At 44.4% G+C, this 72,089-nt stretch overlaps 2 protein-coding genes across 2 annotated transcripts; one reads left to right on the top strand and one right to left on the bottom strand.

Annotated features, from left to right (window-relative positions):
• The first annotated feature begins 48,961 nt into the window (after window positions 1-48,961).
• On the top strand, window positions 48,962-54,476 carry LOC123402017 (transmembrane protein 208 homolog). Its single transcript, XM_045095870.1, has 5 exons — window positions 48,962-49,156; window positions 49,703-49,902; window positions 50,319-50,403; window positions 53,937-54,005; window positions 54,095-54,476. Exons 1-5 carry the CDS (start codon window positions 49,073-49,075, stop codon window positions 54,185-54,187), a joined length of 531 nt encoding a protein of 176 aa, XP_044951805.1. The 5' UTR covers window positions 48,962-49,072; the 3' UTR covers window positions 54,188-54,476.
• A 444-nt stretch (window positions 54,477-54,920) lies between these two features.
• LOC123402016 (purine-uracil permease NCS1-like) lies at window positions 54,921-56,825 on the bottom strand. Its single transcript, XM_045095869.1, has one exon. It carries the CDS (start codon window positions 56,728-56,730, stop codon window positions 55,108-55,110), a length of 1,623 nt encoding a protein of 540 aa, XP_044951804.1. The 5' UTR covers window positions 56,731-56,825; the 3' UTR covers window positions 54,921-55,107.
• Between the last annotated feature and the right edge of the window lie 15,264 nt (window positions 56,826-72,089).

Below are 72,089 nucleotides of genomic sequence, written 5' to 3'. Positions count from 1 at the left end.
CCCTGACCTAGGTGATTGGCCTATAAATTCCCAAATATTCCGCAAAAAATCAGGGGAGCCTCAAAAATACTCTTCCGCCGCCGTGAGCTTCCGTTTCCGCGAGATCTTATCTAGAGACCCTTCCCGGCGCCCTGCCGGAGGGGACTTTGGAGTTGGAGGGCTTCTTCATCATCATCATCACCCCTCCAATGATTCGTGAGTAGTTCACTTCAGACCTACGGGTCCGTAGTTAGTAGCTAGATGGCTTCTTCTCTCTCTTGGATCTTCAATACAAAGTTCTCCATGATCTTCATGGAGATCTATATGATGTAATCTTCTTTGGCGGTGTGTTTGTCGAGATCCGATCAATTGTGGATTTGTGATCAGATTATCTATGATATATATTTGAGTCTTTGCTGATTTCTTATATGCATGATATGAGATCCTTGTAAGTCTCTCCGAGTCTTGGGTTTTGTTTGGCTAACTAGATCTATGATTCTTGCAATGGGAGAAGTGCTTGGTTTTGGGTTCTACCATGTGGTGACCTTTCCCAGTGAGAGTAGGAGCAGCAAGGCACACATCAAGTAGTTGCCATCAAGGGTAAAAATATGGGATTTTTATCATTGGTTTGAGATTATCCCTCTACATCATGTCTTCTTGCTTAAGGCGTTACTCTATTCTTATGGACTTAATACACTAGATGCATGTTGGATAGCGGTCGACGTGTGGAGTAATAGTAGTAGATGCAGAAAGTATCGGTCTACTTGTTTCGGACGTGATGCCTATAGAAATAATCATTGCATAGATATCGTCACAACTTTGCGCGGTTCTATCAATTGCTCGACGGTAATTTGTTCACCCACCGTCTACTTGCTTTTATGAGAGAAGAAACTAGTAAACACTACGGCCCCCGGGTCTATTCACATCCATCGTTTACACCTCCGCTTTTACTTTTCTTTGTTACTTTGTTGCTTTCAGTTCTCACTTGGCAAACAATCTATAAGGGATTGATAACCCCTTCATAGCGTTGGGTGCAAGCTTTTGTGTTTGTGCAGGATCTTGAGATACTCTTTCGCCGGATTGATACCTTGGTTCTCAAACTGAGGGAAATACTTACCGTCGTTGTGCTACATCACCCTTTCCGCTTCGAGGGAACACCAACGCAAGGCTCCAAGGCCACGGGGGAAATCCTTTGCATACTTTCCTAGGAAGTCCCTTAAGGCGTAGCCGTAGCTGAAGGATTCCTAGTGACGTCAACACAACAATTTCCCGGCGCCGTTGCAAGGGATACACAGCAAACATCAATGCACCACCCACTACGGTAGACCAAGATGTTTTGAACGCTTGGCAGGCACGTAAGGATGGCTACTCACTAGTTCAATGTGCAGTTTTGTATGGCTTAGAACCGGGACTTCAAAGACGTTTTGAACGTCATGGAGCATATGAGATGTTCCAGGAGTTGAAGTTTATCTTCGAGAAGAATGCCCGGATCGAGAGGTGTGAGACCTCCGATAAGTTCTATGCTTGCAAAATGGAGGAGAATTTGTCTGTCAGTGAACTTGTGCTCAGAATGTCTGGGTACTCTAACCGTCTAGCTGAGTTGGGGATTGAACTCCCGCAAGAAGCTATCACTGACATAATTCTTCAGTCACTGCCACCTAGATATAAGATCTTCGTGTTGAACTATAACATGCAAGGGATGAATAAGACACCCGACGAGTTAATTGCGATGCTGAAAGTCGCTGAGTCAGAAATCCAGAAAGAACATCAAGTGTTGATGGTCAATAAGACCACTAGTTTCAAGAGAAATGGCAAAGGCAAGAAGGGTAACTCCAAGAAGAGTGGCAAAGCTGTTGCCCCTCCGATGAAGAAAACCAAGGCTGGACCTAAGCCGGAAACTGAGTGCTATTATTGCAAGGGGACTGGTCACTGGAAGCGCAACTGCCCCAAGTATCTGTCTTATAAGAAGGTGTCCAACGCCAAACAAGGTATATATGATATACATGTTATTGATGTGTACCTCACCAGCTATCGTAGTAGTGCATGGGTATTTGATATCGATTATGTTGCTCACATTTGCAACTCGAAACAGGAACTATGGAATAGACGAAGGCTGGCGAAGGATGAAGTGATGATGCGCGTGGGAGATGGTTCCAAGGTTGATGTGATCGTCATCGACACGGTCTCACTTCAGTTACCATTGGGATTAGTTATGAACTTAAATAATTGTTATTTACTGCCTGTGTTGAGCATGAACATTATATTTGGATCTTGTTTATTGCAAGACGGTTACTCATTTAAGTCAGAGAATAATGGTTGTTCGATTTATATGAGTAATATCTTTTATGGTCATGCACCCAATGTGAGGGGTTTGTTCATATTGAATCTCGATTGTGATGACACTCATATCCATAACATTGAGACCAAAAGATGTAGAGCTAACAATGATAGCGCCACTTTATTGCGGCACTGTCGCTTAGGTCATATTGGTGTTAAGCGCATGAAGAAACTCCATGCTGATGGACTTTTGGAGTCACTTGATTTTAAATCACTTGACACATGTGAACCATGTCTCATGGGCAAGATGACTAAGACCCCGTTCTCTGGAACAATGGAGCGTGCAAGTGACTTGTTGGAGATCACACATACTGATGTGTGCGGACCAATGAGCATAGAGGCGCGGGGCGGATATCGTTATTTTCTCACCTTCACTAACAATTTGAGTAGGTATGGCTATATCTACTTGATGAAGCACAAGTCTGAAACATTTGAAAAGTTCAAACAATTACAGAGTGAAGTTGAAAATCATAGTAGCAAGAAGATCATTTTCCTATGATCTGATCGAGGAGGTGAATGTTGCAGCAACAAAAGTCCTTCCCTAGCGCTTAGGAATTCTTCTTGTTACTTCTCTGGTTTGCGTCGGTTTTTCCCTTGAAGAGGAAAGGGTGATGCAGCACAGGAGCAGTAAGTATTTCCCTCAGTTTGAGAACCAAGGTATCGATCCAGAAGGAGGGCCTCGTCAAGTCCAAAGTACATGCGCAAACAAAAACAATCTTGCACCCATCGCTTCAAAGGGGTTGACAATCCCTTCAAGATTGTTTGCAAAGTGAGATCTGAAGGCGGAAAGTGCAACGAAGTAAAAAGTGTAAGGCTGAAAATATGGTGTGGAGTAGACCCTGGGGGCCATAGTGTTCACTAGAGGCTTCTCTCAAAATAGCAAGTATTACGGTGGGTGAACAAATTACTGTCGAGCAATTGATAGAACAGCGCAAAGTCATGACGATATCTAAGGCAATGATCATACATATAGCCATCACGTCCGAGACAAGTAGACCGATACTTCCTGCATCTACTACTATTACTCCACACATCAACCGATGTCCAGCATGCATCTAGTGTATTGAGTTCATGACGAACAGCGTAACGCTTTTAGCAAGATGACATGATGTAAATGGATAATCTCAAACCAATGATGAAAACCCCATCTTTTTACACTTGATGGCAACAACATGATGCGTGCCTCGCGACCCCTTCTGTCAGTAGGTGAGGTCACCGCACGGTATGAACCCAAAACCAAGCACTTCTCCCATTGCAAGAATCATAGATCTAGTTGGCCAGACAAAACCCACAACTCGAAGAGAATTACAAGGATATGAAATCATGCATAAGAGAGATCAGAAGAAACTCAAATAAGATTCATAGATAATCTAATCATAAATCCACAACTCATCGGATCTCCACAAACACACCACAAAAGAAGATACATCGGATAGATCTCCATGAAGATCATGGAGAACTTTGTATTGAAGATCCAAGAGAGAGAAGAAGCCTTCTAGTTACTAGCTATGGACCCGTAGGTCTATGGTGAACTACTCACGCATCATCGGAGAGGTCATGGTGTTGATGAAGAAGCCCTCCATGTCCGAATCCCCCCTCCGGCAGGGCACCAGAACGTGCCCCAGATGGGATCTTGCGGAGACAGAAGCTTGCAGCGGCGGAAAAGTACTTTCGATGATCTCCTGATTTTTTTTGGAGAATTTTAGGGAATATATAGGCGCAACCCCTAGGTCAGGGGACGCTCAGGGGGGCCACAAGCCTGGATGGCGCGGCCTCCCCCCTGGCCACGGGGTGGGGGCTTGTGGGGCCCCTAGGGCTCCCCTGCCTTGGCCCCCAAGCTCCCCGATCTTCTTCCCTTCCAGAAAAAATCTTTTCGGGGATTTTCTTCCATTTGGACTCCGTTTCGAAATCTCCTCTGAAAGGGGTCAAAAACATGGAAAAATAGGAACTGGCACTTGGCACTGAGTTAATAAGTTAGTCCCAAAAAATAAATAAAAGGAATGCAAAGCATCCAAAGTTTGACAAGATAATAGCATGAAACCATCAAAAATTATAGATACGTTGGAGACGTATCAAGCATCCCCAAGCTTAACTCCTGCTCGTCCTCGAGTAGGGAAGTGATAAAGAATGAATTTCTTATGTGGAATGCTACCTAGCATAGTTGTCCTTTGCAACTTCTTTCACGTGGCATGAATGTTCAGATCCGTACGATTCAAAACAATAGTTTTCTATTGACATGAAAACAGTAATACTTCAAGCAAACTAGCAAAGTAATCATGAACTTTCAAAATAACAAGGCCAAAGAGAGTTATCCCTACAAAATTATATAGTCTCACTATGCTCCATCATCCTCACACAACTAATGTAAATCATGCACAACCCCGGAATTGGCCAAGTAATTGTTTTCGCACTCTCACTTTCTCAAACTTTTTATAACTAACACGCAATACATGAGCGCGAGCCGTGGATATAGCACTATAGGTGGAATAGAGTGTGGTGGTGGTTGTGAGACAAAAAAGGAGGAGATGATCACACTGACTCGGCGTATCAATAGGCTATGGAGATGCCCATTAATAGATATCAATGTGAATGAGTAGGGATTGCCATACAAGAGATGCACTAGAGCTATAAGTATGTGAAAGCTCAAAAGGAAAAGTAGTGGGTGTGCATCCAACTTGCTTGCTCACGAAGAGCTAGGGCAATTTTGAGGAAGCCCATCATTGGAATATACAAGCCAAGTTATAAAATGAAGATTCCCACTAGCATATGGTAGTGACAAAACAAGAAGCTCTCAATCATGAAGAACATGGTGCTAACATGAAGCACAAGTGTGGAAAAAGATAGTAGCATTGTCCCTTCTCTCTTTTTCTCTTCTTTTCATTTGGGATCTTAGGCCTCTTTTTTTTCTTTTCTCTTTTTTTTTGTTTTTGGGCTCTTTGGCATCTTTTTTTTATTTTTTTTATTTCCTCACATGGGACAATGCTCTAAAAATGATGATCATCACACTTTTATTTACTCACAGCTCAAAATGGTGATGACTCTATAGGAAATGCCTTCGACAATGTACCGGGATGTGCAACGATCTAGCATGGCGTATGACGTTGAAACATCTTGCTAGCTATCTTACGATCATGCAATGGCAATATGAGAGTAACGGCACAAGTCATGAGACGGAATGGTTGTGGGGACCCCGACTTACGAGTCGAGATCGCCGTGCTCAGTGATCCCAAAGATCAATGCTCACCGAACACAGATACCGAATAAAAGAGTCTTACATCCATACATACCGTTTGATACAATAAATGACCACTTCGGTCGAGTCTTACATATATAGGGCCTTAAAGGCCTACACTTGAAACTGAACCAATAGCGGAATTATTGGTTGAAAGCGTGAACCCATGCCATCAGCCTTAACCTACAGGCATTCTGACTGGGAAACATCCTAGCTCGCATGAACGTCACCGAGTTAATCTTCACCATATCCTGTCTTTCACACCTGGTCAATGAAATAACCAGTGGCAAGCCAATGAGTACTTTGAATGTACTCGCAAACAGCCCATGACATGAACAATGAAAGTGAAGGATAACAATATCATGCATCTTTAGTGTAACTCATCCGGGTGGAATGATCATGAATATGCATCAAGTTAAAGAATTACTCTTGAAGAACAGGTTACAGATATCAATATATCTGTCAAGGGCTGAACCATCCGGGTTCACCCTATATGCCAAGACACCAAACTTTGGCATATCCTTGCTATTAAAGCAACACCTTTCTAACACCATACACACACACTTGGTTTATGCGGAAATATCAGGACGTAGTTTAAGCAGGATTACCCAACTGTCCTTGACCGTGGACACGGCTATTCGAATAGTTTACACTCTGTAGAGGTAGTACGCTGGACCCACGAGATCGGCGACACTTCCGTGTCATCCACGACTCGTGGTATATCACATACCCGAGGTAAGTACCCGATCAATGCCTTTCCCCTGACGATACTAGACAAAGAGATTCACTTGATTGGTACCCAGCCCAAATGTTGTACGTCTTACGAGCACCAACTCTGGACAGTACCAACCATGCGGGGACCAACGGTGTGACTGGAACTCATAAAAATGGCATAGTCGTCCTACCGGGCACGACCCCATCACGAGAGTGACCACATATCACTCCTGCCACTAGTAATTTGGCTCTTTGCTAGCACCGACCAGAGTAATTAACATAGCCCTGTCCCATAAGGGGTAACGTGGTCGTACTGGTAAGGTTGGGACGGTCGACACATCATAAATCTAATCCCATTTCCAAAACCTTACTCACACAAATACCGGGTGCATCACTTCACCAAAAGTGACCACCTAACTCATCATCACCCTCGGGCATTAGTGGCACCCGACGGGGTTTTCATAAACTCTTGCTTTCTGACAACAACATGCTCATGATGAATCTACGTCTATCTTTACTTGTCAACATGGTATTAGCATGACCCTCAAGGGGTAGAGTCAATCTCAATGCAAATGCTCCGGAGGAGCCTTCGGTAAAATGACATCAAATGTTTACCGGCACTTATGATCATATGCAACGGGAATACTTGCTATTTTAACATGCAAAGTAACATATGCTGAGTCATCGTCAAAGGGCTGCTTGCCTTGCTCACGTAAGTCCCCGAGGTCTTCGAGGTCTTCCGCTCCAACTCCGAATACTCCGTCTACCCGTCAACTATCATCGGAAACAACCACGGTAAACCACACAGCAAGCAGAAATAAAAGTGTTCTATAAATAGAAGTTTCATTTTTCTTGGACCTCTCTGGTCATAAGAAAAATACCTGAATCTTTTCATAGGAGATTTGGATCATCAAGGATTTTTGAATAGGTGAAAGGAGCAATAGGTGATTATTAAAGGAGCCAACAGAAATCATTCTATTAAAAATGAGTGAACGCACCCATTTAACAGAGCATGATTTTAGAAATATTTAGGAAGTGGTTTCACTGGATTTGGAATTGAAATGAATATACTAGGAATTTTCTAATGTGGAATAAGTAGCAATAGGAAAATATTTATTTATTATAACAGAAATAGGTCACACAAAAATGTTGACCAGGGTTCTAAAAATAGTGAATGATTGAAGAAGGCTTTGGAAATTTGAATCACTCCAATTGGAGTTGATCTGAAGCCTATGGGATTTTTGAAAGGGGAGCTAGAAGCATCCCAAATATGTATTTAAATATAAATACATTATGAAAGTTGTTTGGAAAAATGTGCAAAGTCAATATTTGGATAGATCTTTATTTTAGGGACCTACAGAAATTTGAATCATAAGATTTGGAGTTAGAATAGATTTAATATGGAATTTATAATTTTAACCAAATAGAAAATGGGAAAGGCTTAGCTTCGGTTTATCTAACGCTCAGGCGTTGGATAGGCCTTCGGCCGGCCCACTGGCTTGGCTTGGCCAGCCGAGCCATGCAGGAGACGCCTTTGCGCGAAATGCGCTTCCTACGCGGGGAGACGACCTTCCACCGAGGTGCGGCCACTTAAGTGGCGCGGCCCACCTCGCGGCCTCGCCGACCTGCTGACGAGAAGGCCCGCAGCCTTTCTTCAAACTCCCGCTCGGCCAGGGAGGAGCAGAGGCCCGATCCCGATGGCATGCCCGCGCCCTTCCTGGCGGCTCCGTCCACGCACGGTTGCGCCCCGGCCGGCGGCTCCCTCGGCGCAAGGCTGCTGCGCCGGCCTGGAGCCCTAGCTCCGTCCGACGCCTGCGGGGGGGGGGGGGGAAGATCCCTTCCGCGAGGATGCTGGCAACGCCGACTGTGCTAACTAGTGCACGGGCCGCCGTTGGACTGCAGAGAACGCGGGGGAAAAACTCCCAGGCACCGGGGCATGCCGCGGAGGCTTCACGGGAGATGGGGAGGGCTCGGCTAGGCGCGGCCCTGCGTGGAGGCCGATGGCAGGTTCGACCATTGCCACACTTGCCTAGAGGACGAGGGCCAAGGAGGCTCCAGAGTGTTTCTGGGAGAGGGAGAGAGGAGCATGGGGCAGCAATGCTTGGGGAAGAAGGGTAGATGGAAGGGGAGTCTGCAGGGAGAGCTCGAGAGCTCCCGGAGCTCTCTGTCATGCATGAAGAGACGCGTCCCTGGGACGTCTTGGAGGTTAGCCAGCGTCGGGAGGAGCTTGGACCAGTCAAACGAGATGCCCTGGTGCTCTGAGACACTAAGAAACGGTCGGATGCGGTCTAGAGGAAAGAAACAAAGCGCAGAGCACCCATAGTGCAGGCCAGAGTGGTGGTCACCACGGTCACCTGTGCCTACAGGGTCCAAATGGCCAGTCCAACTTGTCTGGGAGGTGGGGCATGCTACCTGGAAGGTGAGTGAGGAGGTTGGCTGCAAGTGGAGTTGATTTGATCGATTGTTGATTGAGGTAAACATTTCAGCAGGAAACTAGGGGCTGAAACAAATGGTTTTTACACGCAGGGATGGGAGGTGAAACCATGTCCTCGAGCATGTGGTATGGAAGGACTACACACCTGCAAAAATCCAGCTCAAGAAAAGAAGTGTAGCTAGCACTTGCTGTACAAAGCTACTTTTCAGCCAGAAATGAACTTGGCAAGATCATCAATAATATCATAGATGACATGCTAGAATTTTACTAGAATTTATTGAGAATATTTGTGATAGAAATATTTCAAAAGCTTGAAATAGGCAGGAAGGGTTTTGGAGGGTTTTTCCCAATATTTTGAATATGACCATGTGTTGAAACTCATATATATGGAATAAATATATCCACCTGAGTTTCCCTAAATTTTCTTAAATATTTTGAAAGCAATAAGAATAACTTTTCTTCATAGAAGACCATTTCTAGCCTCACAGAAGGGATTTTAAATAAAATAATAAAGTAACTTTTAAAATAATAATATGGTGGTTTTTGGAAGACATTTTGATAATAGGTTTTAAATAAAATAATTGGTGCAAAAGAAATTCCCTAGTTTGAGGACTTGTAGTACAAACCTCATCTCACGGGTTTGAAACTTTAATTCAAAGAAATGCTTTTTGGTAAAAATAATATTTGGTGAAAATAGATATTTATCCTAAACACATGGCATGATCATTAGGCAGGAGATCATGGGGTGAGGAGGTGAGTTGGAAGATAGAGAGAATTAATGGGGAGCAATCACATGCACTCAAGCAAACAGGCAAACAATAGCCACTCCAAGCATCACAAGTATTCACAAAAAAAATTGGTCCAAATTTTTGAAATAAGTTAACTAGTCAGGAAGGCCAAAAGTTGGGTGTTACAACGGTGGTAGTTGCATGGCAATATATCTCGGAATGGCTATGAAAATGCCATAGTAGGTAGATATGGTGGCTGTTTTGAGGAAGGAATTTGGTGGGTTTGGGCACCGGCGAGAATTGCGCGGCACTAGAGAGGCTAGCAATGGTGGAAGGTGAAAGTGCATCTATACCATGGACTCACATTAGTCATGAAGAACTCACATACTTATTGAGAAAGTTTTTATTAGTAAATGAAACAAAGTGCTAAACACATACTCCGAGGGGAAGGGTTGGTAGGTGTAAACCATCGCGCGATCCCGACCTCAACACAAAGGATGACAATCAATAGATCAATTATGCTCCGACTTCCTAACATAGCGGTTCACCATGCGTGCATGCTACGGGAATCACTAACTCCAACACAAGTATTTCTAGATTCACAACACCCTACTAACATAATTCTTAATATTATTGAATCCATGTCTCAAAACTAATTGAGAGGAATCGAAACTTCTCTTTCTACTCAATGCACATGAAGATGGAGGTTTTTGCATCCTCTTTGGGTACCTAGCACATTTGGGACTACTTTCATAGCATAAGCCAACTACCAAATCACGCACCGCCCTGCTCTAAAAGATATAAGTGAAGCACGTAGAGCAAAAGTATCTATGTCAAAAGATATAAGTGAAGCACAAGAGCAAAAGTATCTAGCTCAAAAGATATAAGTGAAGCACTAGAGCATTCTAGCAAAATCACGATGAGTGCATATCTCTCTCTCTCTCTCTCAAAAAGGTGTGCAGCAAGGATGATTGTGACACAACAAAAAGAAAAGACTCCTATGATACAATATGCTCCAAGCAAATCACATATCATGTGGTGAATAAAAATATAGCTCCAAGTAATGTTACCGATGGATTGAAGACGAAAGAGGGGATGCCTTCCCGGGGCATCCCCAAGCTTAGGCTTTTTTGTGTCCTTGAATTTGTCTTGGGATGCCTTGGGCATCCCCAAGCTTGAGCTCTTTCCACTCCTTATCTCTTTGTCCATGACAACATCACCCAAAACTTGAAAACTTCACAACACAAAACTTAAACAGAAACTTGTGATAACATTAGTACAAGAAAACAAACTACCACTTCTTTTGGTACTGTAGAAAACTTGAATTCCATCTATATTGATGATGGGCTACTATATTCTCACTTTTCCATGGCTAGTACCCCCCGATACTAACCATAGTTTCATTAAAACAAGCAACCAACTCAACAAAAACAGAGTCTGTCAAAAACAGACCAGTCTGTTGCAATCTGTATACTTCGTATACTTATGGTACCTCAAAAAATATGAAACATTACGACGGCCTGGGAAACAAGCATATCAATCAGCAGCAAAAAGAATCAACTCAAACTCTTTTTCTGAATAAAAATGAAAAATCATCTCGTGAGCGAAACGTTTCTGTCTTTTTCCAGCAGGATCAAACAACCATTACCAAGAATAATCATAAAGGCTTTGCTTGCCTCAAACACAAAAAGAAACACAAAAAACACAAGCACAACAGAATTATGAAAGTGTGGACGCAACAAAGCAGAAAGAAAAAGATAAATTCATTGGGTTGCCTTCCAACAAGCGTTATTGTTTAACGCCCTTAGCTAGGCATAAAAGCGATAGAATCACGTATCGTCGTCTTTCGTGCTCAAACCATAAGTGGCGTGATCACTAAACATCTTAAGGTTTTCATCTTTCTTGCTGGATGATTCACCACTAGTTTTAGGGACAAAGACAGACTTGGTGATTTTATTGTGAGCAAAATTTGGAGTATTCTGCACAGCGGCAAAAGCGGAACCCAAGTTGGTTATAACATCCTCTAGTTTGCCAATTCTAGCGGAATCATGACCTAGCTTTTCGTTAACTGTGGGTTCCTTCTCCTTTAAACTTTTCAAAACCATTCCCACCTTGGATCCGTACTGAGTGATTTGATTGTGGATCTTTTTATCCAAATTCTCAATGAGTTCAATCGTAGCAACTTTATTTTCAATAACGTCCAGTCTATGCATCACATGTTCCATAGTTAATGTAGTTCCATTAACCAAGAGTGGGGGTGAGCCTACCAAATTTATCACAGCTCCGTAAGAATCAACGGTATGGCTACCCAAGAAATTTCCACCTACGATGGTGTCAAGAATATACCTATTCCAAGGAAAACACCCACATAAAAACTGCGAAGCAAGACGGTAGTGGATTGCTTATGAGTAGATCTACTCTGAGCATTGCAAATCCTATACCAAGCGTCCTTTAAGTTTTCTTCCTCAATTTATTTGAAATTGAGTACTTCACTCTCGGGAGTATCGTTCTAAGTGGTGGATCTAGCCATCAGGAAAGACTATCCCACACAGACAAGCAGAAAGCAAACGAGAGAAAAGAGCGAACGAAAAAGGCGAACGAAAAAGGCAAATTGGTGAAGTGGGGGAGAGGAAAACGAGAGGCAACTGGCAAACAAAGTAAATGCAAGAGATGAGTTTGCGACACCTACTTGGATGAGTTCTTGACTTGATCTTCCTCCCCGGCAACGGCGCCAGAAATTCTTCTGTTGTGGCAACAGAAGTCCTTCCCTGGCACTTAGGAATTCTTCTTGTTACTTCTCTGGTTTGCATCAGTTTTTCCCTTGAAGAGGAAAGGGTGATGCAGCATAGGAGTAGTGAGTATTTCCCTCAGTTTGAGAACCAAGGTATCGATCCAGAAGGAGGGCCTCGTCAAGTCCAAAGTACATGCGCAAACACAAACAAGCTTGCACCCAACGCTTCGAAGGGGTTGTCAATCCCTTCAAGATTGTTTGCAAAGTGAGATCTGAAGGTGGAAAGTGCAATGAAGTAAAAAGTGAAAGGCTGAAAATATGGTGTGGAGTAGACCCTCGAGGCCATAGTGTTCGCTAGAGGCTTCTCTCAAAATAGCAAGTATTACGGTGGGTGAACAAATTAATGTCGATTAATTGATAGAACCGCGCAAAGTCATGACAATATCTAAGGCAATGATCATACATGTAGGCATCACGTCCGAGACAAGTAGACCGATACTTTCTACATCTACTACTATTACTCCACACATCGACCGCTATCCAGCATGCATCTAGTGTATTGAGTTCATGACGAACAGAGTAACGCTTTACGCAAGATGACATGATGTAGAGGGATAATCTCAAACCAATGATGAAAACCCCATCTTTTTACCCTTGATGGCAACAACACGATGCGTGCCTCGCTACCCCTTCTGTCATTGGGTGAGGTCACCGCACGGTATGAACCCAAAACCAAGCACTTCTCCCATTGCAAGAATCATAGATCTAGTTGGCCAGACAAAACCCACATCTCGAAGAGAATCACAAGGATATGAAATCATGCATAAGAGAGATCAGAAGAAACTCAAATAAGATTCATAGATAATCTGATCATAAATCCACAATTCATCGGATCTCAACAAACACACCGCAAAAGAAGATTACATCGGATAGATCTCCATGAATATCATGGAGAACTTTGTATTGAAGATCCAAGAGACAGAAGAAGCCATCTAGTTACTAGCTATGAACCCGTAGGTCTATGGTGAACTACTCACGCATCATCTGAGAGGTCATGGTGTTGATGAAGAAGCCCTCCGTGTCCGAATCCCCCTCCGGCAAGGCACCAAAACGTGCCCCAGATGGGATCTTGCGGACAGAGAAGCTTGCGGCGGCGGAAAAGTACTTTCGATGATCTCCTGATTTTTTTGGGAATTTTAGGGAATATATAGGCACAACCCCTAGGTTAGGGGACGCTCAGGGGGGGCCCACAAGCCTGGATGGCGCGGCCTCCCCCCTGGCCGCGGGGTGGGGGCTTGTGGGGCCCCTGGGGCTCCCCTGCCTTGGCCCCCAAGCTCCCCGATCTTCTTCCGTTCTAGAAAAAAATCTTTTCAGGGATTTTCTTCCGTTTGGACTCCGTTTCAAAATCTCCTCTCAAAGGGGTCAAAAACATGGAAAAAACAGGAACTGGCACTTGGCACTGAGTTAATAAGTTAGTCCCAAAAAATAAATAAAAGGCATGCAAAGCATCCAAAGTTTGACAAGATAATAGCATGAAACCAACAAAAATTATAGATACGTTGGAGACGTATCAGTGAATATCTGAGTTACGAGTTTGGTGCTCACTTAAGACAATATGGAATTGTTTCATAGTTGACACCGCTTGGAACACCACAGCGTAATGGTGTGTCCGAACATCGTAATCGTACTTTATTAGATACGGTGTGTTCTATGATGTCTCTTACCGATTTGCCATTATCATTTTGGGGCTATGCATTGGAGACAGCTCATTCACTTTAAATAGGGCATCATCAAAATCCGTTGAGACGACACCATATGAGCTATGGTAGGGCAAGAAGCCAAAGTTGTCGTTTCTTAAAGTTTGGGGATGTGATACTTATGTCAAAAAGCTTCAGCCTAAAAAGCTGGAACCCAAAGCGGAAAAGTGTGTCTTCATAGGTTACCCAAAGGAGACAGTTAGGTATACCTTCTATCTCAAATCCGAGGGCAAAGTGTTTGTCGCTAAGAACGGAGCTTTTCTTGAGAAAGAGTTTCTCCCGAAAGAGTTGAGTGGGAGGAAGATAGAACTTGATGAGGTTGCGGAACCTCTAGTTCAACAAGATGGTGGCGCGGAACAAAAAGCAATTTCTGTCGAGGCAACACCAGATGAAGAGGAAGCTAATTATGATGATCATGAAGCTTCTGTTCTTCATGATCACAGGTCGACCTCACAGGTCGACAAGAGCACGTACTGCTCCAGAGTGGTACGGGAATCCTGTTTAGTCGATCATGTTGTTGGACAACAATGAGCCTGCGAATTATGGAGAAGCAATGGTGGGCCCAGATTCCAACATATGGTTAGAAGCCATGAAATACGAGATATGATCTATGTAGGAAAACAAAGTATGGACTTTGGAAGTATTACCTGAAGGTCGCAAGGCTATTCGGAACAAATGGGTCTTTAAGAAGAAGACGAACGCAGACGGTAATGTGACCATTCATAAAGCTCGACTTGTGGCAAAGGGTTTTTCACAAGTTCAAGGAGTTGACTACAATGAGACATTCTCACCCATAGCGATGCTTAAGTCTGTCCGAATCATGTTAGCAATGGTTGCATTTTTTGATTATGAAATATGGCAGATGGATGTCAAAATGGCGTTCCTTGACGGGTTTCTTAAGGAAGAGTTGTATATGATGCAACCCAATGGTTTTGTCGATCCAGAGAATGCTGACAAGGTGTGCAAGCTCCAGCGATCCATTTATGGACTGGTGCAAGCATCTCAGAGTTGGAATCAGCGCTTTGATGAGGTGATCAAGGCGTTTGGGTTTATACAAGTTTTTGGAGAAGCTTGTATTTACAAGAAAGTGAGTGGGAGCTCTATAGCATTTCTAATATTATATGTGGATGACATATTGCTGATTGGAAACAATGTGGAGTTTTTGGAAAGCGCAAAGGATTACTTGAATAAAAGTTTTTCAATGAAAGACCTAGGGGAAGCTGCTTATATATTAGGCATAAAGATCTATAGAGATAGGTCGAGACGCCTAATAGCTCTTTCACAAAGCACATACCTTGATAAAGTTTTGAAGAAATTCAAAATGGAACAATCCAAGAAGGGGTTCTTGCCTGTGTTACAAGGTATAAAGTTGAGTAAGACTCAATGTCCAGTAACTCCAGAAGATAGAAAAAAGATGAGTATCGTCCCCTATGCTTCAGCCATAGGGTCTATCATGTATGCAATGTTGTGTACAATACCGGATGTCAACCTGGCCATAAGTATGGCAGGCAGGTTTCAAAGTGTTCCAGGAGTGGAACACTGGGCAGCGGTCAAGAATATTCTGAAGTACCTGAAAATGACTAAGGAAATGTTTCTCGATTATGGAGGTGACGAAGAGCTCGTCGTAATGGGTTACGTCGATGCAAGCTTTGACACTCATCCGGATGACTCTAAGTCGCAAACCGGATACATATTTATTCTTAACGGGGGTGCGGTAAGCTGGTGCAGTTCCAAGCAAAGCGTCGTAGGTGATTCTTCATGCGAAGTGGAGTGCATAGCTGCCTTAGAGGCGGCCAAGGAGGGTGTCTAGATGAAGCAGTTCATGTCAGATCTTGGAGTAGTGCCAAGTGCACTGGATCCATTCAATCTATTCTGTGACAACACTAGTGCTATTTCTCTAGCCAAGGAACCAAGGTTTCACAAGAGGACCAGACACATAAAGCGACGCTTCAATGCCATCCGTGATTACATCAAGGAGGAGGACATAAATATTTGCAAAGTGCACATGGATCTGAATGTTGCAGATCCGCTGACTAAACCTCTTCCACGAGCAAAGCAAGAACAACACCAGAACTGTATGGTTGTTAGATTCGTTACATTGTAAATCACATGGAGATGTGAGGCTAGATTATTGACTCTAGTGCAAGTGGGAGACTATTGGAAATATGCCCTAGAGGCAATAATGAAATAGTTATTATTATATTTCTTGTTTAAATATAATCGTTTATTATCCATGCTATAATTATATTGAATGGAAACATAAATGTATGTGTGGATATATAGACAAAATAATGTCCCTAGTGACTCTCTAGTTGACTAGCCTGTTGGTCAAGGATGGTTAAGGTTTCCTAGCCATAGACAAGTGTTGTCACTTGATGATGGAATCACATCATTAGGGGAATGATGTGATGGACAAGACCCAAACTATAAACGTAGCATATGATCGTGTCATTTTGTTGCTATTGGTTGCTGCATGTCAAGTATTCATTCCAATGAGCATGAGATCATGTAACTCACTGACACCGGAGGAATGCCTTGTGTGTATCAAATGTCGCAACGTTACTGGGTGACTATAAAGGTACTCTACAGGCATCTTCGAAGGTGTCCGTTGAGTTAGCATGGATCAAGACTGGGATTTGTCACTCCGTGTGACAGAGAGGTATCTTGGGGCCCACTCGGTAATACAACATCACAAACAAGCCTTGCAAGCAATGTGACTAAAGATTTAGTAACGGGATCTTGTATTACGGAACGAGTAAAGATACTTTCCGGTAACGAGATTGAAATAGGTATGGAGATGCCGACGACAGAATCTCGGGCAAGTAACATACTGAAGGACAAAGGGAATGATATATGGGATTGTGTGAATTTATTATTGCCTCTAGGGCATATTTCCAATAGAAAGTTGGCTCAAGGATTTGGATGCACAAGTAGTATCTCTACTTAGTACGAAGTTTTGGCTAGCAAAAGGTTCTAAACAAACAGCACATGTTGGAGGATCCATAACAATATAACTTCTGTGCAAATATACTCAAACATAACCATTACATCGTCTTCCTTGTCCAACTTCAACTTTTTAAACAAGGATGAAAATAATTAATGGGTACTCACAATCATAAAATATGTCCAAATAATATATTTGTATTTGAAAGTTCTCTTTCTTATACTAATCATTCATGTATTCTTGTATGATCGATATTATGATTGTCAAACTTCAATAGGTTTTACTCTATAAACCAAATGTGAAACTACTACTAAGCACAAAGCACATTGATAGTTTCAGATTTATTATATTTCGTTCATTCACAATTTACTCTTAGGATATACGTGAATCACACGAGTAAACATCAAACTACTCTCAAAATATATAAGTGAAGAACAATGAGTAGTTAAACAATTAAGTACCTATGTCAGGACTCTCTCTCAATAAAGACTTTCAGATCTGATAATTTTATTTAAACAACAAAGAGAACAAAAGACACTCCAAGAATAGCACATATCATGTGAACGAATAAAAAATTAGGGTCAACATAGGCTAACAGATAGTTGTTGACAAAGAGAGGTGGGATGCGTAGCATCCCCAAGCTTAGATACTTGAGACTTCTTGTAATTTACTTTGCTTTCCATGGGAATCACGAATCTTGCGCTTTTATATCTCTTTCAATCCTCACATATCCCGGTTTCACATAAGTCTGAAAAACTTCATCCCTGAAAAATCGAAAGAACTTGTGATATAGGTTACTACACATAAGAATAAATCAACACTTCATGTAATTCCAAGACAAGTTGCATAATAATTTTCAAACATTAGGTACTGTATACTATCATTCTTACAGTTTATATCTACTAAATAAGCCAGGGAAAATCTAGAATAAGTAGATAATGAAACTATGACAGCAATCTATCCAAACAGAACAGTGTGTATCAATCTATTTAAAAAGTGTACTTATGTATCTCCAACAATTATGAAAAATTTGGACATGATACAAAAGTTTTATGGAAGTACTATTGGAAATATGCCCTAGAGGCAATATTAAAATAGTTATTATTATATTTCTTGTTTCAAGATAATCGTTTATTATCCATGTATAATTGTATTGAATGGAAACATAAATGCTTGTGTGGATATATCGACAAAACAATGTCCCTGGTGAGTATCTAGTTGACTAGCCTGTTGGTCAAGGATGGTTTAGGTTTCCTAGCCATAGACAAGTGTTGTCACTTGATGACGGGATCACATCATTAGGAGAATGAATTGATGGACAAGACCCAAACTATAAATGTAGGACATGATCGTGTCATTTTGTTGCTATTGTTTTGTGTATGTCAAGTATTCATTCCTATGACCATGAGATCATGTAAATCACTGACACTGGAGGAATAACTTGTGTGTATCAAACGTCGCAACGTTACTGGGTGACTGTAAAGGTACTCTACAGGCAACTCCGAAGGTGTCCGTTGAGTTAGCATGGATCAAGACTGGGATTTGTCACTCCGTGTAATGGAGAGGTATCTCGGGGCCCACTCGGTAATACAACATCACAAACAAGCCTTGCAAGGAATGTGACTAAAGAGTTAGTCACGGGATCTTGTATTACGGAATGAGTAAAGAGACTTGCCGGTAACGAGATTGAAATAGGAATGGAGATGCCGACGATGGAATCTCGGGCAAGTAACATACCGAAGGACAAAGGGAATGATATACATGATTGTGTGAACCCTTGACATCGAGGTTCAACCGATGGGATCTTCATAGAATATGTAGGATCCAATATGGACATCTAGGTCCCGCTACTGGATATTGTCCAGAGAGTGTCTCAGTCGTGTCTACATAGTTCTCAAACCCGCAGGGTTACACACTTAAGGTTCGGTGACGTTTTCGATATAGTTGATTATTGATGTTGGTAACCGAATGTTGTTTGGAGTCCCGGATGATATCCCGAACGTCATGAGTGTCTCCAAAATGGTCCAGAAACGAAGATTGATATATAGGATTGTTGCATTTGGCTTCCAGAAAGATTTCAGGCATTACGAGTAAAGTACCGGGAGTGACGAATGGGTTCCGGGGTTTACCGGGAGGGGCCACCCACCCGAGAGAGAACCTAATAGGCCCACGGGTGGCGCACCAGCCCTTAGTGGGCTAGTGAGGCCAGCCTAATAGGACTATATCAGCTAGAGTAAAAGTAAAGGAAAGGGAAAAAAAGAGCAGGTGGGCCAGAAGGAAAGGACTCCTCCACCAAACCGAATTGGAGGAGGAGACCTACCTCCTTGGCTCGGCCGACACCTCCTACTTGGAGTAGGATGGAAGGCCGCCACCCCTTGGTTCCTCCTATATATAGTGGAGGTTTGAGAGGGTTTTTGCACCTCAAACCTTTGTGCAAGCCTCTCTCCCTCCACTACTTCGTGACACATCGTAGCTAGACAGGTACGGCACGGCGAAGCACTGCCGGAGTAGCTCCACGATCATCACCGCCACGCCGTCGTGCTGCCGGACAATTCAGCTACATGCTCGTCTCTCTTGCTTTATCAAGAAGGCGGAGATCGTCATTGAGCTTTACGTGTGCTGAACGTGGAGGTGTCGTCCGTTCGGTGCTAGATCGGGACGGATCGTGGGACGACAACGATTTCGATCGCGAAGACGTTCCACTAAATCAACCGCGTTTCTTAACGCTTACCGCTTAGCGATCTACAAGGATATGTAGATTTGATCTCCCTCTCGTAGATTATCATCACCATCATAGGTCTTCGTGTGCGTAGGAAAATATTTGTTTCCCATGCAACGTTCCCCAACAGTGGCATCATGAGCTAGGTTCATGCCTAGATGATATCTCGAGTAGAACACAAAAGAGTTTGTGGGTGTTGATGTTCAATTTGCTGCCCTCCTTAGCCTTTTCTTGATTCGGCGGTATTGTTGGATTGAAGCGGCCCGGACCAACCTTACTCGTACGCTTACGAGAGACCGGTTTCATCGACTGACATGCAACTTGTTGCATAAAGATGACTGGCGGGTGTCTGTTTCTTCAAGTTTAGTTGGATCGGATTTGACCAAGGCGGTCCTTGGAGAAGGTTAAATAGCAATTTTCATATCACCGTTGTGGCTTTGAGTAAGTAAGATGCGATCATACTAGATACCCATAGCATCCACTTAAAACATGCAACAACAAATCAGAGGACGTCTAACTTGTTTTTGCAGGGTATGAATGTGATGTGATATGGCCAAAGACATGATATGATATATTGGATGTATGAGATGATCATGTTGTAATAGTTAAATATCGGGTTGCACGTCGATGCTACACAACCAGCAGGAGCCATAGGTTGTCTTTACACTAATGTATGTGCTTGCAAATGCGTTTACTATATTGCTAGGTAGTAGCTTTAGTAGTAATAGCATAGATAGCACGACAACCTCGATGGCGGCACAATGATGGAGATCATGATGTGGCACCGTTGACGATGAAGATCATGCCGGTGCTTTGGTGATGGAGATCAAGAAGCACAAGATCATGGCCATATCACGTCACTTATGATTTGCATGTGATGTTAATCCTTTTATGCACCTTATTTTGCTTAGAATGACGGTAGCATTATAAGGTGATCCCTCACTTAAATTTCAAGATAAAATTGTGTTCTCCCCGACTGTGCACCATTGTGACAGTTCGTCGTTTCGAGACACCACGTGATGATCGGGTGTCATAGACTCAACGTTCACATACAACAGATGCAAAACAGTTGCACACACGGAACACTCGGGTTAAACTTGACGAGCCTAGCATGTACAGACATGGCCTCAAAACACAAGAGACCGAAAGGTCGAACATGAATCATATAGTTGATATGATCATGGATATGTTCACCACTGGAACTATACTCAACTCGCATGATGATCGGACTTGAGTTAGTGAATTTGGATCATGCGACACTCGAATGACTAGAGGGATGTCTATTTGATTGGGAGTTTATTAGCAACATGATTAGCTAAACTCAATTGTCTTGAACATAGTCTAAGTAATCTTTGCAAAAATTTATGTTGTAGATCAATGGCTCGCGCAGTAGCAATCCTGAATTTCAATACGTTCCTAGAGAAAGCTAAGCTGAAAGATGATGGTAGCAACTTTGTTGACTGGACTTGAAATCTGAGGCTTATCCTCCAAGCTGGCCAAAAGCAATATGTGCTTGATGTTGCACTAGGTGATGCACCACCCACTACGGCAGACCAAGATGTTTTGAACGCTTGGCAGGCACGTAAGGATGGCTACTCACTAGTTCAATGTGCAGTTTTGTATGGCTTAGAACCGGGACTTCAAAGACGTTTTGAATGTCATGGAGCATATGAGATGTTCCAGGAGTTGAAGTTTATCTTCGAGAAGAATGCCCGGATCGAGAGGTATAAGACCTCCGATAAGTTATATGCTTGCAAAATGGAGGAGAATTCGTCTGTCAGTGAACCTGTGCTCAGAATGTCTGGGTACTCTAACAGTCTCGCTAAGCTGGGGATTGAACTCCCGCAAGAAGCTATCACTACATAATTATTCAGTCACTGCCACCTAGCTATAAGATCTTCATGTTAAACTATAACATGCAAGGGATGAATAAGTCACCGGCCGAGTTATTTGCGATGCTGAAAGTCGCTGAGTCAGAAATCCAGAAAGAACATCAAGTGTTGATGGTCAATAAGACCACTAGTTTCAAGAAAAACGGCAAAGGCAAGAAGGGTAACTCCAAGAAGAGTGGAAAAGTTGTTGCCCCTCCGATGAAGAAAACCAAGGATGGACCTAAGCCGGAAACAGAGTGCTATTATTGCAAGGGGACTGGTCACTTGAAGCGCAACTGCCCCAAGTATCTGTCTTATAAGAAGGCGTCCAACGCCAAACAAGGTATATATGATATACATGTTATTGATGTGTACCTCACCAGCTCTCGTAGTAGTGCCTCGGTATTTGATACCGGTTCTGTTGCTCACATTTGCAACTCGAAACAGGAACTATGGAATAGACGAAGGCTGGCGAAGGATGAAGTGATGATGCGCGTGGGAGATGGTTCCAAGGTTGATGTGATCGTCATCGACACGGTCTCACTTCAGTTACCATTGGGATTAGTTATGAACTTAAATAATTGTTATTTACTGCCTGTGTTGAGCATGAACATTATATTTGGATCTTGTTTATTGCAAGATGGTTACTCATTTAAGTTAGAGAATAATGGTTGTTCGATTTATATGAGTAATATCTTTTATGGTCATGCACCCAATGTGAGGGGCTTGTTCATATTGAATCTCGATTGTGATGACACTCATATCCATAACATTGAGACCAAAACATGTAGAGTTAACAATGATAGCGCCACTTTCTTGTGGCACTGCCGCTTAGATCATATTGGTGTTAAGCGCATGAAGAAACTCCATGCTGATGGACTTTTGGAATCACTTGATTTTGAATCACTTGACACATGCGAACCATGTCTCATGGGCAAGATGACTAAGACCCCGTTATGTGGAACAATGGAGCGTGCAAGTGACTTGTTCGAGATCACACATACTGATGTGTGTGGACCAATGACCATAGAGGCACGGGGCGGATATCGTTATTTTCTCACCTTCACTGACGATTTGAGTAGGTATGGCTATATCTACTTGATGAAGCACAAGTCTAAAACATTTGAAAAGTTCAAACAATTACAGTGTGAAGTTGAAAATCATCATAGCAAGAAGATCATTTTCCTATGATCTGATCGAGGAGGTGAATATCTGAGTTACGAGTTTGGTTCTCACTTAAGACAATATGGAATTGTTTCATAGTTGACACCGCTTCGAACACCACAGCGTAATGGTGTGTCCGAACGTCGTAATTGTACTTTATTAGATATGGTGTGTTCTATGATGTCTCTTACCGATTTGCCATTATCATTTTGGGGCTATGCATGGGAGACAGCTCATTCACTTTAAATAGGGCATCATCAAAATATGTTGAGACGACACCATATGAGCTATGGTAGGGCAAGAAGCCAAAGTTGTCGTTTCTTAAAATTGGGGATGTGATACTTATGTCAAAAAGCTTCACCCTGAAAAGCTAGAACCCAAAGCGGAAAAGTGTGTCTTCATAGGTTACCCAAAGGAGACAGTTGGGTATACCTTCTATCTCAAATCCGAGGGCAAAGTGTTTGCCACTAAGAATGGAGCTTTTCTTGAGAAAGAGTTTCTCTCGAAAGAGTTGAGTGGGAGGAAGATAGAACTTGATGAGGTTGCGGAACCTCTAGTTCAACAAGATGGTGGCGCAGAACAAAAAGCAATTTCTGTCGAGGCAACACCAGATGAAGAGGAAGCTAATGATGATGATCATGAAGCTTCACATCAAGTTACTATCCGACCTCACAGGTCGACAAGAGCACGTACTGCTCCAAAGTGGTACGGGAATCCTGTTTAGTCGATCATGTTGTTGGACAACAATGAGCCTGCGAATTATGGAGAAGCAATGGTGGGCCCAGATTCCAACATATGGTTAGAAGCCATGAAATACGAGATAGGATCTATATAGGAAAACAAAGTATGGACTTTGGAAGTATTACCTGAAGGTCGCAAGGCTATTCGGAACAAATGGATCTTTAAGAAGAAGACGAACACAGGTGGTAATGTGACCATTTATAAAGCTCGACTTGTGGCAAAGGGTTTTTCACAAGTTCAAAGAGTTGACTACAATGAGACATTCTCACCCGTACCGATGCTTAAGTCTGTCCGAATCATGTTAGCAATGCTGCATTTTTTTATTAAGAAATCTGGTAGATGGATGTCAAAACGGCATTCCTTAACGGGTTTCTTAAGGAAGAGTTGTATATGATGCAACCCAATGGCTTTGTCGATCCAGAGAATGATGACAAGGTGTGCAAGCTCCAGCGATCCATTTATGGACTGGTGCAAGCATCTCAGAGTTGGAATCAGCGCTTTGATGAGGTGATCAAGGCGTTTGGGTTTATACAAGTTCTTGGAGAAGCTTGTATTTACAAGAAAGTGAGTGGGAGCTCTATAGCGTTTCAAATATTATATGTGGATGACATATTGCTGATTGGAAACAATTTGGAGTTTTTGGAAAGCGTAACGGATTACTTGAATAAAAGTTTTTCAATGAAAGACCTAGGAGAAGCTGCTTACATATTAGGCATAAAGATCTATAGAGATAGGTCGAGACGCCTAATAGCTCTTTCACAAAGCACATACCTTGATAAAGTTTTGAAGAAGTTCAAAATGGAACAATCCAAGAAGGGGTTCTTGCCTGTGTTACAGGGTATAAAGTTGAGTAAAACTCAATGTCCAGTAACTCCAGAAGATAGAAAAAAGATGAGTGTCGTCCCCTATGCTTCAGCCATAGGGTCTATCATGTATGCAATGTTGTGCACAAGAACGGATGTCAACCTGGCCATAAGTATGGCAGGCGGGTTTCAAAGTGATCTAGGAGTGGAACACTGGGCGGCGGTCAAGAATATTCTGAAGTACCTGAAAAGGACTAAGGAAATGTTTCTCGATTATGGAGGTGAAGCAGAGTTCGTCGTAAAGGGTTACGTCGATGCAAGCTTTGACACTCATCCGGATGACTCTAAGTCGCAAACCGGATACATATTTATTCTTAACGGGGGTGCGGTAAGCTGGTGCAGTTCCAAGCAAAGCATCGTAGCTGATTCTTCATGCGAAGTGGAGTACATAGGTGCCTTAGAAGCGGCCAAGGAGGGTGTCTAGATGAAGCAGTTTATGTTAGATATTGGAGTAGTGCCAAGTGCACTGGATCCATTCAATCTATTCTATGACAACACTAGTGCTATTGCTCTAGCCAAGGAACCAAGGTTTCACAAGAGGACCAGACACATAAAGCGACGCTTTAATGCAATCCGTGATTACATCAAGGAGGAGGACATAAATATTTGCAATGTGCACATGGATCTGAATGTTGCAGATCCGCTGACTAAACCTCTTCCACGAGCAAAGCATGAACAACACCAGAACTGTATGGGTGTTAGATTCATTACATTGTAAATCACATGGAGATGTGAGGCTAGATTATTGACTCTAGTGCAAGTGGGAGACTCTTGGAAATATGCCCTAGAGGCAAGAATAAAATAGTTATTATTATATTTCTTATTTAAAGATCATCGTTTATTATCCATGCTATAATTATATTGAATGGAAACATAAATGCATGTGTGGATATATAGACAAAACAATGTCCCTAGTGAGTCTCTAGTTGACTAGCCTGTTCGTCAAGGATGGTTAAGGTTTCCTAGCCATAGACAAGTGTTGTCACTTGATGATGGGATCACATCATTAGGAGAATGATGTGATGCACAAGGCCCAAACTGTAAACGTAGCATATGATAGTGTCATTTTGTTGCTATTGGTTGCTGCATGTCAAGTTTTCGTTCCTATGACCATGAGATCATGTAACTCACTGACACCGGAGGAATGCCTTGTGTGTATCAAACGTCGCAACGTTACTGGGTGACTATAAAGGTACTCTACAGGCATCTTCGAAGGTGTCCGTTGAGTTAGCATTGATCAAGACTGGGATTTGTCACTCCGTGTGACGGAGAGGTATCTTGGGGCCCACTCGGTAATAGAACATCACAAACAAGCCTTGCAAGCAATGTGAGTAAAGAGTTAGTAACGGGATCTTGTATTACGGAACGAGTAAAGATACTTGTCGGTAACGAGATTGAAATAGGTATGGAGATGTCGACGACAGAATCTTGGACAAGTAACATACTGAAGGACAAAGGGAATGATATATGGGATTGTGTGAATCCTTGACATAGAGGTTCAACCGATAAGATCTTCGTAGAATATGTAGGATCCAATATGTATGTCCAGGCCCCGCTATTGGATATTGGCCGTAGAGTGTCTCGGTCATCTCTACATAGTTCTCGAATCCGCATGGTCTGCACACTTATGGTTCGGTGACGTTTTTGGTATAGTTGAATTATTGATGTTGGTAACCTAATGTTGTTCGGAGTCTCAGATGAGATCCCGGACGTCACGAGTGTCTCCGGAATGGTTCGGAAACGAAGATTGATATATAGTGTTGGGGAACGTAGTAAATTCAAAATTTTCCTACGCCATACAAGGATCTATCTATGGAGAGACCAGCAACGAGAGAGGTTGTAGAGCATCTTCATAACTTTGAAGATCGCTAAGCAGAAGCGTTGCTAGAACGCGGTTGATGGAGTCATACTCGCGGCGATTCAGATCGCGGTGTGATTCCGATCTGGTGCCGAACCACGGCACCTCCGCGTTCAACACACGTGCAGCCCAGTGACGTCTCCTGCACCTTGAACCAGCAAGGAGGAGGGAGAGGTTGGGGAAGATCTCTGGAAGCATGACGGCGTGGAGTCGATGGAGAGATGAGGTCTCCCGGCAGGGCTTCAGCAAGCACCATGGGAGAGGAGGAAAAAGAAGAGCAGGGCTCCGCCGAGAGAGAGATGGAAAACCGTGAGTCTCCAATGGCCAAAACCCCCGCTATATATAGGGGGAAGGGAGGGTGGCGCCCCCTTTAGGGTTTCCCCCTTGAGGGGGACGGCAGCCCTAGATGGGGGGAGGGGTGGCGGCCAGGAAGGGAGGAGGGGTGTGGCGCACCCGTGGTGGGCCTTAGGCCCACCTGGCTTAGGGTTTGCCCCCTTCCCTCTCCCCTGCGCCTTGGGCCCCTGGTGGGAGGCGCAGCAGCCCACTCTGGGCTTGTTCACTTCCACTTTTGGCCCATGTCACCTTTTGGGGCTGGTGGCCCCTCTCGGTGGACCTCCGGAACCCTTTCTGGTGGTCCCGGTACGCTACAGGTGACGCCCAAAACATTTCCGGCGTCCAAACCCATCCAACCTATATATCAATCTTTACCTCCGGACCATTCCGGAGCTCCTCGTGACATCCGAGATCTCATCTGGTACTCCAGACAACCTTCGGTAACCTCGTATAACAATTCCCTATAACCCTAGCGTCATCGAACCTTAAGTGTGTAGACCCTACGGGTTCGGGAGGCATGCAGACATGACCGAGACACCTCTCCGGCCAATAACCATCAGCGGGGTCTGGATACCCATGGTGGCTCCCGCATCTTCCACGATGATTTCATCGGATGAACCACGATGTCAAGGATTCAATCAATTCCGTATACAATTCCCTTTGTTTGTCGGTATAGAACTTGCCCGAGATTCGATCGTCGGTATACCCATACCTTCTTCAATATCGTTACTGGTAAGTCTGATTACTCGTTCCATAGCACGCCATCTTGTGACTAACTCCTTAGTCACATTGAGCTCATGATGATGCTCCACCGAGTGGGCCCAGAGATACCTCTCTGTCACACGGAGTGACAAATCCCGATCTCGATTTGTACCAACCCAACAGACACTTTCGAAGATACCCGTAGTGCACCTTTATAGTCACCCAGTTACGTTGTGACGTTTGATACACCCAAAGCACTCCTACGGTATCCGGGAGTTGCACAATCTCACGGTCGAAGGAAAAGACACTTGACATTAGAAAAGCTTTAGCATACGAACAACACGATGTAGTGCTATGCTTAGGATTGGGTCTTGTCCATCACATCATTCTCCTAATGATGTGATCCCGTTATCAATGACATCTAATGTCCATGATGAGGAAACCATGATCATCTATTGATCAACGAGCTAGCCAACTAGAGGCTTGCTAGGGACCCATTGTGATCTATTTATTCACACATGTATTATTGTTTCCTGTTAATACAATTATAGCATGAACAATAGACGATTATCATGAACAAGGAAATATGATAATAACCATTTTATTATTGCCTCTAGGGCATATTTACAGCAGTCTCCCACTTGCACTGGAGTCAATAATCTAGTCACATCACTATGTGATTGTAATAAATTCAACACCCATACAGTTCTGGGGTTCGATCATGTCTTGCTTGTGAGAGAGGTTTATAGTCAACGGGTCTGAACCTTTCAGATCCGTGTGTGCTTTACAAATCTCTTCGTCATCCTATAGATGCTACTACGCCCCATCTGGAACCATTCCAAATGATTGCTCCACTATATGAATCCGCTTTACTACTCATAGTCCTCCAGATTACTGACAAAGCTTGCATCGACGTAACTCCTTTACGACGAACTCTTTAATCACCTCCATAATTGAGAAAAAATTCCTTAGTCCATTAGTTACTAAGGATAACTTCGACCGCTGTCCAGTGATCCATTCCTGGATCACTCTTGTACCCCACGACAAACTCATGGCAAGGCACGCTTTAGGTGTGGTACACAACATAGCATACTTGTAGAGCCTACGGCTGATGCATAGGGGACGGCATTCGTCCTTTCTCTTTCTTCTGCCGTGGTCGGGCTTTGAGTCGTACTCAAATTTACACCTTACAACATAGCCAAGAACTCCTTCTTTGCTGATCTATTTGAACTCCTTCAAAAACTTGTCAAGGCATGCATTTCGTTGGAAGTTCCATTAAGAACTTTGATCTATCTTTATAGATCTTGATGCTCAACTCTCAAGTAGCTACATCTAGGTTTCCCTTTGATAAAAAAACTCCTTTCAAACAACCCTTTATGCTTTGCAGAAATTCTACATTATTTCCGATCAACAGTATGTCAACCACATATATTCATCAGAAATTCTATAGTGCTCCCACTCACCTTTTGGAAATACAAGTTTCTCACAAACTTTGTATAGAACCAAAAACTTTGATCATCTCATCAAAGTGTATATTCCAACTCCGAGATGCTTGCTCCAGTCCATAGAAGGATCGCTGGAGCTTTGCATACTTGTTAGCACCTTTTAGGATCGACAAAATCTTCTGGTTGTATCACATACAACCTTTCCTCAAGGAAACCATCGAGGAAACAATATTTTGACATCCTATCTGCAATATTTCATAAATGATGCAGCAACTGCTAACATAATTTCAACAGACTTTCAGCATCGCTGCGAGTGAGAAAGTCTCATCATAGTCAACTCTTTGAACATTGTCGAAAACACCTTTGCGACAAGTCGAGCTTTCTTAATGTTGACTTTTCACCATCATCGTGTGTCTTCCTTTTAAAGATCCATTCACAGTTAATAGTCTTATGACCATCAAGTGGTTCCTCCAAAGTCTATACTTTGTTTTTCATACATGGATCCTCTCTCGGATTTCATGGCCTCCAGCCATTTGTCGGAATCCGGGCCCACCATCGCTTCTCGATATCTCGTAGGTTCAGTGTTGTCCAACAACATGACCTCTAAGACAGGATTACCATACCACTCTATAGTAGTACGCATCCTTGTCCGCCTACGAGGGTTTTGGCAGTGACTTGATCTGAAACTTCATGATCACCATCATAAGATTCCACTTCAATTGGTGTAGGCGCCAGAGGAACAACTTCATGTGCCCTGCCATACACTGGTTGAAATGATGGTTCAATAACCTCATAAAGTATCCACCATACCCCCACTCAACTCTTTCGAGAGAAACCTTTCCTCGAGAAAGGACCCGTTTCTAGAAACAAACACATTTGCTTTCGGATTTGAGATAGGAGGTATACCCAACTGTTTTGGGTGTCCTATGAAGATGCATTTATCCGCTTTGGGTTCGAGCTTATCCGGCTCAAACTCTTTCACATAAGCATCACAGCCCCAAACTCTTAAGAAATGACAGCTAAGGTTTCTCTAAACCATAGTTCATATGGTGTCATCTCAATGGAATTGAGTGGTGCCCTATTTAAAGTGAATGGGGTTGTCTCTAATGCCTAACCCATAAACGATAGTGGTAATTTGATAAGAAATATCATAGTATGCACTATATCTAATAGTGCACGATTATGACATACGGACACACCATCAGACTATGGTGTTCTAGGTGGCATGAGTTGTGAAACATTTTTCACGTGAAAGAATTTTCACGTTGTCTTAAACGTTTACCAAACTCGTAACTCAGATATATATGATTACCTCCACGATCACATCGTAGACATATTATCCTCCTGTCACGATGGTCTTCAGCTTCACTCTGAAATTACTTGAACCTTTTTCAATAATTCAAACTTGTGTTTCGTCAAGTAAATACACTAGTATCTACTCAAATCATTTGTGAAGTATGAACATAATGATATCCACTGCGTGCCGCAGTACTCATCGGACTACACACATCAAAATGTATTACTTCCAACAAGTTACATTCTTGTTCCATCTCACTGGAAAAAGAGGTCTTCAGTCATCTTGCCCATGTGGTATGATTTGCATGTCTCAAATGATTCAAAAATCAAGTGAGTCAAATGATCCATCTGCATGGAGTTTCTTCATGCATTTATACCAATAGGCATGGTTTGCATGTCTCAAACGTTTCAAAAATGAGTGAGTACAAAGATCCATCAGCATGGAGCTTCTTCATGCATTTTATACCAATATGACTCAAGCAGCAGTGCCACAAGTAAGTGGTACTATCATTACTACTTTGTATCTTTTGGCAACAATATTATGAACATGTGTATCACTACGATCGAGATTCAATAAACCATTCATTCTAGGTGCAAGAACATTTAAGGTATCATTCAATTAAACAGAATAACCCTTATTCTCTTTAGATGAATAATCGTTTTTGCCATTAACATAATCCAATCATGTCTATGCTCAACGCAAACACCAAATAACAATTAATTAGGTTTAACACTAATCTCGATGGTAGAGGGAGCGTGCGATGTGTGATCATATCAATCTTGGAAACACTTCCAACACACATCGTCACCTCTCATTTAGCTAGTCTTTGTTTATTCCGTAGCTTTTCTTTCGAGTTACTAACACTTAGCAACCGAACCGGTATCTAATACCCTAGTGCTACTAGGAGTACTAGTAAAGTACACATCAATATCATGTATATCCAATGTACTTTTGTTGACTTTACCAGCCTTCTCATCTACCAAGTGTATAGGGTAGTTCCTCTTCAATGATTGTTCCCCTCATTACAGAAGCACTTAGTCTCGGGTTTGGGTTCAACCTTGGGTCTCTTTACTAGAGCAGCAACTGGTTTGCGTTTAATGAAGTATCCCTTCATGCCCTTTCCCTTCTTGAAACTAGCAGTTTCACAAACCATCAACAATTGATGCTCCTTTTCGATTTCTACTTCCGCGGTGTCAAACATCGCGAATAGCTCAAGGATCATCATATCCATCCTTCATATGTTATAGTTCATCGTGAAGCTCTAGTAGCTTGGTGTCAATGACTTTGGAGAACTATCAATGTCTCATCTGGAAGATCAACTCCCACTCGATTCAAGCGATTGTAGTACTCGGACAATCTGAGCACATGCTCATTTATTGAGCTCTTCTCCTTTATTTTGTAGACGAAGAATCTTGTCAGAGGTCTCACACCTCTCATTAAGGACACGAGTATGAAATCCCAATTCCATCTCTTCGAACATCTCGTATGTCCCTCGACGTTCGAAACGTCTTTAGCGCCTCAATTCTAAGCCGTTTAAGCAATATGCATTGAACTATCATGTAGTTATCAAAAATGCGTATGTCTGATGTTCGCAACATCCACAGATCACGCTTGGGGTTCAGCACACCGAGCAGTGCATTAAGGACATAAGCCTTCTGCTTAGCAATGAGGACAATCCTCAGTTAACGGACCGAGTCCGCATAATTGCTACTTTTATTTTTTAACTAAGTTTTCTCTAGGAACATATCAAAAACCCGTGGAGCTATAGCGCAAGTTATAGCATAATTTGCAATGACCTATTTGACTATGTTCATGATAATTAAGTTCATCTCATGAACTCCCACTTAGATCGACATCCCTCTAGTCATCCAAGTGTTCCACGATCCACGTCAACTAGACCGTGTCCGATCATCACGTGAGACAGACTAGTCATCAATGGTGAGCATCTCCATGCTAATCGTATCAACCATACGATTCATGTTCGACCTTTCGGTCTCCCGTATTCGAGGCCATGTCTGTACATGCTAGGCTCATCGAGTCAACCTAAGTCTTCTGCGTGTGTAAACTGGCTTACACCCGTTGCATGCGAACGCTAGAATCTAGCACACCCGATCATCACGTGGTGCTTTGAGACAACGATCCTTCGCAACGGTGCACACTTAGGGGAATACTTTCTCGAAATTTTCATGAGGGATCATCTTATCTTTGCTACCGTTGTTCTAAGCAATAAGATGTAAAACATGATAAACATCACATGCAATCATATAGTGACATGATATGGCCATTATCATCTTGCTCCTTTAATCACCATCTTCGGGGCACCATGATCATCATCGTCACCGGCATGACACCATGATCTCCATAATCGTGTCTCCGTGAAGTCGTCACGCCAATCTATTACTTCTACTACTATAGCTAACGTTTAGCAACAAAGTAAAGTAATCAACATGGCGTTGCATCTCATACAATAAATTAAGACAACTCCTATGGCTCCTGCCGGTTGTCATACTCATCGACATGCAAGTAGTGAATCCTACAAGAACATGATCAATCTCATACATCACATATGCAAGATCGCATCCTTTTGGCCATATCACATCACATAGCATACCCTGCAAAAACAAGTTAGACGTCCTCTAATTGTTGTTGCAAGTTTTACGTGGCTGATTTGGGTTTATAGCAATAACGTTTCTTATCTACGTGATAGCCACAACATTGATATGCCAATGCTATTTACCCAAGGACCCTCTTCATCGAATCTGATCCGACTAAAGTGGGAGAGACAGACACCCGCTACCTTATGCAACTGGTGCATGTCTGTCGGTGGAACCATTCTCACGTAAGAGTACGTGTAAAGTCGGTCCGGGCCGCTTCATCCCACGATGCCGCCAAATCAAGATAAGACTAGTAACGGCAAGCAATTAACAAAAACAGCGCCCACAACTTTTGTGTTCTACTCGTGCATAGAATCTATGCATAGAACCTTGGCTCGGATGCCACTGTTGGGGAACGTAGTAAATTCAAAATTTTCCTACGCCATACAAGGATCTATCTATTGAGACACCAGCAACGAGACAGGTTGTAGAGCATCTTCATACCTTTGAAGATCGCTAAGCTGAAGCGTTGCAAGAACGCGGTTGATGGAGTCGTACTCGCGTCGATTCAGATCGCGGTGTGATTCCGATCTAGTGCCGAACCACGACACCTCCGCGTTCAACACACGTGCAGCCCGATGACGTCTTGATACGTCCATTTTTGCATCATGCTTTCATGTTGATATTTATTGCTTTATGGACTATTATATTACCTTGTGGTACCATACTTATGCCTTTTCTCTCTTATTTTGCAAGGTTTATTTGAATAGGGAGAATACCGGCAGCTGGAATTCTGGACTGTAAAAGGAGCAAGTCTGAGTCCTCTATTCTGTGCAACTCCAAATGCCGTGAAAATCAACGTGGAATTTTTTGGGAATATATAAAAAATACTGGGCAAAAGAAGTACCAGAGGGGAGCTACCAGGGCCCCACAAGCCTGGTAGCCGCCGCCCCCTGGTGGCGGCTACAGGGCTTGTGGGCACCCTGGCGGCCCACTGGCCCCCTCTTTTGCTATATGAAGGGTTTCGTCCAGAAAAAAATCAGGGTGGAGCTTTTTCGTGGATTCTCCGCCGCCACGAGGCGGAACTTGAGCAGAACCAATCTAGAGCTCTGGTAGGACGATCCTGCCGGGGAAACTTCCCTCCCGGATGGGGAAATCGTCGCCATCGTCATCACCAACACTCCTCTCGTCGGAGGGTAGTCATCTCCATCAACATCTTCATCAGCACCAGCTCCTCTCCAAACCCTAGTTCATCTCTTGTAACCAATCTCCGTCTCGCGACTCCAATTGGTACTCGTAAGGTTGCTAGTAGTGTTGATTACTCTTTGTAGTTGATGCTAGTTGGATTACTTGGTGGAAGAGTTTATGTTCAGATCCTTGATGCTACTCATTACACCTATGATCATGATTATGATTATGCTTTGTGAGTAGTTACTTTTGTTCCTGAGGACATGGGATAAGTCATGCTAATAATAGTCATGTGAATTTGGTATTCGTTCGGTATTTTGATATGATGTATGTTGTCTTTTCCTCTAGTGGTGTTATGTGAATGTTGACTACATAACACTTCACCATCTTTGGGCCTAGAGGAAGGCATTGGGGAGTAGTAAGTAGATGATGGGTTGCTAGAGTGACAGAAGCTTAAACCCCACTCTATGCGTTGCTTCGTAAGGGGCTGATTTGGATCCACTAGTTTAATGCTATGGTTAGACGTTGTCTTAAATTCTTCTTTCGTAGTTGCGGATGCTTGCGAGAGGGGTTAATCATAAGTGGGATGATTGTCCAAGTAAGGGCAGTACCCAAGCGCCGGTCCACCCACATATCAAACTATCAAAGTAACGAACGTGAATCATATGAACATGATGAAACTAGCATGACAGAAATTCCCGTGTGTCCTCGGGAGCGCTTTTCCTCCTATAAGACTTTGTTCAGGCTTGTCCTTTGCTACAAAAGGGATTGGGCCACTTGCTGCACCATTTCTACTACTTGTTACTTGTTACTTTTCACTTGCTACGTTCACCTCACTACACCATCACTTGTTACCGCTACTTTCAGTGCTTGCAGTTATTACCTTGCTGAAAATTGTTTATCAGAGCCTTCTGCTCCTCGTTGGGTTCGACACTCTTACTTATAAAAAGGATTACGATTGATCCCCTATACTTGTGGGTCATCAAGACTCTTTACTGGCGTCGTTGCCGCGGAGTGAAGCGACTTTGGTAAGTGGAATTTGTTAAGGAAACATTTATATATTGTGCTAAAATTTATTGTCACTTGTCACTATGGAAACTGTTCCTTTGAGAAATTTGTTAGGGGTATCTTCACCAACGGAAGCATGAGGAGTTGTTCCTCAACCTGAGGTAACTACTGAAAATATCTTTTATGAAATTCCTTCGGGTATGCTTGAGAAACTGGTGGCTAATCCTTTTACAGGAGATGGATCTTCACATCCAGACTTGCATCTAATTTATGTAGATGAAGTTTGTGGTTTATTTAAGCTTGCAGGTTTGCCCGAGGATGAGGTAAAGAAAAAAGTCTTTCCTTTATCTTTGAAGGATAAGGCGTTGACATGGTACAGGCTATGTGATGATACTGGATCATGGGACTACAATCGGTTGAAATTGGAATTTCATCAAAATTTTTATCCTATGCATTTAGTACATCGTGATCGGAATTATATTTATAACTTTTGGCCTCGTGATAGGGAAAGCATAGCTCAAGCTTGGGGAGGCTTAAATCAATGCTATATTCATGCCCCAATCATGAGCTTTCGAGAGAAATTATCACTCAAAACTTTTATGCTCGGCTTTCTCAAGATGATCGTACCATGCTTGACACTTCTTGTACCGGTTCTTTTATGAAGAAGGATATTGACCACAAGTGGAGTTTATTGGAAAGAATCAAACGTAACTCTGAAGATTGGGAGCTTGAAGAAGGTAAGGAGTTAGGTATGAATTTCTAGTTTGATTGCATTAAATCTTTTGTTGAAACAAACACTTCTAGAGATTTTAGCGCTAAGTATGGACTTGACTCTGAGATAGTAGCTTCTCTATGTGAATCTTTTGCTGCTCATGTTGATCTTCCCAAAGAGAAGTGGTTTAAGTATCATCCTCCTGTAGAAGTCAACATAGTTAAACCCAATCTAGTTGAAGAGAAAGTCATTGCCTTTAGTGATCCTATTGTTCCTTGTGCTTACGCTGAGAAACCACCTTACCCTGCTAGGAAAAAGGATTATTCTAAAGCTCCAACTGTGATATGTAGGGGTTACATTAGACCACTTGCACCCCCCTGAGGAAATTAGAGTTGAACCTAGTGTTTCTATTATCAAAGATCTCTTAGCCGAAGACATAGACAGGCATGTTATCAAATTCTGTGAGGATTCCGCTAGAATTTCTAAACCTCACGCGAAAGACAAATACGGACCTGTAGTTGGCTGCCCACTGTTTCTGTCAAGATAGGAGATCACTGTTATCATGGTTTATGTGATATGGGTGCTAGTGTTAGTGCAATACCCCGGTCCCTATATGATGAAATCAAATATGAGATTCCACCTGCTGAGTTAGAACCCATTGATGTCACTATTACGCTAGCTAATAGAGACACTATCTGCCCTCTGGGAATTGTGCGAGATGTAGAAGTCCTGTGTGGTAAGACGAAGTATCCTACTGATTTCCTCGTCCTTGCTACTGCACAAGATAGCTTTTGTCACATCATATTTGGTAGACCCTTTCTCAACATTGTCAATGCTCATATTGATTGCATTAAGCAGACTGTCACTATTAGTTTCGAGGGTGTGTCTCATGAATTTAACTTCTCCAAGTTTGGAAGACAACCCCATGAAAAAGAGTCGTCTGGTAGGGATGAAATCATTGCTCTTGCCTCTATTGCCATACCTCCTACGGATCCTTTAGAGCAATATCTGCTTGAGCATGAAAATGATATGCATATGGATGAAAGAGATGAGATAGATAAAATTGTTTTAGAACAATATCCTATTCTCAAGAATATTCTGCCTGTTGAATTGCTTGGGGATCCTCCCCCACCAAAGGGTGATCCTGTGTTCGAGCTAAAACAGTTACCAGATACTCTTAAGTATGCCTACCTTGATGAGAAGGAGATATATCCTGTTATTATTAGTGCTCACCTCTCGAATCACGAAGAGAAGAAGTTATTAAAAACTTTGAGGAAGCACCGTGAGGCTATTGGATATACTCTTGATGATCTTAAGGGTATTAGTCCCACTCTATGTCAGCACAAGATTAAAACTAACCCTGATTCTAAACCAGTTGCTGATCATCAACGGAGATTAAATCCTAAGATGAAAGAGAAATATTAAAGCTTCTGGAAGCAGGAATCATTTATCCTGTTGCTCATAGTGATTGGGTAAGTCCAGTACATTGCGTACCTAAGAAGGGAGGTATCACCGTTGTTCCTAATGATAAGAATGAACTAATCCCACAGAGGATTATTACTGGCTATAGCTTGGTGATAGACTTCCAGAAACTGAACAAGGCAACCAAGAAAGACCATTATCCTTTGTTGTTTATCGACCAAATGCTAGAAAGGCTATCTAAACACACACACTTCTGCTTTCTAGACGGTTATTCAGGTTTCTCGCAAATACCTGTTGCACAATCTAATCAGGAGAAAACCACTTTCATCTGTCCCTTCGGTACATTTGCTTATAAATGTATGCCTTTTGGCTTATGCAATGCACCTGCCACCTTTCAAAGGTGTATGATGGCTATATTCTCTGACTTTTCTGAAAAGATTGTTGAGGTTTTCATGGATGATTTCTCCGTTTACGGTTTTTCCTTTGACGATTGCCTCAGCAACCTTGATCAAGTCTTACAGAGATGCAAGGATACCAACCTCGTCTTGAACTGGGAGAAGTGCCACTTCATGGTTAATGAAGGCATCATCTTAGGACACAAAATCTCTCAGGAAGGCATTGAAGTTGATAAGGCTAAGGTTGATGCAATTGAGAAAATACCTTGCCCCACAGATATCAGAGGTATACGAAGTTTCCTAGGTCACGCTGGTTTCTATAGAAGGTTCATTAAAGACTTCTCTAAGATTTCTAGTCCTCTTACCAACCTCTTGCAGAAGGATGTTCCTTTTGTTTTTGATGAGGATTGTGAGGAAGCTTTCGAAATACTTAAGAAGGCCTTGATAACCGCACCTATTGTTCAACCACCTGATTGGAACTTGCCCTTTGAAATCATGTGCGATGCTAGTGATTATGCTGTTGGTGATGTTCTAGGACAAAGAGTTGACAAGAAGTTGAATGTTATTCACTACGCTAGTAAAACTCTAGACAGTGCCCAAAGAAACTATGCCACTACGGAAAAGGAGTTTTTAGCAGTCGTGTTTGCATGTGAAAAGTTCAGATCTTGTATAGTTGACTCCAAAGTCACTATTCACTCTGATCATGCTACTATTAAGTACCTTATGGAGAAGAAGGACTCTAAGCCTAGGCTAATCAGATGGGTTCTCCTGCTACATGAATTTTATTTGCACGTTGTTGACCGAAAGGGTGTTGATAACCCTGTAGCAGATAACTTGTCCAGGCTAAAGAATGTCCTTGATGACCCATGACCTATTGATGACAGCTTTCCTGATGAGCAATTAAATGTCATCCGCACCTCACATAGTGCACCGTGGTATGCTGATTATGCAAACTATATCGTAGCCAAATACATACCACCCAGTTTCACCTATCAGCAAAAGAAGAAATTCTTCTTTGATTTGAGACACTACTTTTGGGATGATCCTCACCTTTATAAGGAAGGAGTAGATGGTGTTATTAGACGTTGTGTGCCTGAACATGAACAGGGACAGATCCTGCAAGAGTGTCATTCCGAAGCCTACGGAGGACACCATGCTGGAGATATAACTGCTCATAAGGTATTGCAATCAGGTTTCTATTGGCCCACTCTCTTCAAGGATGCCCGTAAGTTTGTCTTGTCTTGTGACGAATGCCAAAGAATAGGGAACATCAGTAAACGTCAGGAAATGCCTATGAACTATTCACTTGTCATTGAACCATTTGATGTCTGGGGCTTTGATTATATGGGACCCTTCCCGAGTTCCAATGGGTACACTCACATCTTAGTTGTTGTGGATTACGTCACTAAGTGGGTAGAAGCTATCCCCACTAGAAATGCTGATCACCACACCTCTATTAAGATTCTTAAAGAAGTCATTTTCCCAAGATTTGGAGTCCCTAGATATCTGATGACTGATGGCGGTTCACACTTCATTCATGGTGTTTTCCTTGCTAAGTATGATGTCAACCATAGAGTTGCATCTCCTTATCATCCTCAGTCTAGTGGTCACAGTCTATGAGGAAGACATAAAAGCGATAGACTGCATAATAAAGTTCTTTATCACAGGAGGCAATACAAAGTGACGTTCCTCCGCACTAAGAGAACACGCATCCAAACCTCAAAAGCGCATGACAACCTCTCCTTCCCTCTATGAAGGGCCTATCTTGTACCTTTACCTTTTGCCCTTGAAAGAGTCATGGTGATCTTCACCAATTCTTTATTTTGCCTTTGTCTTGGCTGCCGTCACATGCTAGGGAAAGATCTATATTCATATATCAACTTGGAGATGAGTACTTATGCTTTATTATTGTTGACTTTACCCTTGAGGTAAATGGTTGGGAGGCAAATCTATAAGCCCCTATCTTTCTCTGTGTCCAGCTGAAACTTTGATACCATGAGTACCACGTGAGTTGTAACAATTGTGGAAAACAAAAGAGATGATTGAGTGTGTGGGTTTGCTTTACACGCTCTTATTTGACTCTTTTTGATGTTATGATAAATTGCAACTCCTTCAATGACTTTGGACTATTGTTGGCTACTTATCGGTACAGTTTTTGTTTCATACTTTGTTTTGTGAAGGAATTATTACTTTCTCATAAGAATATTTATGATGTATTGTTGTTCTATGTGTGATCATGATGCCCTCATGTCCGTATTATGTTTTATCGACACCTTCCACCCTAAACATGTGGACATGTTTATGGATCGCGGTTTTCGCTTGAGGACAAGCAAGGTCTAAGCTTGGGGGAGTTGATACGTCCATTTTGCATCATGCTTTCTTGTTGATATTTATTGCTTTATGGACTGTTATATTACCTTGTGGTACCATACTTATGCCTTTTTCTCTTATTTTGCAAGGTTTATTTGAAGAGGGAGAATACCGGCAGCTGGAATTCTAGACTGGAAAAGGAGCAAGTCTGAGTCCTCTATTCCGCGCAACTCCAAATGGCCTGAAAATCAACGTGGAATTTTTTGGGAATATATAAAAAATACTGGGCGAAAGAAGTACCACAGGGGAGCTACCAGGGCCCCACAAGCCTGGTAGCCGCCGCCCCCTGGTGGCGGCTACAGGGCTTGTGGGCACCCTGGCGGCCCACTGGCCCCCCTCTTTTGCTATATGAAGGGTTTCGTCCAGAAAAAATCAGGGTGGAGATTTTTCGTGGATTCTCCGCCGCCACGAGGCGGAACTTGAGCAGAACCAATCTAGAGCTCCGGCAGGACGATCCTGCCGGGGAAACTTCCCTCCCGGAGGGGGAAATTGTCGCCATCGTCATCACCAACACTCCTCTCGTCGAAGGGGAGTCATCTCCATCAACATCTTCATCATCACCATCTCCTCTCCAAACCCTAGTTCATCTCTTGTAACCAATCTCCGTCTCGCGACTCTGATTGGTACTCGTAAGGTTGCTAGTAGTGTTGATTACTCTTTGTAGTTGATGCTAGTTGGATTACTTGGTGGAAGAGTTTATGTTCAGATCCTTGATGCTACTCATTACATCTCTGATCATGATTATGATTATGCTTTGTGAGTAGTTACTTTTGTTCCTGAGGACATGGGATAAGTCATGCTAATAATAGTCATGTGAATTTGGTATTCGTTCGGTATTTGATATTATGTATGTTGTCTTTTCCTCTAGTGGTGTTATGTGAACGTCGACTACATAACACTTCACCATCTTTGGGCCTAGAGGAAGGCATTGGGGAGTAGTAAGTAAATGATGGGTTGCTAGAGTGACAGAAGCTTAAACCCCACTCTATGCGTTGCTTCGTAAGGGGCTGATTTGGATCCACTAGTTTAATGTTATGGTTACACGTTGTCTTAAATTCTTCTTTCGTAGTTGCGGATGCTTGCGAGAGGGGTTAATCATAAGTGGGATGCTTGTCCAAGTAAGGGCAGTACCCAAGCGCCGGTCCACCCACATATCAAACTATGAAAGTAACAAACGCGAATCATATGAACATGATGAAACTAGCATGACAGAAATTCCCGTGTGTCCTCGGGAGCGCTTTTCCTCCTATAAGACTTTGTTCAGGCTTGTCCCTTGCTACAAAAGGGATTGGGCCACTTGCTGCACCGTTGCTACTACTTGTTACTTGTTACTTTTCACTTGCTACGTTCACCTCACTACACCATCACTTGTTACCGCTACTTTCAGTGCTTGCAGTTATTACCTTGCTGAAAACTGTTTATCAGAGCCTTCTGCTCCTCGTTGGGTTCGACACTCTTACTTATCGAAAGGACTACGATTGATCCCCTATACTTGTGGGTCATCACGTCTCCCGCACCTTGAACCAGCAAGGAGGACAGAGAGGTTGGGGAAGATCTCCGGCAGCACGACGGCGTGGTTCGATGGAGAGACGAGGTCTCCCGGCAGGGCTTCGCCGAGCACCGTGGGAGAGGAGGAAGAAAAAGAGCAGGGCTGCGCCGAGAGAGCGATGGAAAACCGTGTCTCCAATATCCAAAACACCCGCTATATATAGGGGGAAGGGAGGGTGGCGCCCCCTTTAGGGTTTCCCCCTTGAGGGGGGGGGGGGGACGGCAGCCCTAGATGGGGGGAGGGGTGGCGGCCAGGAAGGGAGGAGGGGTGTGGCGCACCTGTGGTGGGCCTTAGGCCCACCTGGCTTAGGGTTTGCCCCCTTCCCTCTCCCCTGCGCCTTGGGCCCCTGGTGGGAGGCGCACCAGCCCACTCTGGGCTGGTTCCCTTCCACCTTTTGGCCCATGTCACCTTTTGGGGCTGGTGGCCCCTCGCGGTGGACCTCCGGAACCCTTTCCGGTGGTCCCGGTGACGCCCGAAACATTCCCGGCGTCCAAACCCATCCAACCTATATATCAATCTTTACCTCTGGACCATTCCGGAGCTCCTCGTGACGTCCGGGATCTCAACCGGGACTCCGAACAACCTTCGGTAACCTCGTATAACAATTCCCTATAACCCTAGCGTCATCGAACCTTAAGTGTGTAGACCCTACGAGTTCGGGAGGCATGCAGACATGACCGAGACACCTCTTCGGCCAATAACCATGAGCGGGGTCTGGATACCCATGGTGGCTCCCGCAGTTCCATGATGATCTCATCGGATGAACCACAATGTCAAGGATTCAATCAATCCCGTATACAATTCCCTTTGTCTGTCGGTATAGAACTTGCTCGAGATTCGATCGTCGGTATACCCATACCTTGTTCAATCTCGTTACTGGTAAGTCTCTTTACTCGTTCCGTAGCACGTCATCTTGTGACTAACTCCTTAGTCACATTGAGCTCATGATGATGTTCCACCGAGTGGGCCCAGAGATACCTCTCCGTCACACGGAGTGACAAATCCCGATCTCGATTTGTACCAACCCAACAGACACTTTCGGAGATACTCGTAGTGCACCTTTATAGTCACCCAGTTACGTTTGTGATGTTTGATACACCCAAAGCACTCCTACGGTATCCGGGAGTTGCACAATCTCACGGTCGAAGGAAAATACACTTGGCATTGGAAAAGCTTTAGCATACGAACAACACGATCTAGTGCTATGCTTAGGATTGGGTCTTGTCCATCACATCATTCTCCTAATGATGTGATCCCGTTATCAATGACATCTAATGTACATGATGAGGAAACCATGATCATCTATTGATCAACGAGCTAGCCAACTAGAGGCTTTCTAGGGACACATTGTGATCTATTTATTCACACATGTATTACTGTTTCCTGTTAATACAATTATAGCATGAACAATAGACGATTATCACGAACAAGGAAATATGATAATAACCATTTTATTATTGCCTCTAGGGCATATTTACAACATATAGGATTGTTGCATTTGGCTTCCGAAAAGATTTTGGGCATTACCGGTAAAGTACCGGGAATGACGAATGGGTTCCGGGGTTTTATCGGGAGGGGCCACCCACCCGGGAGAGAACCTAATAGGTCCATGGGTGGCGCACCAGCCCTTAGTGGGCTGGTGAGGCCATTCCAATAGGACTATTTCGGCTAGAGCAAAAATAAAGGAAAGGAAAGGAAAAAAAGAGAGGAGGTGGGCAAGAAGGAAAGGACTCCTCCACCAAACCGAATTGGAGGAGGAGACCTTCCTCCTTGGCTCGGTCGACCCCTCCTACTTGGAGTAGGAGGCAAGGCAGCCACCCCTTGTTTCCTCCTATATATAGTGGATGTTTGAGAGGGTTTTTGCACCTCAAGCCTTTGTGAAAACCTCTCTCCCTCCACTACTTCGTGACACATTGTAGCTAGATCGATACGACACGACAAAGCGCTGCCGGAGTAGCTCCACCATCATCACGCCACGCTGTCGTGCTGCCGGAGAATTCATCTACCTCTTCGTCTCTCTTGCTGGATCAAGAAGGCGGAGATCGTCATCGAGTTGTATGTGTGCCGAATGCGGAGGTGCCGTCCATTCAGTGCTAGATCAGGACGGATCGTGGGACGGCGACGATTTGGATCGCGAAGACGTTCCACTACATCATCCGCGTTTCTTAACGCTTCCCGCTTAGCGATCTACTAGGGTATGTAGATCCGATCTCCCTCTCGTAGATGATCATCACCATGATAGGTCTTCGTGTGCGTAGGAAATTTTTTGTTTCCCATGCAACGTTCCCCAACAAGTACTTTGTAAAAATTTCAGAAACTTTCCATGTTCCAATAAAATCACATAATTCTAATACTAGAGTGAAAGTTTCTGTTTTTGTATAGCACACATCACACATGCAATTCAAGCATTCTAAAGGCAATTCTTGGAACTTCCGTTGAAAAACAAGATTATAAATAACATCTAAAATAGAAAAATGAAATAAAATGGTGCTCCAAGCAAAACACATATTATGTGATGAATACAAATATAGCTCTTAGTAAGATATACCGATAGTGTTGAAGACGAAAAAGGGGATGCCTTCTGGGGCATCCCTAAGCTTAGACGCTTGAGTCTTCCTTCGATATTACCTTGGTGGTTCCTTGGGCATCCCCAAGATTAGGTTCTTGCTGCTCCTTATTCTCCTCACGTCGGTATATCACAAAAAACTTGAAAATTCAATCACACAAAACATAACGGAACTTCGTGAGACGGGTTAGTGTAATAAAAATAGGTCATTCACTTAGTTACTGTCAAGAAAAAATTCATAATTGTTATCACATACTACCTACTGTATTCTATCATTCCCATAACTTATATCACTAAATATAAGCTATGGAAACACTAAAACAAGCAAACCATGCACGCAAAACAGAATCTATCAAAAATAGAACAGTTTGTAATGATATGAACCTAAATCATACTTCCATGGCACTATTTTTTTTAAACTTAGTAAAAATCAGAAAATTTTCCCTATCAAAATCTTGTAAAAATTTCAGATTTTTTTGACTCTCAGGTAAAATCAGAGAAATTCTGCACTGGGCGTAAAAGTTTCTGTTTTTGCACGGAATCAAACAAGCAAGTATCCACACCATCCCAAAGGCTTTACTTGGCACCATATTGAAATAAAAGACACAAATATGATCAATACAGTAGCTTAATCATGTTAACACACAAAACATAAAGTATAAAGTGTTGGGTTGTCTCCCAACAAGCACTTTTCTTTAAAAGTCGTGTAGCTAGGCATGATGATTTGAATGACGCTCGCATAAAAAGTGGCAATTGAAACATGCAAGAGAGCTTCATGGATCACATGGCAAGCACATTTAGTCTAACCCACTTCGTATGCATAGGGATTTTTCAAGCAAACAATTTATTTTAGCAAGAATCAACTTGCATAGGAAGGCAAAACAAGCATGACTTCAAAACTTTGAACACATAGAGAGGAAACTTGATATTATTGAAATATACATAAGCATATCTTCCCCTCTCATAATAATTTTCAATAGAATCATGAAGGAATTCAACAATATAACTATCACATAAATCATTCTTTTCATGATGCTCAAGCATAGAATTTTCATTACTCTCAACACAAGCAAATTTCTTCTCATTCATAATAGTGGGAGCAAACTCAACAAAATAACTATCATGTGATACTTGATTAGCATAACCCAATTGAACATTAAAATCATGATGACAAGTTTCATGGTTATTATTACTCTTTATAGCATACATGTCATCACCATAATCATCATAGACAACAAGTTTGTTGTCATAGTCAATTGAAACCTCTTCCAAAATAGTGGACTCGTCATTAAATAAAGTCATGACCTCTCGAAATCCACTTTTATCATTATGAAAAGATTCAACACCCTCAAAAATAGTGGGATCATTAGTACCTAGAGTTGACACTCTTCCAAACCCACGCCGGGGGTGCTTGAAAGGGAAGGGACCAAGATTGCAGTTGAGGAGGTCTGCCACCCTGCGGGCCTCCTCAATGGGAGCACCCAAAACCAGAACTTTGCTCTTAGAGAAGTTAATTTTAACCCTGGAGAGATCCTCAAAATAAAGAAGGGGAAACTTGAGGTTTGCAATGCACCGGCCAGAGTTCTCAACCAAGATAATCATATCATCAGCGTATTGCAGGTGAGGAACACTAGACGGGATCAAGTGTGAGATGAACAGAGAAATATGACACGTGTTAGCAGCATGGTTAGAATGCAAGAGAAGGCATCAAAACAAAGTTGAAGAGGATAGAAAAAATAGGGTCACCTTGTATACGGCCCCGACCATTTTGAAGAGGAACTCACCACCCATTCACATTAACACTCGTGTGGCTCCGACACACCAGGTGCATGACGCAGTGCATGTAGGCACCGTCAAAACCCTTGGCCAAGAGCAAGTCATGGAGAAATGACTATGTAATCGATTCATACGCCTTCTCGAAGTATAACTTTTGGATTACAACGTTGCACTTCCTCAATTTCAATTCATGAACAATTTTGGGCAAACTTAGCAAACCATACAAAATGAAACTCCCTTTAATGAAGCAAGCTATTGTTGTCCAATGACCATGTGATCAACAAGGGACAATCGCGTCACGAAGCCCTTAGCAGGAAACTTAGGAATTTTATTAACCACGGTCTAAACAACGAGATATTATCAGCACCCTTCACTTTGGGAAGTAGAGAAATGACGACACAATCAATCCTCAAGATATCCATAGTACCCAAGCATAACCCAATAATGATAGCATAAATAATATGTTTGAGCACTAACCAAAACTTCTAAAAGAAAGAAATAGAGAACCCATCGGGCCCTAGAGTCTAGTTGCATTTCGAGGAGGAGACCACCAAGTCAATTTCCTCATGCGACAAAGGAACCACGAGGGAAACATTGTCCTCAGCTGAGATACGAGCCTCTATAGGGGAAAGGTTAGCGGAGATACATAAATAGGAGGGGGCTTCAGCCGCTAGAAGATTCAAAAAGAAGGTAAAAGTGTGGTTTTGAATGACACCCGAGTCGGCCACTACCTCCCCATTAATGACCAACCTAAAAATGGAACACCTCCTACGACACATGTTGGCAATAGAAAAGAAATAAGCCATGACGGAGTCCAGTTTCAGAAGCCAAGATAGTCGGGCCCACTACTGCGAGTAAAATTCCTCCTCACGGTGGATATCAAGGAGGGCATTTTCTAACTCATATCTATTGGCCCAACATGCCTCATCCAAGCCCACCAAATCCATGGTGGAATCCAACTCTTTGATGCAAGAGAGCAACCTATCTTTTCCCCTACGACTAGCGCCAACACAGTTACAACCCCAGTCTCTAAAGAATCTACGCAAATTAGAGGCACAAAAGTACCAACCATCCAAAGGATCGTAGGAACGGTGCCTAGCCAAAAATAGCTCAAGGATCTTGTCAGAGACCATGGGGATAAACCCCTCCACTTACAACCAGGAAGCCTAGAATCTAAAGAGGCGGGGAGAGACATTGCCAACAAGACAAAGTCCATAAGAAGGGGAGTGTGATCTCTCCTTATAGAGGAGTCTAATAAAAAGGGAACATCTAGGATAGATAGCATCGCGCTCGAGAGAGATGAGCACCCTGTTCAACACCGAACGAACCGGGTCAAGCTGGTGATTGGACCAAGTAAAATGGGCTCCCACCCTATGTAATTACCTAAGAGAAAAGTCAATAATAAAATCATTGAAATCCTCAGCCCTAGACCAAGAGAAGTTACTTTATTCTTGTCCAACGAAAATCTAAGGAGATTGAAATCACTGTCAATCAGAAAATGGCGGGAAGTAGAGCCAACTTTGGTAGCCAATTCTAGCAGAAAATCCTGAGAGAGTGAGTAACCCGCACGGCCGTAAACCCAGATAAACTCCCAAGATTTGTCAATAACATATGATGGAGCACAAATCTAGAAAAGTAAGTGTCACAGCCAAAAGAAACAAAATTGGAACATCAAGGCGAACCCCCAACAAAATACCACCAGAGTGGCTCGAAGACGGCAACCACTTCGAACAAAAATGATCAACACCCGCAATAGACGAGAGATCAGAATGGGAGAAGGATTCCTTGATCGTTGCTTGCAAGCACACAAAATCTATACAACTATCTCTAATATAGTTCCTAAGAAGGTTATGGCGTCCCCTAGCTCCAAACCCTCGCATATTCCAGAACAAGGCTTTCATCTAAAAGAGAGAATTGTAATGCAAAGGCTAGACCTAGACGGCAACACAACTGATGCTAGCTTTCTGCGCCTGGTGCAAACCACACAGAGAGAGGCAAGAGCCGAGGGTGCGGGAACCAGGGTCGTCGAGGGGCCCGCACCGCCCTCCTTAGCCATAACCGATAAAGAAGTAGGTGTGGGGGTTCCTTCCATTGCTCTGGCCCTAGCCAGAGCAAGCAATGCAAGCTCGTTGGCACGGATGACAGAAATAAGAGGAGAGGGGATCCAATTGAAGCAACAAGAGCAATACCTGAATCGCCCGCAACATTCCAATAAGGGAATCTAGGAAGTGTGAAAGAATGGTACATTCAGGACATGTTGAGGCGATACATGTGACGGGGCGGTCCTTCTCCTCTGCCATTCGAGCCGCCCGCATGAGAATAGATTCTCCTGAATTCTTGAAACCTTTTGTACTTGAAACTTCATGTCATATTTTTTTCTGATTTTTCAGTCCTCGTAAAATTAATTTTCCGAGTAGTCCAAAAGCAACAGAAAATAACAACTCACACGGAACACTGAATTAATAGGTTAGTCTAGAAACTAATAAAACTAAACCAAAATGATATAATTATAGTGTGAATCAAGAAAAAATTACAGATGCATTTAAGACGTACAAGCCTTCACCATGTTCCTTCTAGGGATGGCCTAGGTGACTGCATACAACACATCTATCCAGCACAAGTTCATACTTGACATGGAAGTTCTAGCGCTTGCTATCCTTCACCATTAACACTGCATTCTTCAATGGTTTATTATGGACATGTATCTTAACACACGTACTATTTTTTTCCTTCTAAATCATGAGACTTTGGTTCGACATACACAGACTCCCCTAATGTCCCTACTAAAGAGTTGGGCATCGTTACAAAGTTATATGGTAAACCATGGATCTGAATCTAAAACCCCTGTAGGAATCCATCACCATGGCATTGCCTCGGTAACTCCATGAACCTTCATCCATGACACTCTTCCAATTCCTCAATGGCATTGTGTACATGTTGTCTTCAGGAGGTGGATTTCCACTTCCATAACGAGATCCTAAGTCACTTGGATATTATTAAAAAAAGAACTGATTGTAAGGCTTTACCATGTGCACCCTTGCTACGACCGTTCATCCGATGGATTTCGGTTGCTCGAAGATTACATTGTCGACATCCTCTTCCTTCACTTGAGCTCTTTCATCATAACTTCAACCCCACTGGATACGGTACCTAGACTCAGAAGCTTTTCCATTCATTATCAAGCCTACCAAAAAAATAGTATCCAAGGCTCACGATCCCTAAACACACTTGCCTCCAAATTATCTAGCCAAGACGAGGCAACGATCCAGGATCATCCCTTGATCAGTCCGAACCAGGATACAAGGGGAGGGCGACATGGGAGACGAGATCACGACATCGGCTTGATATTCGTTGAAAGGATGATAACCCTAACGACAAAGGATGCCGGTGTGCCGCATTTACATTTTGTTTAGGGGTTGGTGTGCCGCATTTAGATACTGCAATAGTAGTACTCGGCTATGTACGGGCCGAAAAGCCCAGGTGGATCCAAGCCCAGTTAGAAGGGACGGGAGTCAGCCCAGTTCCCTAGTTCTTATTCTTGTTCTTATCGAAGACTAACTGAACAGAGAAACTACACACCGGAAGAGAGAAACCCCAACGACGACGAGGGAGAGAGAAGGGAAGGATCTCGTGCAGCGCGGCCATGGCGAACCAGGGATCGAAGAAGATTGTGGAGAGGAACAGGAGGCGCATGGACCTCCTCTGGCGCATAATCCTCGTGTCCAACGTGAGCGGTCCCCTTCGATTCTCCCTTCCGCCCCCCTCAGATCCGTGAATTACTTGGGACTTTCGTAGATCATTGCTGCTGGATACTTTATATTTGATGGAGCTCCAGTGATTTTGAGCTTGTCGTAGTGATTCCGATGAAGCCTACTTAGAATCAGATTAGCTCATCTGGCCTGGAGCAATCGTCTGTAGTCTGGACTCTGGAGTAGTAGTCAGTGTCCATTCCGTCTCTTTTTCGAAGGCGATGGGGCATTGGGAAGGAGCAATCCAGTAGGAGGGAGGAGCGCCCTGCTGATATGGCTTAATTTTATTCAAGGAATCTCCTCGGCTGCCTTGTTTAGTTTTGTTTAATGGCATGTCTAGACTTTTTAGCCTCCTTCTGTGAACTGCATTTGTTGAACCACATGTAAGAGCTACAAGGTGTATTTCTGGAAGTATGCCATCATCTAATCTGATTATATATTTTTGCTGACCATCTGAAATATTTAGCCATTTTGAGTTCGAGCGCTAGTTCTTTGTTCATGTGTAATTTTTTGCTTCTTTGCAGGTTATTTACATAGTAGTGAGGATGGCCGTAATGCATTCTTCTTTCACCTGGAAGCATTGGATTGGCCTCGTGGTGACATCTGCTGCATATTTTCTTTCATACAAGCAACTCGCTAGTATGACAAAGGCAGAATATTCTGATGCGGACAATCGTGAACTTCTGAGTTCGGGTTATGACATGGCCACTGGTGGGATTTCCGAGTAAGGAACTGCATGATACAATGTACTCCTACTTTAGTGATCTAAAAGATCTTATATTAGTTTATAAAGGGAGTAATTATTAGCTTTTGATCATCCTAGTTGATGACAAATCACTGATTAGAGGACTACATAGTCTATGGCTGTCAGCTTCCTTAGAAATAATTTACAGTACCAACTTTAAATGTACATTGATAACTAAAACATAGAGGGCCAGACTAGCGAGTTTTGTTAAAAGTTACTAGCATGGGCCATACTAACTAACTAAGTCATGAACATTTGAAAATTATAGTTGAAAAAAAAGAGAAGTTGAGAAATTGCTATTTTTCTACTGGAGGATTATGTCAACTTGTATATGTGGTGCTTCTTTTCTTTCTTATAATCCAGTTACAAACTGTTTTCTGCATCTTTTCCTGCAGATATATAGAAGATGTGATATACATCACTGCGTTTGTGCAGCTGACGTCCATTATTTCTGGAAAATTTTGGTGGACATATCTAGTGGTAAGATACACACGACCTGGGACTTTATACTGTATTCTTGTTTACCATAGCGATTCATTGCTGTCCTGCTAAAATCACCCTAAGGTGCCTTTTTCTTAATAAACATCATATTAAATGTAAGGTACAAAAACCTGCTTATTGTGTACTCCCTCTGACTCCAAAAAGAAGGCGGACACGCTTTTCGAGATTCAAGTTTGGCGTGAATTTAACCAGTAAAATGTGGGTCATTTGTCATTATGCCATTAAGTTACATGACTTGTATATTATTGGTCTAATTGATGGTCAAAGTTAAATCTTGAAAAGTGTGCATGCTCTCTTTTTGGAGTCGGAGGGAGTAGTATCTTACAACATGGACCTTGGATTGAAATAATTTCTCATTCTAGATCCCCTTTTTAGACAGACGGCAATTGTTTTGCATCACTGCGGTGAAATTAGAATGCGTATTATCATTATCATCCTAACAAAATCACTAAATTTAACACATTCTCAGTATGTACCATGATCATTTGATTGTTGCATATGACTTTAGGAGAGCGGACATCCTGGACGCAGCGGCAGCTGAACGCAGCTATCCAGCCGCACGTCCAGGGGAGATGATCCGTGCATTAAACTCTTTTGAAATGCAAAAGAGCGGCATACATCGGTCCTACTTGCGAATACAGTGTTCATGTCAGTTAGCTGGGTACAGAACTAACGCAAAAGGACCATGCGTGCAGAACGATTGCGTGTGGAAGCTGCTGTTCTGACACACTGTTGATGTGCTTTTTGACCGCACGGCCACTGCCAAGGGCGCCAGTGCACGCCTCGCTCTGCAGTTCTCGGTGATTGATGCATAACACTATGTGAATTTTGATAGTTAAATTGACTACACGGCCACTGCAGCAGCAGTGGAGGCGGGGGTGCCATGAACGTCGCAGATGTCGTTGCTTACTTGTGGAGTGCCATCCCGGTTACAGCTGAGGGTGCCATGTCCGACGGCGGAGCAGCGGTGGCCGTCACCAGAGAGAGCTGGCTGTGGGGCCGCGACTAGGGCGCAGCCGGGGCAGCGGTGGGTGGCGGAGCTGGCATGGCCGCTGTCAGAGAGAGCAGTGCGCCGGGCTTCATCCGCCCCCAAACGGCATCGAGGCGGCCAACTGCAGGCGGATGGGGGACGGAGAGAGTGCGTAACACGGACGCCGGATCTGATCTCTGACGACGTGGGGATGGCCTGGGCTGGGAGATCAGGCCGGCAGCGGCTTCGCGTTTACCTGGCGCCGGCGCTGCCTTGAGAGCTCCCACGCTAGCGCAAGAATACGGTCTCTCGTTTACATGGTCCGGTCCGTATGGTCGTGTTTCATCCTCGCTCGCGTCTGAAGTGCATACTGCGTAGCTTTCTTGTGTCAAGAGGTGATGCCAGTCGTGGTCCTTTGAATATGGATATACGACGCAAACTGAAATCCAATGCCCCGCTATACTCTAACTAGCACGTTGTGTTGCTGTGAATCGCGAAGGGACGCGCACCGTCGATGCTGTGTCCATCGGTGCACTTCTCATGACTTTAGCTTCAACTACTGTTTCATTCTTAGGATTGTTTAGTCAAGTTTGCAACAAGTGTTGCAATGTGTGGCAACTGAAGTGAAAGATTTTCACAACCCAGTCCAGTTAGAATTACCAAAAAGGCTCGCGCCCCGCTTTATACATAAAGCAATGACCAACATCCAAACACCCATACAACTCAACACCACAACACACACACACTTAAGGCACGATACATGTGTGTTTAAGAATAGCTAATGCATCTGTGCCCGACGATCCGAGTGCGCCAAGGCGGTGCCTTGAGGAAGGGCACGATACCATTGCACTGCCACCGCCTGATCCAGAGATCGAGGTTTCCCCCGGAGCAACGAGAAGGCCGAAGAGGAGCCGGGACGACGCCCATAGGCTCTGGCGTCGTTGGTCTGGCAGAGCCAGAGAGGGTTTTCACCCCGGCATGCCCCCTTTGCCTCCGACATGTAGAACAGAAAGCCACGAGACGCTCGCGGGACCACCACCTCCGATCATCGAGCATTGACCACCATGCCGTCCGCACGACAATGGGAGCCAAGCGACACCCAAGCTGCGAGCTCCGCCAACGGGCATCGCGACTCCCACCTCTAGGGCCGCTGCAGTGACGCCCAAGGCCCCAACTCCAAACCCGCTCAGTCTAGTAGCCATGACGACCAAAGAAGCGGGCAGGAAAGCACCTCTTTCCCCACCCCTGGACGCCCCCAGATCCGAGCCCCTCCCTGACCGACCAAATCTGACCCCCACCACCTCGCCTTGCCCCCCCCCCACACACACAGGAGACGAGGTCATCCCTCAATGGTGGACAACATTGGGAATTGTCCAACTCATTGATCCATCCCGCACCAGTGCCAAGCAGAGGAGGGAGGAGCATCCACCACTCTTGCGCCACCCACTCCATCAACCGACGGCATGGCGGAGCCTGCCGCCCGCGGCCCATAACGTCCTTGGCCTGCACCGCGCAAGGCCAGATGTGATCCAGCCATAGCCGGCGATCCGAACCCCCAACATGTCACCTCTGCGGAGCCGGTCATGCCGCCGCCACGACGCCGACTAGCTCCGACGCGTTGTCGCGGTGCCGCATCCAAGGTGTCCGCCCCGACCCGCGTCGAAGGCCCCCATCGAGGAGACGAGACAGTCCCGCCGCCGTCGCCCCCTGCGGCGGCGCGGTAGCGAAGGGGGGAGTGTCCAATTAAAATTTGGTCCAACCGCAGCCCATTATTGGGTGTATGCATGTATATTGCCAAGGGTTTCAAGGGAACCAACCATGCATTAACCATTTCGCATGATCTCTGAAAAATGCAAGTGGTTGGTTACATGGTATGTGGCCAGCCCAAATAACCAAGCTGTTACATCGATCAATGTAAATTACCATCACCTATCGGTACATGTTGCAAGTTTTGTTCTACATATATCTCCACACTTGCAAACAACTTACATCTCTGGGTAAAGAAGGCTTTAGTATTTCTTCACTAAATAGACATCCTACTAGTTATTTTTATTATTTGTGTTTTCACACTCAAAATGCAATTTTCCCACTCTACAACATTTCGATTTTTTTAAATAATGGGTATACTTCATGCTATTATTTATATATACTTGAATTTTTTGTCCGAGAATATGCATTTCTGTAAAAAAAAATAGCAGTGCAGTTTGAATAGCCAATGCGGTAATTTGTTATCCAAATTGTGCCACTTTGTTTTGCGTGGAATACATATGGTCATATTTTGCACCAAATTTGCAAGTGCTTTGTATAACAACAGGGAAAAAAACTTGAGTGAGAAAACCCATTTAGAATATACTCCCTCCGTCCCAAAATAAGTGACACTGATTTAGTACTAACTTTGTACTAAATCAGTGACACTTATTTTGGGATGGAGAGGGTAGTATTTACTCTATGCTCAAGAGTTGTAGACACTACCAAGAGGGTTCCATAATATCGTCAACTTCTGATTATATTGCTTATTATCTATATGCATACCTATATGCAGATACCAGCTTTTGGTGGATACAAGATTTTTTTCCTGTTGAAAGGAACATTCTTCAGTGGTGGTTCAGAGGTAAACTAGACCACATACCAATGTTAGCAATTGTTACCATTCAGGGTTGTTTGGAAATGACACATAAGTATTGTACCTCCTATTTTCAGGGTGAAGTCGAAGATGAGAAGTCTCGAAAGAAAAGGGAGAAAATGGAGAAAAAGGCGTCTAGAGGGAAGATGGTCAAAACCAGGACCCGCTGATATGGCACATACATTCCCTATTCCTTGGAAGAGGGTTGGTTGGTTTCTCATATCCTAGCTGTTCAACTAGAGTGCAAGCTGTTGGCGAGTTCGCTAACATGAATGCTATGATTCATGCATCATTTGATCCGGCAGCTAGCACAAATGTCAACTAATCTTTAAGTTATGAATACCAGCATTGGTATTTGTATATTTCCTGACCCTTCTGCTCCAAGCTATGTAAACCAACAATGAGGCATGATAACCAGACATCTTAGTGACAAACTGAGTTTTCTCCCTTTCTTGGCTAGAGCATCTGTCATTTCGAGGCTTCGAGCTTGTCTTTGTTACGAACTGCATATGTCGCCTTTGTGGTAGCTAAAATTTTCATTAGAAAGCAGTTCACTTCCATTGCATAAGAAAAGAGTGAAAACACAACTTCTCGAACTAAATTGAGGCCTGATTCTTAGAGATACTCCGTATATTGCATCACGGATAGTGATAATTCTGTTTTTAAGTTTCTTACATACTCCTTCCGTCCAAAAATACTTGTCGGAGAAATGTATGTATCTAGACGTATTTTAGTTCTAGATCCATCCATTTTTATCCATTTCTAATTCCGAAGGAAGGGAGTACAATTTACTACTTCCTCTGTTCACAAGTATAGGTAAGGTGTTTTGGATATTTTAATATGAGCTACGTACAGACTGAAATGAATCAACAAACAAACTAATATGTGTTTATATACATCCGATACAGAAAAAGTTTAAACATCTTATATTTATGAACACATGGAGTACTTTACAAACCGCATGGAAGCTCCACTCGATTTCATTTTGGGCAAGAACTGTGAATGTGTTACGTACGCCTTATTTTCTTCAGCGTGCCATTCAGAAACCCTCTTTCAAATTCCAAAGGTTTCCTGTAAGCCCACTTTAGCATCAACTGCTTTGGTATTTCACTTCACCGCCTCTCCGGCGACAGAGCAGACAGTAGAGGGTGCCGGCGACGAAAAAGCTCACAAACCAGGCATTGTTGTAGGCTGCGACAAGTGCACTGGAGACACTCGGCAGAACGCCAACCTTGTGAAGAAATCCTGGCATGATAGGCGCAACTCCGGCCACCATGGCCACCATGGCGGCGACGTTGAAACCACCCTGGAAATAGTAGGGGCTCTCCCTGTCCTCCGAGTAGAGCGCGTCGACGTCCAAGGCGGTGCGCCTCACAATGTAGTGGTCGGCGAGGATGACCCCTCCGATGGGGCCCATGAGCGCCGAGTAGCCCAGCAGCCAGGTGTAGACGAAGCTCTCGCTGGAGCTGAGCAGCCGCCATGGCTGGCAGGCGATGCCGAGCAACGCGGTGATGAGCGCCCCCTGCGCGAACGTGAACCTCCGCGGGCTCATGCTGACGAACGCGTTCGCCGGCGCGACGACGTTGGCGGCGATGTTGGTTGTGATGGTCGCGAGGCTGATGCCGAAGATGGCGAGGACCGTCGTCGCCGGCCCGCCGATGCGCCCGAGGAGCTCGATTGGGTCGGAGATGATGTGGCCGAATATGGCCTCCGTGGAGGAGGTCACGGCGAGCCCCGCGAAGGTGAACATGCCCATGAACACCGGCAGCCCTGCCTGGCCGAGCACCTGGTCCGCTTGGCTGCGCGCGTACCGCGCAAAGTCCGGTATGTTGATGGCCACCGTGGCCCAGAAGCCAATGTTCGCCGTGAGCGCCGGGAAGAACACCTTCCAGAACTCGGCGCCCGTCAGTCTGGGAGGCAGCGAGAGGATGCGCCCGAAGCCGCCGGCGGACACGTATGCCCAGGTGAGCAGCGCGGAGGTGAGCACGATGAGCACCGGCGCCGAGTACCTCTCGAGCTTGCGGATGCCCTCCATGCCGTTCATGATGACGCCGAGCTGCGCGGCCCAGAAGGCCAGGAAGCAGGCGAACTCGAGCGGCGCCGCGCCGAGGCCGGGCACCGGCGTGAGCAGCGGCTGGTACGACTTGAGAGCTGATGGCAGCAGAAGGAAGACGGCGCGGCCCCCGATCCACGACTCGATGCCGAACCACCCGCAGCCGACGAGGGCGCGGATGACGGCCGGGACGTGCGCCCCGCGCACGCCGAACGTGGCGCGCGCGAGCACCGGGAACGGCAGCCCGTGCGTGACCGCCGGCGCGGCCGTGAGCACGAGGCAGACGAGGACGACGAGGTTGGCCAAGGCGACGGTGGCGACGCCCTGGAGCGCGGACATGCCGAGGTCGACGAGGCTGCCGGCGAGGTAGTAGGACGGCACGCCGACCACGAGGCCGATCCAGAGGCTTGCCAGGTCCCAGGCCGTCATGGTGCGCTCCGAGGGCGGCGTCGGGGAGAGGTCCGATTCGCTTGCCGAGAGCCTGGGTCTCGCCGGCAGCATCCGCGGGCGCGCGGATAGCGCGAGGCTTGGCCTGCGAGGGGATGTTAGAGGCAGCCGCGGCGGTGACGCCTGCTGGGAGCTCGTCGACACGAGGCGGTGGCGAAAATGGTTCGGCTGGCGCACGGCCAGAGCTCTGGACATCGCCATGGACACGGCCATGGTCGCCGGAGGAGCAGGGAAGATGAGGGCGGACAGACGGGCTCACGGAGAGGTCCTTGACTTGTTGGAGCTTTGGGTTGGAAGGCGTCATATGATAGGATAGGGGATCTTGTTGCTCGGCTGGTTGCACCACGTCTCACTGTGCAGCCGGCCCCACCACCTTCGACAGCGAGATCAGATTCCGTTGGTGCTCGGTTGCCATGGATCCTCGATGTCTCAGAGTGAGCTGAACCGTTCGATGAGGAATGGACGGCGGTAGATTGATCAGCTCCACAATATTAAACACTTGTTTAGATGCAGCGGAGGAAGTGAGCGGGAAGGTGACGCCCGATGATAGCGAGATGGGGAGGGGGATCTGGGGGTGTTTGGTGGTAATTTGGGCGCTCCGTCAACTGCATGTTAGGGTCATGTGGTGATAGGCCAGTTTTAGTTCAGGAGATCATCTCGTCCAAACTGCCATCGACGCATAATTGGACCGAGCGCTCAACTTGAGCATTGATTATAGCGGAGTAAAGTAGAGGGTTGTGACACAACCTACGACTATGAGTGTACCATATAGGTAAACACTTCCTATCACACGTATGTTAATTTTTCACCATCACACGTAACTCGTAAGGATGACAATGATAGGATATGTGCAGGTTAAATCAATATCATATCTGTACCCGTGTATTTAGTGGGTATAAAATTCTATCCATATTCGTATCCATCGATATAAAACTTTACTCATATCCATACCCGATGGTTACCCATCCCATGCTCATTGGATACCCAACCGGTAGAAATACTAGTACATAAGTTGTTCATAATTTTTTACTCGTTGATAGCACATTCAACGCAAAAATGAATTATCTCATCTCAATAACACGTAGATGAGTACATGACCGTCTACTCTGTTAGGGAAAAGGAATGCTACATATCTGGTGCAGAAACCAAAGGAGTCTAGAGTTCCTTTACTGACAGGACCTGACTTGGTGGCACGGAGAGTTGATCAGTTTGACGGCAACATAGGAAGTGATATTTCAGCTAGCTCGTCGGGAGGCAAGGAGGTCAACACACCGCAGAAATCTATGAATAAGAAGAAACTGAGAATTGATGGTCTGGAAGTCGTACAATCCCTAGATGATAAAATATCGGCGGCCTCTAATATGGAGGCTGACCGGACATCATGAAAATCTTAAGCTGGAACTGCCGTGGACTCTTAGGAGGCCCGGCAGTGCGCTCGCTTCTGGATGTCCAGAGGCAGCACAACCCAGATGTGTTGTTTCTGTCTGAAACACATTTGGATGTTGACAAGGCAGAAAATATGATGAGAAAACTTAAGCTGGACCACAGCCTGGTGGCTCCTACCAATGGATGAAGTGGAGGTCTAATGCTAGTCTGGAAGAAGGAGGTGAGGATCTACTCCCAGACTACGACTTCTGATTTCATCGATGTTGATATTGAGGAGGATAATGGGAACCTCTCGCGCCTAACTGGGATCTATGGGGAACCTAGTTGGGACCAAAAAGAGAGGACTTACAACACTCTGCGAGATCTACACAGCCGAGGCAATGGCCCGTGGGTTGTGTTGGGGGATTTTAATGAGATATTAGTGTCTTCGGAGAAGGAGGGTGGTGCCCCTAGACCACGAGCAAGAATGAAAGCATTTCAGGATGCTCTGGTGGACTGCTCGCGTGAGGATATGGGTTATGAGGGAGATCAGTTTACTTGGTTTCGAGCTGGATTAAAGGAGAGACTAGACCGAGCAGTTTGTAATGGCATGTGGACGCAGATGTATCCCTTCGCTGGGCTCCGAAACCTTGAGCTAGGGAAATCTGATCATCGGCCTATTCTGTTAGATACAGAACACCTGGCAAATATCCAAAAAACCAATAATAGACACATGAAATTTGAAGCAAGATGGCTAAGTGAGGAGGTGGTAGAGGACATTGTCCGATGTGCTTGGCAGAAGGCCATGCAGAATGGGCTATGCCCAAAGTCAAAAGAGAAACTAGGCCTTGTGCATAAAGAATTACATGTATGGGATAGAAAAGTGCTCAAAGGGCCTAGAGCCCGGATCAGGAAGGCCCAACGGGAATTCAAAAGTTTTGCGCGCAAACCGTCTTCGATAGAGAACAGAATGAAAATGGAAGAGCTCACAGTCAAGATTGAAAACCTGTTGGAACAGGAAGAGATGTTCTGGGTACAGAGAGGGAGAGAAAATTGGCTGTGGCATGGAGACCGCAACACCTCTTTCTTCCACAATTTCGCTTCTGCCAGGCGGAAAAGGAACATCATTAAGCGCTTAAAGAACGATAGCAATGATTGGGTAGAAGGTAACGATAACATAAAACCTCTGGTTTATGATTATTTTGCGAGCTTGTTCTCTAGTGAAGCAGGCATGCCCGACCCGACGTTGTTCGCATCAGTTAGAAGGACAGTTTCTCAAGAGATGAATGATATTCTCATAGCCCCATACACTGCCACAAAAGTCAAACAAGCTTTATTCCAGATTGGTGATCTAAAGGCCCCCGGGCCGGATGGATTACATGCTATTTTCTTTAAGCGTTTTTGGCACATCATCGGGGAGGAACTAACCAAAGAAGTTCTTGAAGATGTTAACTCCAGAAGAATTCCTGAAGGCTGGAACTCTACAAACATTGTTCTTATTCCGAAGGTTCAGGTACCGGAATCAATTATGCAGTATCGTCCTATAAGCCTTTGTAATGTTGTTTATAAGATCATATCTAAGATGCTGGCTAATAGGCTGAAAAAGATTCTTCCAGAAGTCATTTCACCAACACAGAGTGCGTTTGTTCCTGGGAGACTTATCACTGATAATGTTCTTGTGGCATATGAATGCTTTCATGCCATAAAGAAAAAACACATGGATCTGCTCGATTATGTGCTGTCAAATTGGATATGCACAAGGCATATGACAGGGTTGAATGGGGATTCTTGGAATCAATGATGCAACAAATGGGCTTTCATGAGCACTGGGTGGAGTTAATGATGGAATGTATGTCTTCAGTACTGTACAAAATCAGAGTAAATGGTGATGAAATAGAGGAACTGATACCAACCCGGGGTTTAAGACAAGGGGATCCATTATCCCCGTATCTATTTCTAATTTGCTGTGAAGGCTTATCTAGTATGCTCTTGCAAGAAGAAGAAAATGGGGGTCTCGAAGGAGTGAAAGTGTGTATAAATGCACCTTCCGTTTCACATTTGCTGTTTGCAGATGATTCATTAATTTTAATGAAGGCAAATCAGGAAAGTGCTCTCACATTGAAAAAGGTACTTGATATGTATTGCCAAAGCTCTGGCCAGATGGTATCCACGGGAAAATCCAGTATCTTCTTTAGTCCCAATACAACAGTTGCAGTGAGAGAAAGCATCTGTGGTACACTGGATATATTAACTGAGGCTTTAAGTGACAAGTATCTCGGTTTACCAGCAATGGTTGGAGTTGATAGAAGTGACTGCTTCCAGCATCTTGTTGATAGAGTATGCCAGAAACTAAAGGGATGGAAAGAAAAACTCCTATCATTGGGAGGTAAAGAGATCTTAATCAAGGCAGTGGCACAAGCAATTCCATCTTATGCCATGTCAGTTTTTAACCTACCGATGAACATTTGCAAGGCTATAACAGATGAAATTGTGGGCTTCTGGTGGGGAGATGATGAGCTGAAAAAGAAAATGCACTGGATGGCGTGGTGGAAGATGTGTGTTCCAAAGAGGATGGGAGGACTTGGGTTTAGGGACCTGCATAGCTTTAACCTTGCTATGTTAGCAAAGCAGTGTTGGCGCCTAATCCAAAACCCAGAATCTTTGTGTGCTCGTGTTCTTGGCGCAAAATATTTCCCAGATGGTGATTTGTTGAAGGCTGGTCCAAAGAATGGCTCTTCATACACCTGGCAGAGCATTGTGGCGGGAATTCAAACCTTTAAAAGGGGGTGTATCTGGAGAGTTGGTACAGGACAGTACATAAATATATGGACAGACCCTTGGATCCCTACAAGTAACAACCGAAAGGTTATAACACCCAGAGGACGTATGTTACTATCAAAAGTGGAGGAGCTCATTGATCCTTATACTGGACACTGGACGAAGAATTGATCTATGACAACTTCTTCCCCGTTGATGCACATCGCATCTTACAGATTCCACTAAATGTGCATGGACTGGATGATTTTGTGGCATGGCATTACAACAAATCTGGCACCTTCTCTGTCAGATCTGCATACCATAGAGCATGGGAACACAAATTTGGACAGAAGCTACATGCAAGTAATGGTCAAGGTAGTATGCAAGTTAATGAAGCTTGGGGTGGTCTTTGGAAGCTTAAAGTCCCGGGGAAGTTTAACACTTCATATGGAAAGTCTTGCATGGTATCCTCCCATGTATGGGTGTTCTTACCAATCGGCATATTGCAACACAGGCACATTGTCTAAACTGTAACCAGGGGGCTGAAGATATCTAGCACTGCCTATTCACTTGCAAACGGGTCAAAGAGATATGGAAGGAGTTGGGTTTGTTGGACAATATCAGGAAAGCAACCTGCAGGGATAGATCGGGTTCAGTTAATATGGAACAACTGCTGTTTGATAAACCAGAAGTTACTGCCTCGGCAGACTTGCCGTTCCCTGAACTTGTTGAGGTGGAGGCATGGTACCTATGGTGGCAACGAAGACAGCTAAAAAAAAGGGGAACACATTCAGCCTGTAGGGAGAGCTGCAATGACGATCAAAGCTTTGACTACCAACTTCTGGCATGCATCTGATAGAAGGGTTGAAAGAACAAAAGAAGAGCATAGATGGGTTAAGCCCAGACATGATTTTCTGAAAGTAAATGTGGATGCATCATTCGTTGAAGAGGATAGTGCTGGGGCAACAGGAGCAATCATTAGAGATGAATGGGGACATTTCATAGCAGCAGCAACACAGTACATCCCAAATGTTTCTGATGCTGCATCGGCCGAGTCACTAGCCCTTCGGAATGGGCTCATTCTCGCAGCTCATATTGGATGTTCGAAACTAGAAGCTGAATCTGACTGTCAGCTGGTGATTGAAGCAGTTCAGGATTCGGTTGGTTTCATAGGAGCTCAATATGCAACTATCTTCGAGTGTGGGCAGATTGCCAGCGAGTTTGGGCAGATACAATTTGGTCTATGTAAACGGGAAGCTAATCAGGTAGCTGATGCCTTAGCAAAGGAAGCTTATAAAACTAGAACCTCTAGTACTTGGGATAATGACCCCCCTAGTTTCATTACATCTCTAATCGTAAAGGACCTCTCTATTCTTTGATGAATGAAATGATCACACTGTCAAAAAATAGATGAGTACATGACCATTATCAAAATTTAAAAATCACAACATACTCATAAGGCAATAGGAATAGACGAGTCACATGACAAATTAGTGATTAATTGGTGATAACTTCACGTTAGTTCACAAGTGGGTGGGGTACGGGTATACCCACGGGTACAAGGCTATAACTGTACCCTACCCACGACTTAATGGGTAGGGTATGTGTACTACCCATGGACATAAAAGTGTGTCCATAATCTTTCCATGCGGGTACGGTACCTGTGGGTAAATTTTCCATCGTTAATCACACGAGTGAGACTTCATTGAAAAAAATCAGTTCAAAGCGTCTGATTACCATGCCCCCACCTTCACATATCCCCATAATTTTCTCCTCTCCGTCTATCCCAAAAATCTCGCCCCATTCCCCTTCATCTCTCATGCATGGCTACGTTTTGGGAAACGTTGCATGGATTTTTTTCTATGCGCACCCAAGATCTATCTGTGGAGATGTGTAGCTACGAGAGGGGAGTGCATCTACATACCCTTGAAGATCGCTAAGCGAAAGTGTTACAAAACGCGGTTGATGTAGTCGAATATTTTCATGATCCAATCACGATACGTCTCGATACATCGTCGAACGGACGACACCTCCGCGTTTAGCACACGTACAGCTCGATGGCCTTTCCACCTCCTCGATCCAGCGAGCGTATGCGAAGTAGTAGATGAGTTCTCCAGCAACATGAAGGCGTGGTGACGGTGGTGGGGGTGTGATCTTGGTAGGGCTTCGTCAAGCGCTACCGCGACATAACGGGAGATAAAACGATCTAGAGAGAGAGAGAGACGGAGGGCGCCGCCAAGGATTAGTGTGGTGGTGTTGGGGAACGTTACATGGGAAACAAAAAAATTCCTACGCGCACCCAAGATCTTGTTAAAGATGACATAACCGTACGTGGCAGGATTGTAACGTAGCTGAGATTCCTTGAGCGTATAGGGTAGTTGGTTAGAAGATATCTTATCTCATGTAACTTAAACTCTATCTTCTCCTCAACTTTCTCCTCAAGATGTAATCCAACTGTATGCACGTATCAGGGATGTGCGGCCCTGCTATATTAACACGTACGATGTGCCTCTAACGTGGTGAGACACTTCCGCTATTCGCACATGGTAGTCAGACCTTCCTCCTCCGCCGCATCTAGCTTTCCCATCTCGATTAGTGCCCGAGCAATGTCTTCCTCCAACTCCTCCCAGTCGATCCTCACTGGTCAGGTTACGGAGAGACTTACCCGCACACAGTACGTCTTGTGGAAAACCCAAATCGTTCCACAGATGAGAGGTGCCGGTGTTTTCGGCTATGCCGATGGCACCACACCCGAGCCGGCCAAATCCCTCATCGTCAAGGACAAAGACTGGAAGGAAACAATCGAGCCGAACCCTCTCCACCCACTTTTGGTCTGGGAGGACCAGCAGGTCCTCGGGTACCTGCTCAACAACCTCTCTAAAGAGGTGCTCGTCCAGGTGACCGCTATCACCACGACACACGCGCTCTGGGCGGCACTAGCGGGCATGTTCTTGTTGCAATCCATGAGCCGCGTCAACAACATCCGCACGACTCTGGTGAGCGCGCAGAAGGGGTCTCAATCCGTCGCCACCTTCTTCTCCCAGATGCGTGGCCTCGCGGATGAACTCGCCACGACCGGCAAACCACTTCCCGACGATGAACTCAACTCGTACATCCTCAACAGACTGGACATGGACTACCGGCCCCTTTTCTCCGCCCTCGACGCCCGCATCACGCCGGTCACCCTCGACGAAGTATTCTCCATGATGAGAAACTTCAATCAATGGGTGGCGCTTCACCAGGCTTCGGGTGGCTTCAAGTCGTCCATGAACGCCGCCTACCGTGGCCACGGTGGCTCCCGCCAGTGAGGATCACCTCACAACTGGGGAAAATCCTCACGCGGTGGAAACGACGGCTCCAACACGCGCGGTGGTCGTCCCTCTTTTGGCAACAACATCGGTCATCATGGCGGCGGCGGCTCCAACTGATTGCGCTCCGACGCCCTTTGCTGCCAGATCTGCGACAAACATGGCCACACGGGCAAGGATTGCTGGTATCGCTACGAGGACGATGAAGAATCCTCCCAAGATGAGGAAAAGGTAGCGCCGCCGTCGATGGCTCCTATGAATCAACACCAACTTGTACGTTGATAGTGGTGCCACAAATCACATCACCAACAAGCTCAAGAAGGTGACCATGAAAGAAAAGTACCGCAACAAGGATCAAATCCACCCTGCGAGTGGTGAAGGTATAAGGATGTGTCACATAGGTCACTCAATTATTAATACCCCTCATCAAAAAATCCATCTTAGAAAAATATTACATGTTCCTAGTGCCAACAAAAATCTTCTTTCCATTCATCGAATTGCCATTGATAATCATGTCTTTCTTGAATTTCATCCTTACTTCTTTTTGATCAAGGATAAGGCAATGAGGAAAATTCTCTATCAAGGTAGATGCGTTCGAGGGCTCTACCCGTTGATTCCAGAGCTTAGAAGATTCATTTAACGAGTTTTTGGTGCTGTCAAACTTTCGGCAACCCGATGGCACGATTGATTAGGACATGCTTCTTTTGCTTTAGTTGAAAAATTGTTTCGGAAAAATAAGCTCATGTATGTTGGTGAGCGCAATGTCGAAACTATTTGTGATTCCTGTCAACGAGCTAAAAGTCATCAATTACCTAATCCCGTCTCTATTAGTGTTCCTACCAAACCCTTGCAATTGATATTCTGTGATGTTTGGGGCCGTGCCCCGAGCTCTATAGGTAGACATACATATTATGTAAGCTTCATTGATCCAATGTTTTTCAAGTTTTTCACAACTTCCAAGCTCTTGTGGAACACAAATTTGATAGCAAGATCATTGTTGTACAATCTATTGGGGAGGGGAATACGAAAAGTTGAATACCCTCTTCCAAACCTTGGGCATATCACATCATGTGTCATGCCCCATGCTCACCAACAAAATGGCTCAGTCGAACGCAAGCATCGCCACATATTTGAAGTTGGCCTTGCTCTCCTAGCCGGTGCCTCTATGCCCTTACAATTATAGGATGAGGCATTTCTAATAGTTGTTCACATTATTAATATACTTCCTAGTCATGTTATTAATAGTGAAACTCCCATGGAGAGACTCCTACACACTAAACCAGATTAAAAATCACTTCGTGTATTTGGATGTGCTTGTTGGCCAAACCTACATCCCTACAACAATTACAAGCTCATGTTTCATTCCAAGAATTTTGATTTTCTTGGGTATAGTGCATAGTATAAAGGGGTAAAGTGCCTTGACATCTCCATGTTGGGTAACGTAGCATAAATTCAAAAAATTTCCTACGCATATTCAGATCTTCCTATGGAGAGACCAGCAACGAGAGAGGGGTGAGAGCATCTTCATACCTTTGAAGATCGCTAAGCGGAAGCGTTGCTAGAACGCGGTTGATGGAGTCATACTCGCGACGATTCAGATCGTGGTGTGATTCCGATCTAGTGCCGAACCACGACACTTCTGCGTTCAACACACGTGCAGCCCGGTGACGTCTCCCGGACCTTGATCCAGCAAGGAGGAGGGAGAGGTTGGGGAAGATCTCCGGCAACACGACGGCGTGGTGTCGATGGAGAGACGAGGTCTCCCGGCAGGGCTTCGCCAAGCACCGGCACAGAGGACGAGAAAGAAGAGCAAGGCTGCGCCGAGGGAGAGGGAAAACTGTGTGTAAAACAGCCCCGAAACCCCCACTATATATAGGAGGAGGGGAGGGGGGGGTGCCACCCCTAGGGTTCCCACCCTAGGTGGTGCGGCAGCCCCCCAGATGGGAGGTGCGGCGGCCAGGGCAGGGGGAGGGGGTGGCGCACCCCTAGGTGGGCCTTAGGCCCACCAGCGCCTAGGGTTTCCCCCCTTCTCCACCTCCCGCGCCTTGGGCTGAGTGTGGGGGGCGCACCAGCCCACCTAGGGGCTGGTTCCCTCCCGCACTTGGCCCATATAGCCTCCCGGGGTCGTGGCCCCCTTTCGGTGGACCCCCGGGGCCACTTCCGGTGGTCCCGGTACGTTACCGGCGACGCCCGAAACACTTCCGGTGTCCAAAACCATCCGTCCTATATATCAACCTTTACCTCCGGACCATTCCGGAGCTCCTCGTGATGTCCGGGATCTCATCCGGGACTCCGAACATCCTTTGGTAACCTCATATAACAATTCCCTATAACCCTAGCGTCATCGAACCTTAAGTGTGTAGACCCTACGGGTTCGGGCGACAGGCAGACATGACCGAGACACCTCTCCGGCCAATAACCATCAGCAGGGTCTGGATACCCATGGTGGCTCCCACTTGCTCCACGATGATCTCATCATATGAACCACGATGTCAAGGATTCAATCCATCCCTTATACAATTCCCTTTGTTTGTCGGTATAGAACTTGCCGAGATTCGATCGTCGGTATACCTATACCTTGTTCAATCTCATTACCGTAAGTCTCTTGACTCGTTCCGTAGCACGTCATCGTGTGACTAACTCCTTAGTCACATTGAGCCCATGATGATGTTCTACCGAGTGGGCCCAGAGATACCTCTCCGTCATGCGGAGTGACAAATCCCGATCTCGATTCGTACCAACCCAACACACTTTCAGAGGTACCCGTAGTGCACCTTTATAGTCACCCAGTTACGTTGTGAAGTTTGATATACCCAAATCACTCCTATGGTATCCGGGAGTTGCACAATCTCACGGTCGAAGGAAGAGACACTTGACATTAGAAAAGCTTTAGCATACAAGCAATACGATCTAGTGCTACGCTTAGGATTGGGTCTTGTCCATCACATCATTCTCCAAATGATGTGATCCCATTATCAATGACATCCAATGCCCATGATCAGGAAACCATGATCATCTATTGATCAACGAGCTAGCCAACTAGAGGCTTGCCTAGGACACATTGTGATCTACTTATTCACACATGTATTACTGTTTCCTGTTAATACAATTATAGCATGAACAATAGACGATTATCATGAACAAGGAAATATGATAATAACCATTTTATTATTGCCTCTAGGGCATATTTCCAACAGTCTCCCACTTGCACTAGAGTCAATAATCTAGTTACATTGTGATGTATCGAACACCCATAGCATTATGGTGTTGATCATGTTTTGCTCGTGGAAGAGGTTTAGTCAACGGGTCTGCAACATTCAGATCCGTGTGTACCTTACAAATCTCTATTACTCCACTCTGGACATGGTCCTGGATGGAGTTGTAGCGGCGTTTGATGTGCTTCGTCTTCCGGTGAAACCTGGGCTCCTTGGCTATGGCAATGGCCCCAGTGTTATCACAGAAGAGTGTCATTGGACCCGACGCGCTTGGAACCACTCCAAGGTCGGTGATGAGCTCCTTCATCCAAATTCCTTGATGAGCCGCTTGTGAAGCAGCTATGTACTCCGCTTCACATGTAGATGCTGCCACGACTTCTTGCTTGCTGCTGCACCAGCTCACTTCCCCACCATTCAAAACATATACGTATCTGGTCTGTGACTTAGAATCATCCGGATTTGTGTTGAGGCTAGCGTCGACGTAACCCTTTACGACGAGCTCTTGGTCACCTCCATAAACGAGAAACATTTCCTTAGTCCTTTTCAGGTACTTAAGGATATTCTTGACCGTTGTCCAGTGTTCCATACCGGGATCACTTTGGTACCTCCCTACCAAACTTATGGCAAGGTTTATATCAGGTCTGGTACACAACATGGCATACATAAGAGAGCCTACGGCTGAAGCGTAGGGGACATAACTCATCTTCTCTCTATCTGCTGCCATGGTCGGGATTGAGTCTTACTCAATCTCATACCTTGCAAAACTAGCAAGAACCCTTTCTTTGAGATTTCCATATTGAACTTTTTAAATATCTTGTCAAGGTATGTACTTTGCGAAAGACCTATGAGGCGTCTCGATCTATCTCTATAGATCTTGATGCCTAATATGTATGCAACTTCTCCAAGGTCCTTCATTGAAAAACTCTTGTTCAAATAGGCCTTTATGCTCTCCAACATCTCTATATTATTCCCCATCAATAATATGTCATCCACATACAGTATGAGGAAAGCTACACAGCTCCCACTCACTTTATTGTACAGACATGCTTCTCCGTAAACCTGTATGAACCCAAACGCTTTAATCACCTCATTAAAGCGAATGTTCCAACTCCGAGATGCTTGCACCAGCCCATAGATGGAGCGTTGGAGCTTGCACACTTTGTTAGCACCCTTAGGTTTGACAAAACCTTCTGGTTGCATCATATAAAACTCTTCCTTAAGGTTCCCGTTAAGGAACGCCGTTTTGACGTCCATTTGCCAAATTTCATAATCATAAAAGGCGGCAATTGCTAACATGATTCGGACTGATTTCAACTTCGCTACGGGAGAGAAAGTCTCTTCTTAGTCAATTCCTTGAATTTTTCGAAAACCCTTTGCGACAAGTCGAGCTTTATAAACGGTTACATTATTGTTTGCACCAGTCTTCTTCTTGAAGATCCATTTATTTTCTATGGCTCGCCGGTCATCGGGCAAGTCCACCAAAGTCCATACTTTGTTCTCATACATGGTTCCTATCTCAGATTTCATAGCTTCAAGCCATTTGTTGGAATCCGGGCCCGCCATCGCTTCTTCATAGTTCGAAGGTTCACCGTTGTCTAACAACATGATTTCCATTATAGGGTTGCCGTACCACTCTGGTGCGGAGCGTACCCTTGTGGACCTTCGCGGCTCAGTAGTAACTTGATCTGAAACTTCATGATCATTATCATTAACTTCCTCTTCACTTGGTGTAGGTGCCACAAGAACAACTTCCCGCGCTGCGCTACTATCCTATTCGAGAGGGGGCGTAATTACCTCATCAAGTTCTACCTTCCTCCCACTTACTTCTTTCGAGAGAAACTCTTTCTCTAGAAAGGATCCGTTCTTGGCAACAAAGGTTTTACCTTCGGATCTAAGATAGAAGGTATACCCAATAGTTTCCTTAGGGTGTCCTATGAATATGCATTTCTCCGCTTTGGGTTCGAGCTTTTCTGGTTGAAGTTTCTTCACATAAGCATCGCAGCCCCAAACTTTAAGAAATGACAACTTAGGTTTCTTGCCAAACCATAGTTCATACAGTGTCGTCTCAACAGATTTAGATGGTGCCCTATTTAAAGTGAATGCTGCAGTTTCTAATGCGTATCCCCAAAATGATAGCAGTAAGTCGGTAAGACACATCATAGATCGTACCATATCTAATAAAGTGCGATTACGATGTTCAGACACTCCGTTGCGTTGCGGTGTGCCAGGCGGTGTCAGTTGTGAAACGATTCCACACTTCCTTAGGTGTGTGCCAAACTCGTGACTCAAATATTCTCCTCCACGATCAGATCGTAGACACTTAATTTTTCTGTCACGTTGATTCTTGACCTCACTCTGAAATTCCTTGAACTTTTCAAATGTCTCAGATTTTTGCTTCATCAAGTAGATATACCCATACCTACTCAAATCATCGGTGAGAGTGAGAACATAACGATAGCCACCGCGAGCTTCAACGTTCATTGGACCACACACATCAGTATGTATTATTTCCAATAAGTTGGTTGCTCTCTCCATTATTCCTGAGAATGGAGTCTTAGTCATCTTGCCCATGAGGCACGGTTCGCATGTGTCAAATGATTCAAAGTCAAGAGACTCCAATAGTCCATTAGTATGGAGCTTCTTGATGCGCTTAACACCGATATGACCAAGGCGGCAGTGCCACAAGTATGTGGGACTATCATTATCAACTTTACATCTTTTGGCACTCACACTATGAATGTGCGTAACATCACGATCGAGATTCATCAAGAATAAACCATTCACCAGCGGAGCATGACCATAAAACATATCACCCATATAAATAGAACAACCATTATTCTTTGACTTAAATGAGTACCCGTCTCGCATTAAGCAAGACCCTGATACAATATTCATGCTCAAAGCTGGTACTAAATAACAATTATTAAGGTTTAAAACTAATCCCGACGGTAGATGTAGAGGTAGCGTGCCGACGGCGATCGCATCGACCTTGGAGCCATTCCCGACGCGCATCGTCACCTCGTCCTTGTCCAGTCTCCGCTTATTCCGCAGTTCCTGCTTTGAGTTGCAAATGTGAGCAACAACACAGGTATCAAATACTCAGGAGCTACTACGAGCGCTGGTAAGGTACACATCAATAACATGTATATCACATATACCTTTAACATTGCCGGCCTTCTTGTCCGCTAAGTATTTGGGGCAGTTTCGCTTCCAGTGACCCTTTCCGTTGCAATAGAAGCACTCTGTCTCAGGCTTGGGTCCATTCTTTTTCTTCTTCCCGGCATTTGGCTTACCGGGCGTGGCAACGGCTTTGCCGTCTTTCTTGAAGTTCTTCTTACCCTTGCCCTGCTTGAAACTAGTGGTCTTGTTGACCATCAACACTTGATGCTCTTTCTTGATTTCTACTTCTGCAGACTTGAGCATCGAGTACAACTCGGGAATGGTCTTCTCCATCCCTTGCATGTTGTAGTTCAGCACAAAACCTTTGTAGCTTGGTGGGAGAGATTGGAGGACTCTGTCAATTATAACATCATCCGGAAGTTCGACTCCAAGTGAAGTCAGACGACCGTGTAACCCAGACATTTTGAGTATGTGCTCACTGACAGAACTGTTCTCCTCCATCTTACAGCTAAAGAACTTGTCGGAGACTTCATATCTCTCGACACGGGCATGATCTTGAAAAACTAGCTTCAGCTCTTGGAACATCTCATATGCACCGTGTTGCTCAAAACGCCTTTGGAGCCCCGTTTCTAAACTGTATAACATGCCACACCTAACCAGAGAGTAGTCATCACTCCGCGTTTGCCAGACGTTCAGAATGTCCTGGGCTACTGCGGGAGCGGGAGGGTCACCTAGCGGCGCATCAAGGACATAAGCCCTTTTAGCTTCTTCAAGGATGAGCTTCAAGTTGCGAACCCAGTCCGCATAGTTGCTACCATCATCTTTCAGCTTGTTTTTTCTCTAGGAATGCGTTGAAATTGAGGTTGACGTTGGCCATCTACAATATTTATAAAGACAACTTTTTAGACTAAGTTCATGACAATTAAGTTCATTTAATCAAATTAAGTATGAACTCCCACTTAAATCGACATCCCTCTAGTCATCTAAGTGATACATGATCCATGTTGACTAGCCCGTGTCCGATCATCACGTGAGACAGACTAGTCACCATGGTGAGCAACTTCATGCTGATCGTATTCAACCATACGACTCATGTTCGACCTTTCGGTCTCTTGTATTCGAGGTCATGTCTGTACATGCTAAGCTCGTCGAGTCAACCTAGGTGTTTTGCGTGTGTAAATCTGGCTTACACCCGTTGTATGCGAACGTTAGAGTCTATCAGACCCGATCATCACGTGGTGCTTCGAGACAACGATCCTTCGCAACAGTGCACACTTAGGGGAATACGTTCTCGAAATTTTAAGAGGGATTATCTTATTATGCTACCGTCGTTCTAAGCAATAAGATGAAAAACATGATAAACATCACAATGCAATCATATAGTGACATGATATGGCCATTATCATCTTTGCTCTTTCGATCTCCATCTTCAGGCATCGCATGATCATCATTGTCACCGGCGTGACACCATGATCTCCATCATCATGATCTCCATCATCGTGTCTCCATGAATTCGTCATGCCAACTACTACTATCACTACCACTATAGCTAACCGTTAGCAATGAAGTAAAAGTAGTAAGCACATTGCGTTGCATGTCATACAATAAATCAAGACAACTCCTATGGCTCCTGCCGGTTGTCATACTCATCGACATGCAAGTCGTGAAACCTATTACAATAACATGATCATCTCATACATCATACATGCAACATCACAACTTTGGCCATATCACATCAGATATCAAACCCTGCAAAAACAAGTTAGACGTCCTCTAATTGTTGTTGCAAGTTTTACGTGGCTGATTT

The sequence above is a fragment of the Hordeum vulgare genome, chromosome 6H (genome assembly GCF_904849725.1).
Source record: "Hordeum vulgare subsp. vulgare chromosome 6H, MorexV3_pseudomolecules_assembly, whole genome shotgun sequence".
In the NCBI taxonomy this organism is placed as follows: domain Eukaryota; kingdom Viridiplantae; phylum Streptophyta; class Magnoliopsida; order Poales; family Poaceae; genus Hordeum; species Hordeum vulgare.
This window is presented reverse-complemented; position numbering and strand designations above follow the sequence as displayed.

Excerpts from the sequence above, each read along its gene's own strand:
- LOC123402017 (XM_045095870.1), top strand. The coding sequence starts at position 49,073 with ATGGCGAACCAGGGATCGAAGAAGATTGTGGAGAGGAACAGGAGGCGC. Across the intron at positions 50,404-53,936 it reads TTTGGTGGACATATCTAGTG|ATACCAGCTTTTGGTGGATA; the intron begins GTAAGATACACA and ends ACCTATATGCAG. Across the intron at positions 54,006-54,094 it reads TCTTCAGTGGTGGTTCAGAG|GGTGAAGTCGAAGATGAGAA; the intron begins GTAAACTAGACC and ends TCCTATTTTCAG.
- LOC123402016 (XM_045095869.1), bottom strand. The coding sequence starts at position 56,730 with ATGGCCGTGTCCATGGCGATGTCCAGAGCTCTGGCCGTGCGCCAGCCG.